This window comes from Ahaetulla prasina, chromosome 2, assembly GCF_028640845.1.
Source record: "Ahaetulla prasina isolate Xishuangbanna chromosome 2, ASM2864084v1, whole genome shotgun sequence".
Lineage (NCBI taxonomy): Eukaryota > Metazoa > Chordata > Lepidosauria > Squamata > Colubridae > Ahaetulla > Ahaetulla prasina.
Window position 1 is genome coordinate 155,649,558 of NC_080540.1, and position 72,089 is coordinate 155,721,646.

General features: G+C 43.1%; 1 protein-coding gene across 1 annotated transcript; it reads left to right on the plus strand.

Moving 5' to 3' along the window:
- The first annotated feature begins 5,782 nt into the window (after positions 1–5,782).
- Positions 5,783–35,975, plus strand: TAMALIN (trafficking regulator and scaffold protein tamalin). The gene is made up of 8 exons (XM_058173832.1): positions 5,783–6,851; positions 21,673–21,722; positions 25,616–25,670; positions 26,121–26,223; positions 30,145–30,238; positions 30,370–30,436; positions 32,742–32,808; positions 33,125–35,975. The coding sequence occupies exons 1-8, from the start codon at positions 6,402–6,404 to the stop codon at positions 33,568–33,570; spliced, it is 1,332 nt and encodes a 443-aa protein (XP_058029815.1). The 5' UTR covers positions 5,783–6,401; the 3' UTR covers positions 33,571–35,975.
- Positions 35,976–72,089: the final 36,114 nt, after the last annotated feature.

Below are 72,089 nucleotides of genomic sequence, written 5' to 3' on the forward strand. Positions count from 1 at the left end.
AACTATTTTATTATGGCTGGTATACTACAATCCTGATGAAGATGTTTATAAAACCATTCTGCCCTTTTATTTCTCTTCCCTATATAATATTTGTAACACAACCAACAGTAGTAGACAGAAGTGGAACATAAGGTGAAAAGATTCCATAGACTTTCTTACCCATCAAATCCCCATTTTTACTTCATTTTAGTTTTGTTACAGAAACATTCCGGCACAGTATCAGAAGCCAAATGGAGAACTGAAATGTATTTCTAAAGACTTTCTGCAAATGGATTTTGAGATTGCCAGTCACCCGCATACCCTCAACTTCCCAGCAGCAGCCATCTACCTGTCTGCCAGCCTACTTGTGAGCCACCTGGATCTTGTTGGCTTCCCTGTTGACTTTGTTTATTGGAAACTGGCAGGAAGTTACAAGGTGGTCCTTACTTAATGATCTTCAGTCCTCATTTCAGACCAACAACTAGGAATGCCAGAATTACTGTTGCTAAGTAATGCAGTAATGTGATATCCCAAGGTGCATCGCTAAACAATGGAAATTATTCTTCCAATTTCCATTGGTAAGCAAGGGTTACTGGTAGATGTATAACAAACAATGTGGCTTTTCTTTTTCAGATACTTTTTCTGAGAATGGACACTCTCCCATTATGGTGAACAGTTCCTCCAGCTATTGTAAATCTTGGCACAGATAATGATTTGGATTCCTTGTACTCAATCTACATATAATGTTTGAATTATTGGAGTGAGAACCGTTATTCAAAAAGCTTTTGGATTAAATTAATTAATTTTAAGTCCATCTTGGGCTCACTGAAAAGGTTTTCTAGCCGTCAAGCTTTTGCATCATGTTAATACACATGACCTTGCACTAGGAATCTATTGCCTCACTTCTGTGTAAGTGGACAAGCAAGGAGATCCCTCTGACTATTCTTGAAAGGACAGATGTTCCAAACAACAAGCCCAAATGAGAAATCCATGTATTGCGCACATCAGTCCTATGAGGCGTTCCAAAATACAAAATATTAGTCTCTCGAGTGATCTTTCTGCAGCTGCTGCACTCTTGGGTCTGACATACTTCCCATTTGGTTGCTGTTGATTTCTTCATTCCTTTCTGAAAATTAAGATCAGCTGTGGAGACCTAGCCAAGAACTTGTTCCATCGAAATAATTGCTGCCCATGCCTCACAATGCAACAAAGCCCAGCTATTCACATTGTAATAATAGGTATGGGGGGGAAAAATAAACTCCTGCTTATAATTTTATTCTTTCTGCTGTCCATATGTAATATTAATACAAATTAAAGATAATACGATACTTTTGTTTTTGTTTTTTTTAGCATTTTTTTGTTTGAAAATTGTATGGAAAACAAACCAGTTCTTCCTTTAATGTTAATACAATGATTTTCTTTCTTTCTAGTATTTTCCCACAAATGCAGGATGTCATAAACGAAGATTCAGATTCTGATTCCAATTCTGACAATGTTCCAGTCAATTCCGTGTATTGTTAGCCTCAGGAATCTTCAAACTATGATTCATCTGAGGAGGTTGATCAATCAGGCATCTCCTGCTCAGCTAGAGCAGTCAGATGTTGAGACCTCAAACCTCAGATCTGGATGCATTCAATCTGGATGCATTCAATGGGAATAATAATTTTAATGAATCAAGGCAAATATATATGTCCCAAGCTAGAGAGAAATTCCCTGAAGATGGGCTCCATCATGAGTCCGAAAGCTCGGAAGACAAAATCTCTAGTCCCAGTGACTGACCTCGATTGGATCCTACAGTAACTTTCAGCATTAAAATTAAATGTGCAGGTTTCATTGGATTAAAAAAAAATAAAACGATATTGCCAAGCTCTATAAAGTATATTCATTAGCACCAAGCCCTGCTTTAAGGCATCTGTCCATGTTTTAATATTTGGAACGAGTGATTGAATTAGCAGGAACCAATTGGAAGAAGGGGAGTCAGAAATCTCAAGGGGTCAGCAATGGATCAGCCTCTTGTGGATGGATCTAACCAGAATTCCAGCACTATCCGCTTCAGAACCAATGAGGAAGCCTTGGGTATGGGAAAAAAATAATGGGAAAGAAAGTTGTTTCTGCTGCTTAAGATTTATTAAGGCTGGATCGCACCTGTAACTTCTCGAAGCAAGCTGTAGTAACTTGATGAGCTTAACAAGATACTTTGAAACAAACAGCTCCAAAGTGATTCAGTTTTGGGGAGGGGTGTGTGTGAGCTGGTTTGTGTCAATCCTACCTGTTTCAGCCCTGTAGGCATCATTTTTTGGTATTTGAATACTAAACTTCTCAATCATTATTTCTCTCTCACTCATCTTTTAAATGCTTTGTTTCACACACTGGTATGATACCTTGTAGCATAAAGCAAATCAGAACGACAACAATGGAACACTTGAAAGATGTGTAAACTCACACCAGTGGAAATCCAAAAACATTACTCGGCACAGGCACATTTGCCATTTCATTATTTCCAACTTCTTTGTGAGATTACAAATTGATAGGTTAGAGCAGTAGTGAAATCCAAAAATTTTTTACTACCGGTTCTGTGGGCTTGGCATGGTGGGTGTAGTGTTTGGTGGGCGTGGCAGGAGAAGGATACTGCAAAATCTCCATTCGCATCCTACTCCAGGGGAAGGATACTGCAAAATCCCCATTCCCGGCCCACTCTGGGGCCAGCCAGAGGTGGTATTTGCCGGTTCTCCAAACTGCTCAAAATTTCTGCTGCTGGTTCTCCAGAACCTGCTGGATTAGAGAGAGGGAGGGAGAGGGAGAAAGATAATTTAGTTATTTATTTATTTATTTTGTCACAACAATATATGTAGGAATCATACAAAAGATTATATAGTATATAAACATATATGGGTAAATATAAGGAGGTATAAGCATATATATAGAAAGAAGAAAAGAAAAACAATAGGACAAGAACGGTAGGCACGTTTGTGCGCTTATGCACGCCCCTTATGATCCTCTTAGGAATGGGGTGAGGTCAATAGTAGAAAGTTTTTGGATAAAGCTTTTAGGATTATGGGAAGAGACCACAGAGTCAGGTAAAGTGTTCCAAGCACTGATGCTTCTGTTACAGAAGTCATATTTTCTGCAATCTAGATTAAAGCGGTTGACATTAAGTTTAAATCTATTAGTTGCTCTAGTATTATTGCAATTAAAGCTGAAGTAGTCTTTAACCGGAAGGACATTACAATAGATGATTCTGTGAGTTAAGCTTAGGTCTTGTCGAAGGCGACGGAGTTCCAAGTTTTCTAAGCCTAGGATTTCAAGTCTGGTGGGATAAGGTATTCTATTGTTTTCAGAGGAATGGAGAACTCTTCTTGTAAAATATTTCTGGACACGTTCAATTGTATTGATGTCAGAGATGTGGTGAGGGTTCCAAACAGGCGAGCTGTATTCTAGAATTGGTCTAGCAAATGTTTTATATGCTCTGGTTAATAGTGTGGTGATAGACAGTCACACACATACTGATTTAGGGTGGAGGAGAGCAAGAAACCAGCACCCTGCATCTCATTTGCTTTATCATAAACACTTCCCAATCACAGTAAGATTTTCAATATCTAGCCTTCCATTGCCGGGGAATGATAGGAACTGCAGTCCTTGGGGACACTAGGCTGGGAAAGATTGATCTGATCTCTTAATGCTATATGGTCAGTCAAAATGCTTATACAGATAGTCCTCAAGTTATGACCACAATTGGGCCCCAAATCTTGATCATTTAGTCAAGCAGTTGTTCAGCAAAACACCCATGTGACTGCTCAACAATTTCAATCTTAGCTGTCCCAGCTTCGGCTGTTAAGCAGCCAGCAAAAAACCTGCCTGCCAAAGGAAAGCAAGCAACATCCATGGAATCTGTCTATAGAGACGAAGTTTGGACCCCAAAGATTTCTGCAGCCTGAGAAAGGATTCCCTAAGTATGGAGGGGGAGGTATTCTTCAGCAGCTTACAATCTTTTCTGCTAGTTTCCAATGGTGGGTTTCAATTTTTTTTACTACTGATTCTGTGGGTGTGGCTTGGTGGGCATGGCTTAGGCATGGCAGGGGAAGGATACTGCAAAATCCCCATTTCCTCCCGATTAGCTGGGACTTGGGAGGGAGAGAATAGATGGGGGCGGGGCTAGTCAGAATTTTTACTACCGGTTCTCCAAACTACTCAAAATTCCGCTTCCGGTTCTCCAGAACTGATCAGAATCTGCTGAAACCCACCTCTGCTGGTTTCCCCATTGACTTTCTGGGGAAGCCAGCAGAGAAAATTGCAAATGATGATCACATGGCACTTTCCAACCAGTTAAATATGCACAGGTTGCCAAGCTTCCAGATCACAAGCACATTATTTATTTATTTATTTATTTATTTATTTATTTATTTATTTATTTATTTATTCACATTTTTATACTGCCCTTCTCCGAAGACTCAGAAGTGCAGAAGTCCGAATTACTGCAGAAGTGGAGTTTTAGAATGGCCAGAAGTGCTTTACTTTCTGAAACTTCATATTTTTGAACAGTCATCAAATGGCCAGTTGTAAATCGAGTACAATGAAATAATTGTAATAATCGACTTTTAACCCAGTGCTATCTATACTTAAAGCACTGAAAAAGCACCCTTTTAAATTCTGAGAAATGCTGCAATCTTTCAATTCAAACAGCACCTTTTCTTTAATATTTCCTTGAACTGAAAGGTGGTGATGCTCCTTAGACTCCTTTGCATGTTACACAACTCAGCCCTCTTTACAAACAACTTTCACAGACATGCAAGTAAGGTTGCAACAATCAGAATCTGTACTTGCAAGAATCTGTACAATGGCTCATCTTTCGCACTTATCCTTTCCTTACTCGTCCACTGTGTGATTTAAGAAAGTGAGATCCATGATGTCCCCCAGCTGTCATATAATTATCCATCTCTAAAAACCCGGTGGAATAGCATATTTATTTTCAGGGATTGCAGCCTGAGGGTAAAGGTAGTAAAGTAAAGTAAATTAAGTAAAAGGTTTCTGTGCAACTCCCCTGATCAGAGAATCTGGGAAATTGTCCACAGATCAGGCTTTCTCAACCTTGGCTACTTTTAAGACATGTGGACTTCAGCTCCCAAAATTGAGAAACCCTGATCTAGATGACTCCAGATTAGGGAAGGCTGGCGCCCATAATATGCTAGCTCTTCTGGTGAGAGCGATAGAACAGCTCGATATAAAATGGATAGTAGTAGAACTAACAATGAGCTGAGATAGTATTTCTAACGATGTGCTAGTTGTAAATGAATGAGGTATATAAACTGAACAATAAGCCTATACATGCGTCTCTTAACAGTCTTTTCTGGCAATTAAGGTTTCCTCTGAAATTTATCCATGTCGACGCTAGAAGGAGCTCCATTACCACACATCCTTTCCCACGTTTTTCGCTCAGCCTATGAAATATAAATGTTTATTCATTTGTGGCTTTACGATCTTGGGCCACATTCTGAAAGCATCCCGTCTGTGGACAAAAACAGAAGACACTAACTAGGCAGAAGTTTCTTTGCTTCTTTTCAAGAATACAGCTTGTTCCGTCGAGCTCAACAGAAGCGAAGCACGTTGTGCGCGCCGGCGCTCCCCAATCTGGAGCCAACTAGATGAGGATTTCTCAACTTTGGGAATTGAATTTATGTACACTGAGAGCATATGCACCAAATCAAAATTCCTTGTGTGTCCAGTCACACTTGGCCAAGAAAGAATTCTATTCTATTCTATGAAGTCCACGTGTTAAAAGCAGCCAAGGCTGAAAAAAGCCTGATCTGTGGACGATTCCCAGATTCTCCGATTAGGGGAGTTGCATTCCGGTACAACTGAAGGGCGCCGGTTTGGGGAAGCAAAAGTAAGGTAGGTGCTAAAGGAAAATACTGTCTTGGACAAGGAATCACTCTTGTTTCGGACGCGATCGCCCCTTGTCTTCCCACACACATAACGGGTGCGGGAGCCGTGAGAAAACAGAAGTCGTTTGAGACAGTTTGGGATTTGCGCTTAAAAGTTTTCATAAAGATCGCTTTTTTCAACTTAGGACACCGGACAACAAGATCCGGTTTCTCAGCCTCGGGCTCACCTCAGCGGAAGCTCCGCTACCTGGGTAGTTTAAAAAAAACAGCAGCTTTGTCTCACAGTGTGGCCGACCGCAGACGGCTGAAACGACTGGGGTCTCCGGGGAACTGCTTCGCTTGTTAACTGTCCTCAAAAAGGTTCCAAATGAAGCGGTCGCCGCAACCCGCCCGCTTCGTCGCTAGATGAGGACACTGAGGACTAGCGGCTTGGAAAACGGAATTGTTAGACAGATCTCTCTAACTTCCCACGCCGCTCCCTCTCGGAGTTTCCTTCTTTCCGAGGGGAAAGCATTCCTGATAGAACGATAGAAAAGAGCCCCGATGTCTTATATACCTGTGTTGGGAAGCGTGCAGACGTCAGAGGTGGAAGCAGCGCCCGTAAGCAGCGCTTCGCATTCAGAAAGGTGCGTTTTCGCGGCGGTGGGCAGGGAGCTGCGAGCCGAGGGGGCGTGGCCTCCCGTAGATGGGGCGTGGCCTCAGCGCCGCCGTCTTTGCAAACAGCGGCTTGACTCGCCGAGAGCAGGCGGAGGGGCGTGGTTTCCCCATCGAATCCCGGAGCCCAGACAGCATCGTGTGGCGCGCCCGCCCGTCTGTCTTCTTTTCCGCCGCTCTCCAGCCATGACCCTGCGAAGACTTCGGCGCCTCCGGCCCGGACAACCGGCGCAAGAAACGGCGGCCAGCATAGCCGGCCCGGAAGCTCCCGGGAGCCGTGCGTCGGAGCTGGAAAAAGCGCTGGCGGCCTCGGGGGGCACCTTGCCCCGAGCCAGGAGGGTAAGTGGAAGAAGGGACGCCGCCCTGCCGGAGGGGGGACAAGAAGCGGCGGCAAGAAGCGAGCATTGCACACGCGCCGAGCCTCCTAACCCGGAGCCGGCCCAGTCTCGCCCCCCCACACACACACACTCTCACACCCCTTCCAGTCCTGGGTGTGTCTCGTTGGCGGACCTGATTAACGTCTTTACCGGCACTCGTCTAGTCGCCCCTATTTGCCTTCCCTGCCCGTCTTCTTCTCCCGAGAGGCCAAGAGCCCCAAGGACTGGGAACTAGGGAGGAGAGACCCCCCCCTCGGCCTTTCGCTGCCCCGTTCCTGCCTTTTCCCCAGGCTTCTCGCCTCCCGCGAAGGCATCACCTCTTCCCCACCACACACACACACATCGTTCCTCTCCGGGACCTGCCTGGGGTTAACGCGGTGCGAAGCCGTCCTCCTTCCATCACCTGCGGTAGTCCCAAAGATGCTTCCCCACCACCACCACCACCGTCACCCACCCCAAGAGGCAACTGGACTTTCTGGTTTTTCTTTGAAGACGCTGAAGAAAAACCAGAAAAGTCCAGTTGCCTCTTGGTGGAGGGAGAGGGAAGCACCTTTGGGACACCCATGACCTGGATGATTGAGAATCTCCATAGACAATCACCTGCGGTACTTGCCGGTGCGGGAGACGCGCTTCTCCGTACCTGAAAGGTCCGCGTGGGAGAAAGAGGAGGAAGATTCACACACACACACACACACTTTGTGGTCCGTTTGCAAGGCTGATCTTAGCCCCCTGGCTGCCATCCCGACTCATCCTTTTCCTATCTCACCTTTCCTGACAAAACTCCTCGGGTGGGGATGGTGGAAAGTGCGAAGCCCGAGCGCAAGTTTTCGACGGAGCCACCAGAAATTCCATGTAGTGCAGAGATATCCAACCCTGGCAACTTTAAGATTTGTGGACTTAAACTCCCAGAATTGGGGAATTCTGGGAGATGAAGTCCAGAAATCTTAAAGTTGCCAAGGACGGGGACCTATGTTGTAGTGGACCTGTTAATCCTGGGATTGACCAACTGCCCCCGGATTTGCTTGAAGAAGCTAGTGGACAAGTCTCCTGGGTGGGCTAGTGCCTCTTCTTGATTGTTACCATTTAGTATCTGGAGGCAATTTAAACTTGTAATTGACTGATGGCTTCCAGTCAATGAAAGCATACCGTTGATAAAAATTAATGGGTGGCAAACCATTTTGGGAACTTGAATCTACCAAGGGAGGGGGAGGAGGGGCTCCTGGGAGTTCCTTTTTTGAGAAACTGCTCTTTGGCCCAGCTAGTTACATTTGCAGCTGATTTTCTAGATGGAAAAGCAGCACATATATGCGCCCACTGAACTTGTTTTTTACATCGCAAAAAAATGTGTGGCTTATGTCTCACAAAGCATGTTCAAGGAGCAAATTTACCTGACTGCATATCCTACTGGACTTGGTTTGAATAAATTTGAATGAACATACATTATGCTTTTTTTTTTTTTAGATACAAATGTAAAACATGACTGTCTACATTCAAAGAGGTTGTGGTGTTCAGATGTTTCATTGTTTGCATGGGTTTCTTGTTCTCTGGAGGGAATCGTTAGGAAGGCAGTATGGTGAAGAAGAAAAATGTCCATCTGTTCATCATCTCAAATTCTGTGGTTACTGTTCCCCTCCTAGTTACAGAATCAATTTTAATTTTTTTTCCCATTGAACCCTGATTAATTTGTTACAAAGAAAAAAACGAAAAAAAAAGTCTAGGAATTCAAGACTTCTCGGTGCAGGGACTGAACTGAGCTCCCAAACCTTCCACCCCAAAATTGATTCCTGATAACATCTGACTTCATTCCTTTTCAGACTCATTTATTGAGGGGAAGAAGTACTGTAGTTCACTTTGTAACTGGAGCAAGTACGGATCAGCCAGTGAGCTATTAACTAATGTAAACTAATCTTTATCTATTGCTAGGTTAGGTTATAGCTGAATTCTTTGGAAACTTCTAAGTTTTTTTTTAAAAAAAAACCTCCTTAAAATCATCCCCTTCTCCAAATCACACTAGTGCTCTCTTGGTGAGTTAGACTGCATGTAGCTTCCATAATTCACAGCTAGCAAGGTGGAAATGTAAGTGCCGGGATGCAGTGCTTCTGGGAAATTGAAATGGAAAGAAATACAGTGCTGTCTTTTTCTGTAGGGGTTTATGAAACAAGTTCTATATCTAAATTTGTTTGTGAGATGTTAGGTTGGCGATTCTAACCGTGCTTTGAAGGGGAGGGTGTTGGAATTTTCTGGACTCAGTACTAAGTGACTACAGTTTACGTTCTTAGTGCTCATTTTAACAAATCTGTATGTGTCACAGTTACTGCTGCAGAGAGACTGTTGCCTCAAGTCCATCCTTTTATGACTGTAGTGATTGTGGTTTAAATGGGGAATTAATTTGTGTGGTCTTCTCTCTTTTTTTTGTGAAAGAGGGGATAATGGCACAACAGCCCTTCTTTGTCTCAACAAAGGGCAAGATCAAAAAGGTTACAGGAAGCTATTCAGAAAAGCCAAGAGCCTTTGCTAGGCCTATTCAAAATGAATCAAAACCCAACAGGGATATAGTGCCACTTATATATCATGAAAGTATCCTAAAAACATGTGGAAACCTTTTTTGGCCCTCACAGATGCTTTCATCTGTTTGAGCGAAAATCCCACTGCCCCACCCCCACCCCCTATCTATCCTGTCTAAAGCAAAGTTAAATGCAATGCAGGTAGGCCTGAATTTACAACACTTCATTTACTGACCGTTCAAAGTTACTACGACGCTAAAAAAAAAAGTGACTTAGATGAGCCATGACCATTTTTCACAGTTACGACCTTTGAAGTATCCTCATGGTCACGTGATCAAAATTCAGATGCTTGGCAACTGGTTCATATTTATGACCGTTACAGTGTCCCAGGGTCATGTGATCCCCTTTTGTGACCTTCTGACAAGCAAAGTCAATGGGGAAGCCAGATTCACTTAACAACCGTGTTACTAACCTATCAACTACAGTGATTCACTTAACAACTGTGGCAAGAAAAGTTGTAAAATGGGGCAAAATTCACTCAACCAATGTCTCAATTAACAACAGAAATTTTGGCCTCAATTGTGGTCGTAAGTCAAGGGCTATCTGTATGTTGAGGGGGGCACTTTAAAAAAAAAAAGATTATATTTGTCACTTAAGAACTTCAAATTGCATTCCAGAAACCAGCTTTGGCGTAGCAACCCCTGAGCTGCATTTGAAACAACTATTAGAAGGAAACAGGAACTCATTTCCTGTACGGCCCTTCGTGTCCCATAATAGCGTCCTGTGGTTATGGCTGCTTGCTACCGTGTGCAGATGCAACAGCTGTTAAAAGAAATTTGGTCTGCTGTGATCCAGGGCCAGTGGTTTCCCCCTGGCAGACAGTCCACTTAGCGGGTTCTAGACTTTATTAATCACCCTCCGAATGGAAAGAGAGAGGCAGCAGACTGCCACATATCGGTGACGTCTGTGCTAAAACACCTTGTCGACTGTGACATCACTCTTGTCCAGAACAGAAGTGATGTAACTGGGAAGAAACAATTACGGGAAAGAGGGAGGAGGCATAGACTGTATGAGCCCACATGGGATGGCTTACAGCCTAATTTTCAGTGTTTTGTTTCCCCCACCCCTCCCCTCAACCTCCCTGCTGGTTTGAGGTTAGTAGCAATATTTTGATTTCTGTTTCCTGTGCTCATTGCCAAGCATGGGAGTTCCCAAACAAGAAACACTTACAGTAATCACATTGCTTTCGGGGATGGCTTTTACCTCCAGCTATATTATATAGAAGCCGTGGTGGCGCAGTGGTTAGAATGCAGTATTGCAGGTGAACTCTGCTGACTGACAGGAGTTCGATCCTGACCGGCTCAAGGTTGACTCAGCCTTCCATCCTTCTGAGGGTAGTAAAATGAGGAACCAGATTGCTGGGGGCAATATGCTGACTCTGTAAAATGCTTAGAAGAGGGCTGTAAAGCACTGTGAAGCGGTATATAAGTCTAAGAGCTATTTCTATTGCTATTTTTGAAACCCCTGGCTTCCACTGACAAGCCTGGTGTGTATCTGGTACTCATTCTGCAACATCCAGATATATATCTCTTTGTCAGGCAGATCTCGGATGGCTGAGCCACGTTTCTGTCAGATTAATGGCATGGCTGCTATTTCTCCCCAAACTTTTAAAAGGAATAAAAATTGTCTATCCTTACAAGGACCAGATAGCTGCTCTTGCTCAGCGCGCAGGATTACTTGCGCAGAGATTCTACTTCTTGCTATCCCATTCTCCTCCTCCAAATTGTTGAGCACAGAGTAGTGAATTATCTGGTGTCAGTTGACTTCATGACTGAGTAAGCTGTCTTCTTGTTCCTACTCCCAATACTCTAGCCTCCATAGCGTGTTGTCCCCAAGGCCAGCCTTATGAAATATTTTTACATCAAGAAGCAAGTGGATCTTTGAGAACGGTATGATACATTCTATTGCCATAGAATTTTTTCCCTATTAAGGCAATGCCTCCCAGATCTCCACTGCAGAAATCCAGATACCATATTTTTCGGAGTATAAGATCCACCCTTTTCCCCAAAAAAAGAGGGTGAAAATCTGGATGCATCTTATACTCCAAATGTAGCTCTGCCCAGCCTCTCGAAAGGAGATTTCAGAGGCTGAAAAAAGCATCTGAAAGAAGCTTCAGAAAAAAAGCCTCCAACTGAGCTTCAGAAAAAAGGCCTCCGAAACAGAGCTTCAGGAAAAAAAGCCTCTGAGGCTTTTTTTCTAAAGCTCTGTTTTGGAGGCTTTCAGAGGCAGAAAAAAAGTTTTTTCTGAAACTGAGTTTCAGAAGTTTCAGAGGCAGAAAAAAAAGCCTCTGAAACAGAGGTTTTAGAGGCTGAAAAAAAAGCAAGGCACAGAGCTCACAACCAACGAACCTGTTGGCCGATCCACCTGCCAATCACCATTCTTCTTATTTTCCTCCGCAAAAACTAAGGTGTGTCTTATACTCTGGTGCGTCTTATACTCCAACAAATACGGTAGGTACAACCCTAATAATCCCAGTTTGTGGTCCAGACTTTCCTAGGGGGAAAAAACAAACAAGACCAAGGGTTCTTATGCTCCAAATAATTACATAGCTGTATTTTATATTATTTTCATGTATTCTTCCTGAGGTGCCAGACGCAATCAAGCGCACCAGTGATCAGGAGGTCTAGTAGCATTTTTCCGACTGACACATTCCATTGAAAAGTTTAAGCTTTTTTGAGCCGAGCTTGCTTTACCAGATACATGAAGTGCTATGCTGATGTATGATTTTAGCCCCTCTTTGCATTTGATGAAGCAAGCTGCAGTTCACAAAAGCTTATGACTTTTAATAAAAATTGTTACAGTAGTTGGAAAGCATCTGCCAACGCCTGATTTTTATTTTTATTTTTGCCACCATAGACTCAGCTGTCTGTCCTCTTCAATTGGTGACCTAATGTCTCTAAGTTGTTTGAACCATTCCTGACCCGTTTTTCAGGCTTCTGGCAGTCAATAGATTGTGTGGTGAATTATTTCAGTACAGGTAATCCTCATCTTAAAACAGATCATTTAGTGACCGTTCAAAATTACAACAGCACCAAAAAAAGTGACTTATGACTGATTTTCACACCTATGACCATTGCAGCCCCCCCATGGTCACACGATGAAAATCTGGAGACTTGGCAATGGAGTTAAATTTATGACGGTTGCAGATTCATTTATCTGACTTAACAACTGATTGATTCACTTAAAGGTCCTGAAATGAGGCAAAGTTCACTTAACAAATGTCTCGCTTAGCAACGTAAATTTTGGGCTCAATTGTGGTCATAAGTTGAGGACTACCTCCCGTAGTGTGGTTTTGGGTAAGGTTCTTACAGGTAGATGAAATGTAGAGCCAAAATACATCGGTATGCAAAGCCTTAAAGCCTTGGGGGTAAGATCCAGCAGTTTCTGACAGGTTCTGGAGAACCGGTAGCAGAAATTTTGAGCAGTTCGGAGAACCGGCAAATACCACCTCTGGCTGTCCCCAGAGTGGGGTAGGAATGGAGATTTTGCAGTATCCTTCCCCCTAGAGTGGGGTGGGATGGAGATTTTGCAGCATCCTTCCCCAGGAGTGGGGAGGGAATGGGTATTTTGCAGTATCCTTCCCCGCTACGCCCACCAAGCCACGCCCACAGAACCGGTAGTAAAAAAATTTGGATTTCACCACTGCTTAAAACATTAAAACAGTCTACTTTGAATTAACCCTTTTCAGAAGCCACCCTGAAAAGGTTGAGAAAGGTTGACCTTGTCCTGTTCAATGACATATTTCTGCAGAACATGAAAACTGGAAAAAAATAAATAAAGAAGGGGCAGCCCCCTTGCCCACCACTACTGTACAGGCTTTTTCAACATAAGCCACTATAAAGACTCCAGTCAACTGTTTTCCATAGAATAAAAACAAATCCCCTCATGAATGCTGAAAGTTTGTTTTTATCCTGTAATTGGTGGCAGGACCAACCACAGCTAATTTCCTGCTTGGGTAGCTGGTGGGTTGTATACAGTGGTGGGATTCAGGTAATTTAACAACCGGTTCTCTGCCCTAATGATTTCTTCCAACAACCAGTTTGCTCAGAAAGTTAACAACCAGTTCTCCCGAAGTGGTGCGAACTGGCTGAATCCCACCACTAGTTGTATGATACGTGAGTTTCTTTTTCTCATCATTCCAGAACTCCTGTTTGTTTGCCCATGACAGGGCCTGGAGGGAAAGGTGCCGTTGTTTGTGTAGCTTTGAGTCCAGATCCCTCTTTCCTAGGAAACTCAGTGGTTTATGCTTGGAGAAGGGGTCATTTCCCAATGCTTGGTTTTTGCCCTGAAATGCCATGGGGTTTTTAGAAGGCAAACCTTTGTGCCTACTTAGCTGCCCAAATAATTTTGGCCTGATTGCTGTCTGATAACTTCTTTTTTAAAAATTTTATTAGAATTTTACAGTACGATAAAAGTATAAAGTGAAAAAAATGGGGAGGGAAGAAAACAGAAATGTGAATTTTTGTCTAAGAACTTCTGAAGTGGAGCATTTATTGAAAAAGGGGAAATGTGGAACATAATGTGTCACTTTAAGAAGGACCAATCAAATATTAAATAGTAGGATAGGGAGAGAGGTGCTAAACGTATGTTTCAAACTTGGCAACTTTAAAATATGTGGACTTCTATACCCCCGGGATTTCCCAGCTAGCCATGTTCCTCATGCTGCCAAGTTTGAGAAATTCTGTGCTAAACGATTGATTGATTGATTGATTGATTGAAACAGATGAGTAGCAAGCAGATAATAATTGGGTGCCCTTACCCTTCTCAAAAAAGGAAAATTGGGTTTGGAAGAGTTGTCTTCACATGCGCAACATACAAACTCTTTCACAGTTTGTATGTTGCGCATGCTTGTGTGTGTGTGTGTGTGCATGCACGTGTGTGTGCATCCGTGCTGGAAATCACTTTTTTAATTAGAATTTTTTTAGTTCAGTAAAATATGCAAAACAAACAAGAACAAAGAAGGAAAATAAGAAACAGAGATGCAATTGCTCCTTCTGCCCTTTCTTCTAGCAGTAATTATCATCGTAAACTTTTTTCCCTACATCTTATATAAATCATCTATAATCCCCAAATCATCAATTCCTTCTTCTTTCATCCAAAGACAAATTTACGGTTTCCTGTCTTTTTTAAAAAAAATAAACAAACACTATTATTTTATCTCTGATAAACTAGTTAGTTTCGCCATTTCTGCAAGTTCAACGAATCTTCCCATGTAGGCATTTCATTGCTTTTCCAACACTATTCCACATACAATAATTTTGCTGCGCTTACCGTATACAATATTAATCCCATATTTCTTTTCTAATTTCTGTGCTGGAGACAAGGTTAGAAGCAATTCTGAAGTATAGAGAATTGAATGCAAACCCAGCTCCACCCTGAGACTAATTGTGTGCACATGGTATGCAAAGAAATCCTCCAACACCTTATATTGAGTGTATTTTAGCTCCAGGATCCTTTCTGATACTATTACACTGTACATTTCTGATGGCTGCAAATATGTAGCCTGGTCCATTGCATGGTACCAGGCGGTTTTACCTAAATGGGCTCAATTTTTTTTTCCTGCCCATCTTATTGAGCTGCCTTGTTTATCCCACTAGATGACAAATTCTTCCTTTGTTTCTCCAAAGACAGTAAATTGACCTCATGGAGGAAGTTAAACCTTGATTTAATACAGATGGGCCGCTAGAGTGTCTACAGAGTTGTCCTGGCCTTTCAAAGGAGCAATGTATTTGCCTGGGATGAACCCCATGAGGAGATGTCATAGAAAGAGTATGCATCAAGACAAATTCCTTGTTTGTCCAATCACGCTTGGCCAACAAAAAATTCTATTCTATTCTATTCTATTCTATTCTATTCTATTCTATTCTATTCTATTCTATTCTATTCTATTCTTGGGGCTCCATTTCAGGCACCTTGATGTGAGAAAGAAGCTAACCGGGTTAGGTCAGATTAGTGCTAGGAGGGGAGACCACTAGGAAATACCAGTGCTTTAGGTTAAAACTGGAAAATAAAGAAAGTTGTCCAAAACAAAGCAATGGTTAACCAGTTCTGTATACTTGCCAAAGGAACAACAGAGAACCCACATTCAAACTCGGCTCAAAGTATGCTTTACAAACTTACAACCATAATTGAACCCAAAATCTCTGTTGCTAAGTGAGTGAAGTGAATTTCCTCCCATTTTACGAACTTCCTTGCCGCAGTTGTTAAGTGAATCACTGCAGTTGTTAAATTAGTAACACAGTTCTTAAGTGACTCTGGCTTCCCCATTCACTTTGCTTGTCAGAAGGTTGCAAAAGAGGGTTGCACTGCAACCGTTAAAAATATGAACAGTTGACAACAGTTCGAATTTTGATCCCGTGACCATGGGGATGCTGCTACAGTTGTACCTGTGAAAAACAGTCATAAGTCACATTTTTTCCCCCCAATGTCGTCATAACTTTGAACAATCACTAAACATATGGTGGTAAGTCAAGGACGACCTTATACTTTTTTTCCAGATGGTGAATGCCTTTGGCTAACCATTCTGGTTGGCTTCATTTGCCAAGGTCTTGGATGGACTTTGGCCTATGACCTCGGAGGCCTGTAAAAACTGCTACCCTGGAGAAGCTGCCCCTAACCGTGACAGGAAACAGCCACTTTCCACAGCCCGCAGATGAAAAGCCTTGTTTGTTTATGGAACCATCAGCCGTTTGTCCAGTTTGGGGAGGGGGAGAGATGATAGCACAGGAGACTCATTTCATTTTCAAAATTGAAGCATACAATGATTTGCATGGATTCTGAGCCCCCCTCTCCCAGTGGTTCTGCATCCTGGAATTTCTCGGGTTGGCATTGGGGGGGGGGAGGTAGAACTAAAGGACACTCGAGGGTCCTGTTATCCTTTTGTGTTTGTCCCTTTTCCTAACGGCGTTCCCCACCCCACCCCCGCCCCCCACCCCCTCGCAATCCTGGCTGCCTGGCACACAGTCTTCAGCCCAAAAGGGCGTTTAGCATTTCTCCCTGTTCCTGCCGCCCCCGCCTGATATTGGAAGCACATGTTTTTCTGAGCGTCTGGGTTTCATTACTGGTGGAGACAGGCTTCTTTGCAGGTCTGAGGCTGCGCCCTTGCATCTTGGGCCCAGGGAGCAACGCAAGAGGACGAAAGGGGATGAATAATCAGAGACATCGACTTGTTCTGAAACACAAGCATCCGCTCACTCTCCACTGGTTGCCATTTGGAAAAGCTTCTATCACCGCTGCCTTTGGCAAGACCCTCTTTCTTTAGCTCCAGAGGTTCTTCTCTCCGGTGGCTTGCAGTGCAAAACGCCTCATTCCCCCAGCAGGGTCAGTGGGCTCCCACACTCTCTGCAAACAGCAACCCGCTCGGCTCTTTGGTTCCTTCTACACGTGGCAGCAACACACGCAGACAGGCACGCAGCACACACACACACCCCACCGAAACCCAGCTGGCAGCTTCAAGGCTCTGAGGTTGAGCCTGTGAACTCAGCATTTGGTTTATTTGGCTGGATGCAGTGGTTCAAAGCCAAAAGGGAGGAGGGAGGGTTGGAGAGTTGGAACATTCTCCCTATTGTACTTTGGGTCAGCCTGGAGCTGAGCTGGGGGTGGGCGGAAAGAAGTTTTGAATGCTTGTGTTCTTGGGACAATTGGGTATTTTTCCTTTCCTGCCTTGACAACGTGCATCTTTAAAAGATGCCAGCAACGTCTTAGACCAATGATGACAAACCTTTGGGGCTTGGCATGTCAAACATTTGGAAAATGGCTAACTTGACTCTGCTGGTGGGTCATCCTCCCCCCACCTTGAACAAAAGAGAAATAATTATCTATTACACACACACACACACACACACACACACACACACACACACACACACACCTGCCAATCTAGGTCATCCTGAATAGCAGGACTCAGTGGCAGTACTGAGACTGGGCCTGAAGTGTAGGCCTTGGCTTCGACTTCATCCCTAGTGCTACTGCTGTCACTCAAAAAGGCTGCCTCCGTCGTACCCCAAGGTGCAATTGTCCTGCAATCCAGCTCTCCCAGGATCTGCCATGCCCTGCTTACCATCAGGCGGTGTTCTCTTTCTGTTCACAGGCCCCTGCGGCCTACCCGAGCTTGCTCCAGGTCACATGAAGCCTTTGTTCTTGAATCAGCTTTGCAGAATGCTTCTTCCATGGCCCCTTCAGCCTCCCAAAACTGCAAAAATACGCGACTTCCAGAGGTCTGGTTGGAGGCTGTGCAAGAGAACACATGCCATTTTCACCCAGCCTCTGAAAACTGCGCAAAAACTATTTCGAAAATAGTTGGGTGTGTTTGTGAATGCCGCTGTGTCACCGAAAACGATGGTGTGATACCTTTGACACGTGCCAACATTGTGTTAGACCTACATCCTTGGCCCACCAAGACTGGCAAATGATAATCTCTACTGAACTACAAGTGAGCATTATGATTGTAAGCTACTCAGAGTCACTCAATAGTGCAATGGGCGGCAATCAATCAATCGATCCAACTGCAGTGGGATTGAGGAAAAGGTTCAGAAGTCATCACCAGGTGTGCTGCTCCTATAACTTTCCAGCCATGAAATCAACAGGGGTATGTGTCTCTTGAATCAATATTACTCTTACTTCCTGGCAAAAGAGATCTTGACCAGGAAGGATTCTGAACTGTAGGGAAGGTTGTGTACTCAGTGTGTAGTCAATGAAAATTAAAAAAACTCAATTGGACTACGTATCTTATCAATTATAATATGATACAATATAAGATTCTCCTTGGAGTCAAGCTCAGCTCCTGATAACTATCCATGTCTAGTTAGCAACAACATGGAACTGCTTTTCCACAACCACTTTGGGTGGCTTTTTGATTGATCAATCTAATCCAGCGGTGGGTTGCTACTGGTTCGGCCAGGATCGTGTAGTGGCGGCGGGAGGCTTCGCTCACCCACCTGGACACTTCTGCACATGCGCAGAAGCGTCGCCCACGCCCACAGCGAACTGGTAGAGACGGGTTTTGAAACCCGCCCCTGGTCTAATCCCGTGCTGGCATTTCCTGGTGGTCTCCCTTTCAAGCATTAACTAAGAGGTCTGCCCCTGGTTTCATTTTCAAGATCAGCCCAGGTTGATCTGGTGCTGCCGCCTGCTGTTTGGTGATGCTTTGATGCTTACTAAACATGGTTTACTGTAAGTGTTGGAAAATGCGGAGGAGGATATTTTGGAGCATATCATGGGAAATTGTATTCTTTCTCATTTGCAAGGGATCCAAATCCTTTATGCCTCTCTACTTTGCACTCTTTGGTAACTTTCAAGTTGATATTTTTGTTGTAAACAATAGAAGAGGGTGTTCTAGTATTAACTCAGAATCAGAATAGAGCTGGAAGGGACCTGGGAAGCTTTCTAGTCCAGCCCCCTGCTCAAGCAGCAGATCATATACCAGGAGTGTCAAACTTGTGGCCTGCGGGCCAATGCGTCATATGCTGGCCACAACCACCCCTGGTTTAGCGAAGTGGGGAAAAGTTGCAATATGTCACATGACGACAACATAACACTGTGTGTTTGACACCCCTGTCCTACATCATTTCAGACAACTGACTATCCAGTCTCTTCTTAAAAAATTCCAGTGATGAAGCATCCATAGTGTCTGAAGGCAAGCTGTTCCACTGGTTAATTGTCCTCCTGTTGGGAAGTTTCTCCTTAATTCCAGATTGCTTCTCTCCTTCATTTGCTTCCATCCATTGATTCTTATCTTGCCCTCTGGTGCTTTGGAAAATAAATTGACTCCCATCCCCTTTGTAGCAGCCTCTCAAATACTGGAATACTGCTATCATGTCCCCCCTAGTTGTCCTTTTCTCTAGACTAGCCAAACCCAAATCCTGCAACCCTTCGTCATATGTACAGAGGCATGTTATATGTAACATTCCTCCTGATAGTTAATCAGAATATTTGGGAGTGGTTCTCAGTGGAGCAACAGAAACAATAGCTCTGATTATTCAAGCATTTGACTTGAGTGCAGAATGAATGCATGGAAGGAGGAATGTGTTCATCTCCCACCAGTAGGAAACCAATGTCTGTATCACTTTGTTGGTCTTTTCATGTTATTATTTTTTGTATCATTATTATTTTGATATCGCCTTTGTTCCTGAGATCAGAATAGCCCTGTCTTTGCTCTTTCTCAGCTCCAAAGCAGGATGTCTGGCTAAGGCTTAAGACTCAGGTTGAGCTTTCAGTAGCTGCCGTTTTTATTAAGTAGAATTTGAATTTTGACTAGCTTGCTACAGCCTCCAGGGTTCCATCCAGACTTTTCTGCAGGAAAGAGGCAGGGTTGATGAAGACACTTCCCATCTGCCTTGGGAATCAACTGCCATTACAGTAGGGTTCAAATCTATTTACTCCATTCTCAGCAGGCCACCCAAATATCCCACTTCACTGATGGGAGTTTGTTGAGGTCACTGAAATGCCATTGTCCAGCTTGACAAGTAGGGCCATTTCATTCCAACATGGAGCTGGAAACCCTTGTCTCCACCCTTGCTTCGGCCACTCCCTTCCCCCTACGCTCTTCTGAAAAGCCACTGCAATCCTGAACCTGAGTTTTTGAAAATGCTTGCAAATGGTTGCAGCCATGCATATAAAAAGAGACTTGGTGCCTGCAGGTTAAAACAGAGGTCATTCTAGGCTGGGGAAGAGGGTGGAGCGCTTGCTTGTCAGAATCTTACATGAACAGCTGTTTATTTTCAAGCATAATTCCAATTGCATGTGTCGCGCCCTAATAGAAAACTGATGCTTCGTTTCTTGGCTGCGGCTTGCAGGAGACGTTGAGTTCAGCCATAAACCAAAGACATGCACGTTTGCACACTTGTACAACTCGGAAAGTTTAATGAAAGCCAGAGCATTATCAATTGCTATGTTGTTTGCCATTATGCCAAGGTGGCTGAAATTCTTCAGGGGATGCGACACGGCATGTGGTTGAATCCATTTATATTAATAATTTTTCCTAATTGGTCCTCCAAATTTCAGTTCCCATCATGTACTGTGTGGAAGCATCAACAATGAAAGTGTTTGTTCAGAATGGGCCTGGCAATTAATTTGATTTTAAAATTAGGGCTTCGGAATAAAATGGGCTTTCTCTTCCAAAGGTTTTTTTCTTTTTCCGTGGCACCAAGCCATGTGGCTTTGAAAGCCTACAGTGTTCAGATGTGCCTTTCTGAATGCTTTTCATCAACCCCGGTGGTGGGTGTAAGAAGACCCTCTTAGTTGGCATTTGTGGTTTTGGGTTGGGGAAACTTAACCAAGCTTGAGATGCAATTCCGAGAAATCTTCAGGCTTATGTGAAAATTGGATATAAAGCACCAGGATGCCCCTAGGAGATTCAGCACCCTAGATCGTGATGTGCCATTTGTTTTGATCAGTTTTTTTAGTCAGATGATGCAAATCTCAGCTGGCTTCCTTGACAGTTTTGTGGGTTTTTTTGCTTCAAGCAATGGAACAGAAACCTCATTCTGAATGTCCATGAATGAGGACCTAATGTGCTTTCAACCTAGAGGAGTTCCCATTCATGCATTGTGCAAGTGGCTTCGTAAAAGTGAATAGCTGGTTTACGGGTAGCAATCCAAATTGGGCTGATAGTGGCATAAGAGGACAGACATCCCCTGAAGCAAAGGAACTGTTGTTTCTAACATCATCCAGAGTTGCAGGAAGCATAATCCAGATCAGGATTATAGGGGTGGGAGGGTACAGGATGAAGAACAGGGAATGCCTCCTCAGCTTGCCTCCATCCGAATTCCCCTCCCTTGTGTTGTTAACCAAGTGCATGAATGGCCTCTTGTCTAGCAACTGGCTTCCCAAAAGAGCCTCTGCTTTGGAGTTAGCTGGCTAAGGCAGAGACCTTGTTTCATTTTGGCAACCTGTTTACATTGCCGGGTTGGCAGTGACAGGCATCCAGAGCAAGCTGACAAAGCTGAGCTTTTAGCATCGTTGAACACACGTAATGAAAATGTCCCAAGTCATTCTTACAACAGCTCGGTCTTGATCTTGATGCCGCTTTAAGGACTGAAAGAAGAGTCATTAGGTGGCAGGAAAATGTGCTTCGTGTGCAGCCTTTAAGGCCTCTTGACTCTGTGGCTCCGTTGTGCCAGTCCTTGGCTCAGTGCCACCAGCACTACGCCAGAGTGAGGTCTGAGGCCAGCATCCTGCCATACCCTTGGCTAATTCTCTTTTTTTGCACCTCTCCCTCAGGGCTCTGCATTCAAGTGGCACTCTCTGAGCCAGTCGCCTGAGCAGCACAGGTAGGTGCTAAGTTGTTCCTTTCTCCTGGGAGAGTTTCAGTGGTGAATTTTGTCCTGCTCTGCTGAAGATAGATTTGCTTTCCCCTGTGTCAGCCTACAGAGAAAGCCTTGTCTTCAGTGTAGTCTAACCAAAAGTTAGACTACACTGTTCGTTGCTTGTGCTTATTTAGAACACTGCACAGCCGCCTCCAAGCAGTTCTTGTCTTTCCTTGTGGCTGGGAAGGAGCGAGATGGTCCCATAGTGGCTGGGGAGGGTGGGAAGATGTAATAGAAATTATGCACCTGGAAGTAATTTACAAGCACCATCAAGGTATTTTGCTTTCTAGGATAGAGTCTTTAGACCAGGGATGTCAAACTCGTGACCCACGGGCCACATGCATCACGCACTGGCCACATCCAGCCCCGTTTTAGTGAAGGGGAGAAAAGTTGCAATACGTCACATGTTGTCGTCACAAGTTCGGCACCCGTGCTGTGGCTGTGCTAACTCCAGTCCTGCATCTCCTGCTGGGGACAGAATAAGTTGACTTTGTATATAATATACAAATGGATGAAGACTGTTGCTTGACATGGTGAAAGCCGCCCTGAGTCTTCGGAGAAGGGCGGGATATAAATGCAAATTAAAAAAAAAAAATTTCATCAGCTAAAGCTTCAGAACGATGGTTAACCTCCCATGGGAATAGGCAGGAGATTCGCTCTTCAGTTTGTCTCTTTAATAAGTAAACTTTTCAATTGGTGGCGATTGCAATTCCTCCTTTATCTCTCTGGTGAAACTTTCTTCAGCCTGGGGTCCAACAGAAGTGGGATGCACAATACAGTGCTCTGATTCAAAAGCAAAAAAGCCTATCCCTTTCTGCAGTTCCTCAAACCAAAATCCTCTTCTGGGATCTCGTGGTAATAGGAGTATACAGGTTGGAGGACCAATTCCCACAGTTACCTCTATGTTGAGCAGGGCTTATGGGAATTTTTTGTCTTCGCATATCTGATGGGCATCAGATTGCCACTCCTAATAGGAATTGATCTTAACCTTCCTGTGATCGGATGCAAGAAGGCTGGAATATGGCAATAAACCCTCATAATAAGAGGGTTTAGACAAAATATCCATCGATTACATTTGATACCAAATCACCTTCAAGCTTTAGGAATGTGCCCTTAAAGCTGCATTGGTGAAAGCTGCAAGAGCGAATTGCCACTTCAGCTTTTTAGGAAGAAGCTTTGTTGTGCAGAAAAAAAGACAGAGGGTTGCGAAAGTGCGCACTGGAGAAAGGACCTCTGTTTTTGCCTCAGCTACGAACCCCATGGTTGCAGTTCTCCAAGTGATCTGAGGTGAAATTCTCCTGAAGCTTTCTTAGGGAACAGGAAAGCTGGGTTTTAATGGGGCACATGAAAGTGATAAAGAAATACCTTCCTATAGGCTTGTGATTTCATTGCTAAATGGGGACAAAAAGAATTTCCAGTTCTGAAAAATGGTAATTAAATATAGGATGACTGAATCCTATTATCTTAATATGAGCTGTGGTGGCGCAGTGGTTAGAATGCAGTACTGCAGGCTACTTCTGCTGACTGCCAGCAGTTTGGCAGTTCGAGTCTCACCAGGCTCAAGGTTGACTCAGCTTTCCATCCTTCCGAGGTGGGTAAAATGAGGACCAGATTGTTGGGGGCAATGTGCTGAATCTGAAACCACTTAGAGAGGGCTGTAAAAGCACTGTGAAGCGGTATATAAGTATAAGTACTATTGCTATTGCTATTTTACTACATCCCCATCTCAAGTTTTTGCCAACGTGGCATCCTTCAGGTTCTTCTAACCTGCTACCTTGACAGCATGCTGGGTGATGGGGTTTGTGGCCAGTACATCTTTAAGTGTGCAATGCTGAAGAAATAATGACCCTCTCCCTTGTTAAAGCTATTGTCATATGTGAAAGAACAAGGAGAATAAAAGCCAGGAGTAATCCAGGCTATTAGGAAATGCTTCTCTATAAGAGCTTCTCCTAAAATGTGCTGCTGAATTAACTTGGGGACATTTCTTAAATTCCAATTGACAACTTGTAGAAATTAAATAAACTTTTGGGAGTCACTTATAAAAACACTCTTAATTCATTTCAACCATACTTCTTTTCCAGAAATAATAAGCTGAACAAAGGCACACAGGGTGGTCAAGTTGGGTGTGTACATACACCCATACATTATTTGTGGCCAGATGTTCTAATGTTTTATGAAGAGGTGCAACTTTTTCTTGAAATGAAAGGAGGAATCTTTGTCTCCTCCTTGCAGTTTCCAAATTTTCATTAAATAGAGAAGCATCTTTTTTTTTTAATCAAACAAGAAGAAATTTTGTCCACTTACTATCCTTATACCAGCTCGATTGATATCATAAAATGAATGATGTTCATGGTATGACCAGTTCCACTTAAAAGGACAGAACATATATTCAACTTGCAACATCTGGTCGTAATATATGGACTTCAATTTTAAAAAAAAGTGAACATTGATAATGTGGGTTTATTTGGATAGGAAGGCAATGCAAATATTTCTCATGAGAATTTTCAGAATATTCAGTAAACATTAGTTCATTTTAGAATTAGAATAGAATAGAAGAACAGAATAGAATAGAATAGAATAGAATAGAATAGAATAGAATAGAATAGAATAGAATTTTATTGGCCAAATGTGATTGGACACACAAGGAATTTGTCTTGGTGCACATGCTCTCAGTGTACATAAAAGAAAAGATACCTTCATCAAGGTACAACATTTACAACACAAATGATGTTCATAGGGTACAAGTTAACACTTAATGATACAACACTTAATGATAAGCATAGGGTACAAATAAGCAATCAGGAACAATCAATATCAATATAAATCATAAGGATTACTAGCAACAAAGTTACAGTCATACAGTCATAAGTGGAAGGAGATGGGTGATGGGAACGATGAGAAGATTAATAGTAGTGCAGATTTAGTAAATAGTTTGACAGTGTCGAGGGAATTACTTGTTTAGCAGAATGATGGCCTACGGGAAAAAACTGTTCTTGTGTCTAGTTGTTCTGGTGTGCAGTGCTCTATAGCGTCGTTTTGAGGGTAGGAGTTGAAACAGTTTATGTCCAGGATGTGAGGGATCTGTAAATATTTTTGACATTACTCAAAAAAAATTTCAGGAGAATTTGACTGGGATTTTAAAAAGTATGTTTGATTGTGAAAGATTGTGGCTCTTCTGTCAGAGGAGTAGCCATCTATTTAATTTACCCTAAAATATTATTCCAGTAGGTTAGATGATCTGCCATTCTTCAGTATTTATCTTACGTATCTCCTTCTTGCAGTAAACGAGTCTGCAAGAAGGAGATACATATATAAAAGCATATTCTTGAATGATATAGTGGTTTTTTGCTACTGAATCTTATGTTTGCTTCAGCAACCTCATCCCTCATTACATTTATGTTTGCTTTGGCTATGATTTTGCATTTGGATCTCCTTTTGTTATTTTGTTAGTTCTGGTCTGGATTCATAAAGACTGGACGATACACAAAAGGCTGCTCCCTTCCTGTTTGTTTCATTGGCTTAAAGTGGTGGTGGAAGGAGCCGTAAGGGAAAGAGGGACTGTGAGCTGCAGAGATGATTCCTGGGCAGAGTAAATGTTTGATCCAGCTGCCTGGCTAAGAGGCAGAATGTTGCTTTTCACTTCCCTTTGAACACACATGAGACAGAAGTTGCTGAACTATGACTAAGGGAAGTTCCTGTAACTTAAAATCATATTGTTGGGCAGTACTTCAACTGTGGGAAGATGGAGGAGTGAGAAAGTAAAGAGAGATCCTTACGCAACTTTGTGAATGTGGCTTGAATCTGCCTCATGCAAGGAGGAATTTGAGCTGAATTTCTTTCCTCTCACATTGTTTCAGGAAGGTGATCACACTGGAGAAAGAAGAGAGTCAGACGTATGGTTTTGAGATTCAGGTAAATGCTGGGAGAAAGCCTTCCTAAGCTTACCTCACAAACTGCTAAGCGAAAGTTTTGCGGGCTGCACTCAGCAGGGATTGAGGACAGGGTTTCAAATCACATGCCTCGGGCTATTTGCAAACGTTGAAATACAAATTTCAGACATTACAAAAATTGAAAATTGAGGACTTGGATTTTCAAAGCATTGAATATCAAATCTGAGGAAAATATGACAACATCTTGAATCTGGCCTGTCTCGTTTTTCGGCTGAGTTTGATCTTCGACATTTCAGAGAATGAGAAATGATCCAAATCAGGCAGAATTCATTTCATCTCACAGCTTGCTACGGCTGTCTAGCTGTTCATGCTGCTTTACCTCATTCATTATAGATTATAGCATCAACCCCTAATCCACCCTTTTCATGCCATAATAAATAATAATTCTTTTTCCCATCCGGGCAATTTTCAGACCTATGGGCTACACCATCAGGACACAAAACGTGTGGAGATGTTCACTTTTGTTTGCCGGGTTCACGAAAACAGCCCAGCCCAAGCAGCAGGCCTTAAACCTGGTAAGAAACTTCATTTACTGCTTTGTCCTGCTTCACTGGAGCTCAACAGCTGACTGGTAAAATCAGCAGGTATGATTCAGAGTTTAAACCTTCCTCGTCTTTAGTGGCCAGTGAGGTTGTCACTCTGTCTTCTTGAACTGCGAATTTCAGTGCACACTTGTGTAGTTCCTCTGTTTTATTGTTGTTACCCAAATGTACTCTCAGGTTCAGTTTATGGGCATTCACTCACACACTGACAGTCCTGGAAAATTGCCACACTCAATCCCAAATCAACCGAACACTGAGGCACAAACAGTTCTTTAAAATACACAGAGACCAAGTAAATTTAAAATAACAGCAAACTTTTACTGATATATTTTTGCTCTTACACACACACACACATACACATTTACCCAGCATCCAGTACTAGGCTGTCAGGCACTAGCCAGAGGGACTGAAGAATAGAGTAGAGTAGAGTAGAGTAGAGTAGAGTAGAGTAGAGTAGAGTAGAGTAGAGTAGAATAGAATAGAATAGAATAGACTAGAATAGAATAGAATAGAATAGAATAGAATAGAATAGAATAGAATAGAATAGAATAGAATAGAATAGAATTCTTATATTGGCCAAGGAATTTGTCTTGGTGCATACGGTCTCAGTGTTCATAAAAGAAAAGATACCTTCATCAAGAATCACAAGGTGCCAAGTCTGGGATCCAAAAACAACTCAAAGGCTGAGCTGGCTTCAGGATCTCTTTTTATCCCCTAGATAAAAAGAGGTGGGAAGGAGTTTCCCATATAGACCCAACTCCTTTATGGGTGAGACTTGAGGAGGGGCTTGCCATGTGTTCAGGCCCTACTTTTGTCCTTTTGTTCCCTTAAAGACTCGGTTCCTTTCCCTGAGGGAACTTTTCCTGGCTTTTGTCCACGCTGCTTACATGCCTTCACAACTTTTAAGAGTGGTGGCTTTAGCCTAGTCTCACGTTGTCTCCACGCTTCCTCCCAACCTTTTTACAACTGTAGGGAAGGCTGAGTAGGTCTCTGCTGTGGAAAGGCATTGGAGGGCTCCATGACATCGCTGACTACTCTTCTCACTTCACAGAACGGAGCCTGCAAGGCCACAATCTGAACTTCACAATGTCATTTACTGCCAGACACTCTCCAACTCAGTCTACTAGTTTTACCAAGCCTCGGGATGTGAGCTTCTGCGTGAGGCTCCAAGGAGAGGTGCTGAGATCCCAAGTGGAAGGCTAGAAATTGGGAAGCGTACAGATAGAACTCGGTTAATGACTGCCCTATTTAGCAGTTGTTCAAAGTGACAAAGATGCTGAAAGAGTAGCTTTACAACCAGTCTTCACAGTGACAACCGTTGCAGCGTTCCCCACAGCCACATGATAGATATTCAAGCTCTTTGCAACAGAAAAGCATAGACGACAGACGCAGCATCTCATGTTCATGTGATCGTCATTTGAGATCCCAATTCACCGTCACGTGATGTTTCGCTGAAAGACTTACTGTGAATGGTTTAACAACTGCAGTTGAAATGAGGTTGCAATCGCATGATATTTCACTTAGTGGCTGAGTTGCCGCTCCCAATCGTGGCCACTTAGTGGCTTTTCCTCACCTCTCATTATTTAGAATCAAAGGAGAGACCACCGTTGATGGGATCATGTGGAATCCTTGCAGATTTCACAGTTCTCGCAGGACTATCCTGTCCAGATTTGACTCCAGATCACCAACATGGAGAGTGACAATTGCCTTCCAGTTTCCCATGGGAAATAAAAAGGGGAAAAAATGGTACTAGACCAGTTGTCTAAAACGAGGTGTGGGGGTGGGAGGAATCAAGAAACTTTCTCCAGAAAAAGCCAGACAAGACAACAGCAGGAAAACCTGGCTCTTTTTCCTAACATCATCAGTTTGTCCAGCTGGCCTTCCAGATTTAAAATATACTAGTTCACAAGGCTTTCCTGCTCACTGGAATGTTAGGCATTTTTCTAAACAATCAAAACACTCTATGCTTTCCTCTTAAAATGGGCGGTAGGCCCATTGTCTCCTGGCCAATAGGACTCGTGGAAGAAATATTGTACTGTACAATAGCCAAAGAGCAGGGTCTTGCTGAGACAGACCAGGATTGCAGGCTCCCTCTCCTTGTTGCCTGTGTTTCATTGGCTCCTTGTAAGGAGGCCTCAACCAGCTCTGGCTTCACATCACAGGTAACCATGGAAGAAGGCTGAGGTGCAGTTTCCATGATGGTGCTGTCGTCTTCTCTCCTCCCTGCTGCTCTGCTCTGGAGAACCAAGCATTGCTATCTTGATTTAAAGCATGTATTTTTTTCAAACTTGCCACTTTTAAGGTGTGTGGCTCTCAACTCCCAGAATTCTCCAGCCAGCTGAAATCCACACATTTTAAAGCTGACAGGGTTGAAAAACCCTGCTTTAAAGAATCAGCAGGCTCAAATAGAGGTGAGGGGGTGCGGGAGATTTAGTTGCGCAGTGTGGTACCCTCCTTCCTTCCCTTTAAAGTCCGCTTTTCCTGCTTTTTGCACAGAGGATGTTGTTTTTTAAAAGTACACCACTCCAAGCCTGGATCATCTGTTCCAATGGCAGAAGATTTCCTGGCTACCAGTTTCTTTTTTCTCTCTCTTATATAAGCAACCCTAGTCTTCAAAATCATAAATTGCTGTGGCTCAATGAGCCGTCGCGGCGCAGTGGTTAGAGTGCAGTACTGCAGGCTACTTCTGCTGACTGCCGGCTGATTGCAATTTGGCAGATCGAATCTCACCAGGCTCAAGGTTGACTGAGCCTTCCATCCTTCCGAGGTGGGTAAAATGAGGACCCAGATCATTGTGGGCAATAGGCTGACTCTGTAAACCGCTTAGAGAGGGCTGTAAAGGACTGCGAAGTGGTATGTAAGTCTAAATGCTATTGCTTGTGGGATAAGTTGTGCTTAAAAGTTGCCGAACAATCTCAGGCAAAATTTGAAAGAATATTCTGTTAACATTTTCTACATATTAATAGATTACCATCATCTGAATGAGGGAGGGTTCTGAATGGGAATATTGCATTGGGAGGTTTAAAATACTTCTATTTCTCCTTAATACTACATGTATATATGTGCAGACATTCTTTAAGATTATGTGTACACACATACATACATATACATTATATAAGCACTTGTATACATACATACATGCAGACTCCTGGATTCCCTGTGTTTCTGTTCTTTTCCCTCAACCCCAGTGGGTTTTTTTTTCTTTTAATTTTTGTTATTTTGTTTAATAAAACAGAGAAGAAGAAATCTAAAAAGTCATGAGTATTTCTTGACTAAGTATTTCCCCACACGTCTCCAATGGTCCTGGCCTTGTCTGAACTCTTGACACATAATTAGAGTGCACAGAATAAAACCAAACCAAAGTGCAATTATGCTGTTTTGCATAATTTAGACAGCACCCAAAACAAAACAGACATTGCCGTGTTGGTCTATGCAGTAAAACAAAACAAAAAAACCCGAACCCATACTTAATAATTTTATGAAGACCAAATTAATGCAATACAAATGTGTGCAAGCTTTTTTGTTCATTTCTTTAAGCAAAATGTTGCAAAAACCAGAGGAAGAGGAAGAATTACTTCACGTCTTTTTAGCTATGAAGTGGAGAAATCACAGTCGGCTCTGATATGGCCACTGTGGATTGAAAGCTTTCTTTGTGTTAGAAGATGTGGGGATCATCAGGCATACAAGTTTTACCCCCCCACTCAAAAAAAGTGGTGGGCGAGGCTCCCTCCATCTCTATCTCCACCACCATCCTTCCAAGCCTGAGAGACCAAAATAAAGAATGTGTCTGCAGACTTGCAGAAGTGATACCTTAAGTTCAGGCTTCAAGTGTGCGGGCCCAGTACAGATCCTTTGTTCTCCCTGACTCCTTATTGTTGCCTCTCTGCTTTGCAGGAGACACAATCACAGGGGTGAATGGGCTTAACGTAGAAGGCATCCGGCACCGTGAGATTGTGGAGATCATCAAAGCATCTGGAAACGTGCTCAGGTAAAAGCCAGATTGATGCTTTTAGCCAGAACTAGCCGCCTCCCCCACCCCACCCCCTCGCTTTCCATGTGCCACGGCTGTGGTTTCCAAGCCGTGGAGGCACCACTCATCCCACTTTGTTCCCTGTGCAGGTTAGATACCTTGTATGGTGCATCAATCCGGAGGGCCGAATTGGAGGCTCGCTTGCAGTATCTCAAGGTGAGTGGCATTCAAGCAGGAACGAGCAATGAAATGTTTACAAGTTTGGCTCGGGTTGCTGCCAAGAAGAGGCAACCGTTTTGAATTAGGGCCTGTTCATGGACATGAAATGATATTCCAAAACTCAACCTGGGGTAACTGCCCTGCAAATATTTATATAGACAGAATTGCAGCGGTTTTTTTTTTTTGGCTTTGATCAGGATGCTCCATACTCCTAAAAACCACCGAAAGCTGTCCTATGCCAAGTGCAATTGCTAGTCCAGCTGGCTCAGTATTCACTATTAAAAAAAAAAAAGCAGCAGTTTTCACTGCATAGGAGTCACTAGGGGGAAAGGAGCAAAGTTAAAATTTCTTCCCCTATTTCTGTCCCACCCACAAATGTGTCCCTTCCCATTTGCTTTCTGCTTCCCCAATGAGCTCCCCTATTTTGGAGTTTTGTGCAACTCTCCAGCCAAAGAAGCTCTCCCCTGTGTAGCAACGTCTTGGAATGGAGAAAATCAGGGAAAAATACAACCTCCAGAGCAGTGCTTTGCAAACTAAAATTTTCAATAGGCATCAGAAGAAAAAAGAATAGTTGTGCAGACCAAGCTAACATTCATTTTACACTGATCAATAACTTTTCCACTTTCCATCGAATGTTTTTCGGCACTATTCACTTTGTTCTAGCACAGTAAATGTCATTCCCACTGTTGGTTTTGATAACAGGGGTGAAATCCAGCAGGTTCTGACAGGTTCTGGAGAACCAGTAGCGGAAATTTTGAGCATTTCGGAGAACCGGCAAATACCACCTCTGGCTGGCCTCAGAGTGGGGTGGGAATGGAGATTTTGCAATATCCTTCCCCTGCCTTGCCCACCAAGCCACACCCACCAAGCCACACCACACCCACCAAGCCATGCCCACAGAACCGGTAGTAAAAAAAATTGGATTTCACCACTGTTTTGATATATCCGTTTTTCTCAGCAGGAAATTCTTGATCTAATCTAGTTCTTTACATGCAATATATCCTAACAGCAACAGGAAGTGCTGATGAAAACAATGCCTCCTAGAGAATGCAGTATATGTTTCAGGTTTAGGTGATCTATTTAAGAAAAATATTGTATGAAGCCTCTTAAGAGGCCTAATTTTACTTATCATTCCAAGCCCCCCAAAAGCAATTTTTTTTAAAAAAATAGTGGGCCCCAAACTCTGTATTTATGAGGTGAGGGATCCTTTAAAAATAGTCTTATCCCCCATGATTAGGGTGTAATTTAAGGTGATTCTGGACATGGCAACAGAAATACCTACACTGATATAAAAGAATACAGTTGGCATAACTAAATTAAGTACATTGTTTTACATTGCCTGATTTTGGATTTTGTTTGTTCTTTATAAATATTATAAAACAGACAGTTTAGCATAGTAGTTAAGGCATCAGGCTAGAAACCAGCAGACTGTGAGTTCTGTAGTCTTAGGCACAAAGCCAATTGGGTGACCTTCAGCCAGTCCCTTCCTCTCAACCCTAGGAATGTTAATTCAAAGGCATCTGTCTGTTCATCCATCTATCTATCTTATCTGTCCCTCCCTCTCTCTCTCTCTCTCTCTCTGTATCTCTATCTATCTATCTATCTCGGTAATTATTTATCTGTCTATCATCTATCTATCTATCTATCATATCTAACAATCTCTCTCTCGCTGTTGCTCTCTCTCTCTCTCTCATGTTGAAGTCTTGAATAAGTTTTTTTAAAGAAAGAAATTTAAATTAATAATCACAGTGCAGCTTTGATTCCTGAGCTACGCTCTTATTTCTCCCATTGTTCAGAAAGACGCCGTTCGTCATCTCCTACCTCATACTTTTCTTATTACATATTTCATATACTAAATCGGGAAGTGCTACCTGCAGAGTTTGCTGGTAAATGGAGCCACAGCCTTGTTTATTTACCGTCTGAGAATCTATAGTTCTGAGAAATTTTTTTTATGTGTTTAGCAGGAAGCCTCCTTATCCTTGAGAAGTAGGTGGGCCATTAGTGTCATTTAGAAGCCAGCAGGTAGTTGGACAATAGGCTGCAACTGTTCTCCTATGTTAGGCTTTTGTTCGGTCGTTTTACAGCCCATCAATTTCCAGCTCTTGCCTATTGAATTCCTTGAACCCACAAACCCAAGAAGGAGAAGCTCTCTGCTTTACCCACAGAGCAAATAAAAAAGGAAGGATGAAATTTAAAGAGGATGGCTCACCAGCAGTCAAGCACCACTTGAAGGAGATTTTAATTAAATATATAGACTTGACTGATCCTTGTTGTTGTTTTTAATATCATCTTTCCATTGCAGCAAACGCTCTATGAAAAATGGGGAGAATATCGGTCTTTGATGGTCCAGGAGCAGCGCTTGGTCCATGGTGAGTGTCAGAAGAGTGTCAGCATTTTTTCTGATTGTCTTCTAGGTCACAAAGGGGGAACCAAATCTGGCTGAATGGGCTGGCAGCAGAAAGACATATTTACAGACCACTCTTGGCTGTGTCGGTGTAACCCACTAGGCGAGTGTTTCTGGGAATTGAAGTCCATATGTCTTATAGTTGTTGAGGTTGAGAAACACTGCGCTCAGCCAAACCAAGATTACAAAATGTTGATCCAAGCGCAGATCAGTTCTTCTCTTCGGGAGAACAAGCAGGTTCTTGCATTCACTTCAGTAATGTTTTTTCTCTCTTCTGGTAGGGATTGTGGTTAAAGACCCCAGCATCTATGATACGTTGGAGTCTGTGCGCTCCTGCCTGTATGGCTCTACACCCTACGGGATGCTGTTGAGAGGAGCTGGGAGTACATACAGCAGCGTGGGCTGTGTCAGCACTGCCACTGATGAGACCGAGGAGTCTCTTTACCAGACTTGCTTTTTTGACTCTGCTGATTCCCTGGACATTGTCCCTGCAGCAGCCCAGTCTTCACGCCCCAAGACGACATTAACCCGCAGCATCAGCGTCAAATGCACCACTACCACCACCAATGGGGATGCCTGTTTTGCCTGGGACAAATCCAGAGAACCAAAGAACTCTGTGGTCACGTCAAGGCCCCCCAAAAGCAAACAGGGAAGCTTCCGCAAGAGATTCCTCAAGTTTATTCCTGGGTTGAACCGTTCTTTGGAGGAAGAGGAGAGCCAGTTGTAAAAGGACAGTCTTATTGGGAAAAGCAAAGCACAGTTCAGCTGTGAAGCCGGCTGCCTCTGCTTGCTGTGGTCTCTATTTATTTATTTATTTATTATTTGATTAACAGAGGACTTGGGCTTCCAAACGCCAACAGACCAACCAGCTCTACAGAAATGCAGGTTGCAATCCGCCTTGGACTTTTGGAAGAATAATTCATCAGCCTGGGGTTGGGGAGCGGGGAGTGGGATAACAGTGGGTCTTCAAAGTCCTAGGAAGAAACGGGTGGTGGGGAGAAAGAAGACCACCTCAAAATAAAAAAATGTAGCACATTGTAAGGCCAAAGAAGTACAACTTCATTCATGCAAGGGTGGTTTCGGTTTGGGATGTTTTTCAGGAATTGGCATAAAGTTATCGGGTGGTTCTTTGTCGTTGTGGGCCATAGGGTGACTTTTAGAAATGGATGGGAAACAGGACATTATTATTGGTTTAACTAGCAGGGATAGTTTTTTTCTTTAAAAAAACTGGAATATTTGGTTTGGGTTTGTACATTGGGTGGCTTTTGTTAGGACTTAATGAGGTGGGCCATTAGAAGGACCAGCATGTTAGCTTAGCCTAGAGCATGAAGTAGCATTTGAGGTTTAGTCAGATAGATTGAGAAAGTTCAGATCCGAGGCAAAAAGTAGAAGGCAAGAGCTACCGCCATTTTTTATTGGACACCCTCCAGATGCATTGGGACTTTCAAGTCCCAGAATTCCCGTTTAGCCTTGAATGTGGTCACACGTTGGCCGGAAATTTGCATTACATTTAGAAAGTTCAGTTATAGGATGGAGTGAGCTGCGTAGGTGGCCACGAAGTAGCAAGAACTCCCAAGATATTTCTGCATTTTGGTTTTGTGTTTTTAAGCGTTGAAAGGCAAGACTGCCAGGAGTTTTATGCACATCAAGTTCAATCTTTCCCCTACACTTGGGGCCAGGTCAATTCTAAGCTATGCTGAGAAGAAGGAACACTTAATCCACTTTGTGAGTCCATGTCTTGAAGTCAGCCCACATGTCTATAGCATTAGATACTTTCCTTCCCACTGGGAAGGCCGATGAATTGATTGAGCTGTAAATGTTTGGGGAACTCCCTTCCAACCCCCTCCCCCACATGCACACAGTTTGTACAAATGTGGTTTCTGAGCTGCTCTATATCTATATCTGTTCTGGGGAGCCACATCCTGTCTGTCTCATTACCTCCAGAGGCTGCAGCAATTCCCCACAACTTCCCTCTAATCTTTTAAAAAAAATCCAGATGTTATTACACATTTTTTCTCTCCTTATGCTAGAGCAACTTTAAAAAGGAAAAGTTATAAGAAAAGACGTGTTAGGGTTACATTTTTCTCTCTCGGTGTACCTAATTCTACTTGAAAGGCCAATAGGAAGAACAGCGTTTAAATTCAGTTTATTCCAGTTTTACTGACTTTTCCTCCAATTCTGTAAAAGATTGGCTCTGTCAGGAGTCCCCGCTTTGCTCCTGCTGAATTATACAGCAATTCTCAGGACTGCTTAGGGAGAGAAACGGTGGAAGTCAAATTAGAGCCAAACCTTAAAGTTCTGGACCTGGATTCTGCAGGGTAGCTAGATATTATGAAGATCGGGCCCTAGGCAGAATGAAATTTGTGGCTACCCTGCCCAAATTCCAGCACAGCATCTTTCTCAGGATGGCTTACACCTATAGAAGGAGAAAGGGAGAGAGGGACATGGACAAACATAGACATATAGAGCCTTGTTATGTTGGCTGGAAAAATGGGAATTGTAATCCAGCGTATCTGGAAGGTACCAGGTTGAGGAAGACTGGGCGAACCTTAGATAAAACAAAAAGAGGTGTTTGTCTAAAGCCTTCAAGAAAAGATGATTTGTGAGCTTCCATGTGCCACTGCACTACAACTCCTAGCCCCCTTTATTATCCGCTGTGCCAGCAAAGGCTCTTGGGAATTGTAGTTTAGCGACATTTGGTGAGCCATATTCCTGGCCTAAGCGAAGTCCCTCAGAACAGAACTGTGCCTCTAAAAACAGCTTCAAGTCTGACTGTTGCAACCTCTCACCAGCAAATGCCTTGCGTGAGGGAAACCAAAGGGCAGCTTTCTGGTTTTTTGTTTTTAACTTTATCTCAGGAAGTAGCTGCAGGAAGAGGGGAGGAGGGGTGACACAGCACAGACGGGAAAAGAGTGGCCGTTGTGCACCCTGACAGATATTTCTCAAAAGAGATGTTAAGTGGGGGGAAAGCAACAAACAAACAAAGCAAGGCCAGCAATTTAGGGAGGCACCATGTGCCAATAACTGTATGCATAAAAAACTGATTCGGAGTTGGATTTTTGTACAGACATGTGCAGCAATGTTTCCACTGTAAACTTTTGGATAAAACTTGTGAGATGTTTTGCATTCAAACAGTTGTGCTCTCATTTTCTGTTGGTCTTACAAACAGCGATGAAGGCCTTGGAGCTCTTCAACCATCTGCTGGTGGACTTTCTCAAGAAACTGAGGAAGGTGACCTCTTGACTTGAAAGCTCTTCAAGCTACTGAGAAGACTTGGGCCACCAAAGTGCAAGCTGTTAATGCTGCCCAGTCCAGGCCAAGGCCAATTGCCTTATTGGATGGAAGAACAGTATTTAGAGCAGAGGTGGGGAACAATGACCCATTTATGACTTGTGGATTTCAGCTCCCAAAATTCCTGAGCCAACCATGCTGACTCGGGAATTCAGGGAGTTGAAGTCCTTCTTGTGCCATATCCATCATCGGACGTTGGCGATCATGTTGGCAATCCTATTTTTATTAACAGCCGCACAAAAAAGTGCTGCTGAGTTTTGACCAAACTTAGATTTTGACGCCATGATGTTGTTCTTCTGCCTGGATCTTGTTTGCCTTCAATCTTTCCCTGGAGGATTAAGTGAAGTATGCTGTATTTTTCTGGGTGTCGCATCACATGTTGAACATATTCTAATTTTTGCTTTTTTATGGTTTTGATGATTTCCCTTGAAATCTTTCCCAGATGGCTTCTCACCTCCTCTTTTCTGTTGAAGTCCACAAGTCGTAAAAGGGTCATCATTCCCCACCCCTCATTTAGAGGGTAGGAGCTTTTCTAGATGTTCTGCTGCCAAAGTTTTGAGGTTATCCAGCTGTTGCTGAGCCCCAAGTAACCCAGTGGTACTTCAGCATTCCTTCAGGCTGCTGAGTCCACACATTTGCTTCCCCGCAGCCTCTGGCTTCCCTTGCAGCCAAACAGCTCCCAATTGGGTGGATCGACTTCTGCCTGTGGAACCTACGGCTTCAATCTAGATCCGAAGTGGAATAGTTAAATTTAACTTTGGGCAGAGCAGGGGTCATCTTGCCTCTGTTGACATGATTGTGGTATGGCCTTGCTCCTGTGACTGGAGATGTAGGTTTCCATCCAGGCTTGGACACGATGCATGGAAAATCCTGAATTTTGCTGAACTCAGGGTTTCTTGAAATGAAGTGTAGCACTATCAGTAGCACTATTCACTTCCCAGCAGCCGGATGCCTGATAGAGATCATTCTTGACTGATTCCAGGAAGCTCATTGTGATAAAATCTGAAGTCGGAGGGGAAAAGGGCACCCTCTAAACAGAAGAGAAGTACTTTTATGTACTTGCAACCACTAGTTCCGCTATACATACCCATAAGTACTATTTCCAATGCACTGTATATTTATAAGAATTCTGTATTTGCAAACACGGCCTTGAATTCAGCAAATGCATCACACACAACTCTATATGTGAGAAAGGAATGCATACAGAGATACATAAGCACACATTCCCCAACAAAATACTGAGCAACTACGCAGTGTATGTTACAGAAATCAGTCCCACTGCACTTTAATTCCCAGTAAGAAAGGTAAAGGCTCCCCTCGCACATGTGTGCTAGTCGTTCCCGATTCTAGGGGGTGGTGCTCATCTCCGTTTCAAAGCCGAAGAGCCAGCGCTGACGCCTCCGTGATCATTTGGCCGGCATGACTCAACACTAAAGGCACACGGAACGCTGTTACCTTCCCACCAAAGGTGTTCCCTATTTTTCTACTTGCATTTTTTACGTGCTTTCGAACTGCTAGGTTGGCAGAAGCTGCGACAAGTAACAGGAGCTCACCCTCTTATGCAACACTAGGGATTCAAACTGCTGAACTGCCAACCTTTCGATCAACAAGCTCAGTGTCTTAGCCACTGTGTCCCTTAATTCCCAGTATAAGAAGCCAAAATTACGGTTCTATTGACATGAAACTGCTTTAAATCAATTATTTCTTAAATTATATTAACATATGGTTTGTTCAACCGTGGTTTATTGAAGAAATCGCAGTTGCTCTCACACTGTGCTGTTAACGCTTAGTCAGAGAGTTCTGACTGTTTCCTATGAGAGGCATTCCTAGAACTTGATATAAATCAAGACAGAAAGTCTTCAACTTACGACCACAATTTGGATAAGAATTTCCCTTGCTAAGCAAGGCGGTTGTTAAGTGAGTTGCGGCCCAATTTTACAACCTTTTTGGCCCCAGTTGTTAAATGAGCCTGGCTTCCCCCATTGACTTTGCTTATCGGAAACCAGCCGGGAAGGACACAAATGGAGATCACATGACCTGAGGACCCTTGAGTGGTCAAATACATGATAGTTGCCAAGCACCCGAATGTTGATCGCGTGGCCGCAGGAATGATGTGATGGTTGTAGGTGTGAGAACACGTTGTAAGTCATTTTTTTCCCCAGTGCCATTGCACTTTCAAGTGGTTGTTAAATGAATGGTTGCAAGTTGAGGATCACTTACAAAACAGAAAAGAATTCCTAGTCACTAGTCTGTGCTGCTGCTTTTGCCTTTTCCAATCCATCTTCTCAGCACTTTTTTTTTTTTAATTTGCATTTATATCCCGCCCTTCTCCAAAGACTCAGGGCGGCTTACAATGTGTTAAGCAATAGTCTTCATCCATTTGTATATTATATACAAAGTCAACTTATTGCCCCCAACAATCTGGGTCCTCATTTTACCTACCTTATAAAGGATGGAAGGCTGAGTCAACCTTGGGCCTGGTGGGACTTGAACTTGCAGTAATTGCAAGCAGCTGTTTTATTTATTTATTTATTATTTATTTATTTATTTATTAAATTTTTATACCGCCCTTCTCCCGAAGGACTCAGGGCGGTTTACAGCCATAATAAAAAAACAACAGCAATATACACATAAAACCATAATTAAAAAACTTATTATACAAATGGCCGAATTAAAACATTTAAAATAAAACCCCGAATTTATAAAATGTTAAAACTAATTAAGATCCTATTAAAATCCTATGCCAGTCCTGCGCGAACAAACAAATAGGTCTTCAGCTCTCGGCGGAAAGTCCGAAGGTCCAGCAATTGCCGAAGTCCAGGGGGAAGTTCGTTCCAAAGGGTGGGAGCCCCCACAGAGAAGGCCCTCCCCCTGGGGACCGCCAGCCGACATTGCTTGGCGGGCGGCACCCTAAGGAGTCCCTCTCTGTGCGAGCGTACAGGTCGGTGGGAGGTATTCGGTAACAGCAGGCGGTCCCGTAAGTACCCTGGCCCTAAGCCATGGAGCACTGTGTTAATAACTTAGAGCAGGGCTGTCAGACTGGATTTCTTCGAGAGCCGGATGAGCATTGTAGTTCTTCTCTGCAGGCTGGGTGGGGGTGGGGGGAGGCAGGACTGCAGCACTTTTCAGGCCAAAACAGGGCATGGGGGCACGTGTGGTTCCCCCCCCCACCCGTGCCCTGTTTTGGCCAGCACGGTACTACAGTAGGTTGTTCAGGCTGAAAATGGGGCACAGGGAGGCGTTTGCAGCCCCCCCCACGCCCCATTTTGGTTGCCAGAGGCACTGCGGGCTGGTCCTTTGCTATTTCCAGGCTGATTTCACCTTGAGTTTGACACCCCTGACTTAGAAGGAGATTCAACCACTTTCATTCTTACAAAACCTCCTAGATGAACGCGGCCTTTTGGGATTCTTTTTTCCAATTAGCAATAGCACTAAGACTTATAAACCACTTCACAGTGCTTTCTAGCCCCTCTCTAAGCGGTTTACAGAGTCAGCCTATTGCCCCCAACAATCTGGGTCCTCATTTGACTGACCTCAGAAGGATGGAAGGCTGAGTCAACCTTGAGCTCCATCAGGATCAAACTCCTGGCAGCCGGGCAGAATTAGCCTGCAATACTGCATTCTAACCACTGCGCCACCACGGCTCTTTTTAAGGTAAATTAAAACTTTTCCTTGGGGAAGTGAGCAGCAAGATGGTGATAGCACCTTAAAAAGTGGGCAGCTGGAACTCTTCGAAGGAGAAATTCTAGCATAGGTCTGTTCTCTAGAACAAGGATCTCCTCCTTACTGAAAAATTAGGGTTAAGCTGGTTTGAAAAAATACAGATAGAAAAATGGACAAAAAAATTAAGGGAAAACTATTCGATAAATAGATGTGAAACTGAATTTGAATATTTAGTATCTCGGATTATGAAAGATGAAATTGGGCTAAAGGGACTCGTTAGCAGGGTTTATAAGATTATAAATTCTGATGAAAAATTACAAAGAGTGATGAGGACAAATTGGGAAAAAGATCTTAATATTGAAATACCAGAGTCAGATTGGAATGTGAATTGGAATAGTAGAATTATGAGAACTTTATCTATAAGGATTAAAGAGCATAATTATAAAGTTGTTTGGAAATGGTATTTGACTCCAGTAAGATTGTCACAAATGGATAAAAAAATTAGTAAAAAATGTTGGAGATGTGAGATGGAATTGGGGACTTATGAACATATGTGGTATAAATGTGATAAGGTTAAAAAGTTTTGGCAACAATTGGAGAAAATGATATTTGAAATGATGGGGAAAGTAATAATATTGAGAGTGGAAACTATATTATTGTTGGTAATTAAGGAAATAGAATTAACAAAATATGAAAAAGAATTGATTAGAATTATGATTATAATAGGTAGAATTATAATAGCTAGATATTGGAAATTAGATGTGATTTTTAGAATAGAAGAGTGGAATTCTGAAATGTGGAAATTAGCTTTAAATGATAAAATGACATGTGATATTAAAATTAGAAGTGGTGTGTATAAAGAAGATATTTTCTGGAAGACTTGGAAACCATTCGTGGACTATGCGCTTGGAACATTGGACGCCTCGGTACCTGTACCTCGAGAACGTGGATTTTGGCAATCATGAGGATATATCCGAAGACCCAAATCTTCCTTTTTTTTTTTTATGTATAGCACAAGGGTGGAAAAATGTATTTTCTTTTTTGTTTGTTTGTTTGTAATGTTAAAAAAAAAAATTAAAATAAAATAAAAACTAAAAAAAAAAAAAAGAACAGGGATCTCCAACCTTGGCAACTTTAAGCCTGGCGGACTTCAACTCCCAGAATTCCCCAGCCAGCTTTGCTGGCTGGGGAATTCTGGGAGTTGCAGTCCGCCAGGCTTAAAATTGCCAAGGTTGGAGACCCCTGCTCTAGAAAGACCATCTTCCCATTACAGTAGTTTGTTTCGCATGTCGTTACCCCCAAAACCACCTGTTTTTCCCATATATTTTGTTTAAAGCTACCTTCAGAAACTGGGCGTGCTCGCACTCTTCTACTAAGTTCACCAAGATCCTTGTCCTTTGTTTTCTGCCAAGGACACCTAATAAGCAGCAAACTAATTGGCTGTTTGGCAGACCAGGGGTTGAGGAGGCTTATGCAGTATCCTAGTGCTAATTAACTTAAAGGACCCCCCACCCCCACCCCATCTGTTACCTGCCAAGCGGAGACCAACTGTTTTGCTTGTTCAGAGGAATACATGCTTAGCTGGGTGTTTCAGAACTCTTGGCAAAGCCTCCTCCACTAATCTCAGTCAGTACATCTGGGAATAAGCCAGGTTGACAAATTCACTCCCTTTCCAATTCCTTCTTCCGCCGTAGCCCCCCCCCAAGGAAGATAGCCCGTTTTCCCTCAGGTCTTTGTGGCTGTGCCCTTAACAACTACCTGAAGACCAGGTAACAGCAAGTAGAGCTTTCAAGCTTTTGACTAGTATTGTCCTAGCTAAACTGCGTGATGGAGGGAGGGGGGCCATGGGGGAAGCGGGAATCGTCATAGCAGGTTCCACACATCATGCTGTATTGGAAGCCAGCTTGTTTTTCTTCTGAGGGGGAACCCTAATCCTCATCAGCCTCTAGCTTTAAGATAAAGTTGCCGACCACCTGCTTTCATTAAGAGCGATCTGTAACAGCAGAGCTGAGTTGTTCTGAGGAAATACACAACACGCTCTCTGGTGGTACCTCTTTTCCTGAGATCAAATAGCCGCAGGCAGTTCCCCTTTGCAGAGCTGAGGGTGAACGCTGTCACTGTGCAGTCGTTAATAAAGTGCCTTCTCCAGAGGTGGATTTCTGCAGGTTCTGACCAGTGCTGGAGAACCGGTAGTAAAAATTCTGACTGGCCCCGCCCCCATCTATTCTCTGCCTCCCGAGTCCCAGCTCATCGGGAGGAAATGGGGATTTTGCAGTATCCTTCCCCTGCCACGCCCACCAAGCCACGCCCACAAAACTGGTAGTAAAAAAAAATTGAAACCCACCACTGGCCTTCTCTATAAAATACCTTTGGTGCCGTTTTGGGAAATTTAAAAGGTAGCTTCAGAAATCATGGGCTGAAATGCTAGGCATGATAGCATGCAGGTGATACAGAAAAACTGGATCAAGCCTTCCCGTGTTGAAGTCAAGACTGTTTGAGCTCCAATTTGCAAAATCCAATACCTGAAGCTCAGAAATGGGTTTCAGCAGGTTCTGACCAGTTCTGGAGAACTGGTAGCGGAAATTTTGAGTAGTTCAGAGAACTGGTAGTAAAAATTCTGACTGGCCCCACCCCCATCTGTTCTCTGCCTCCCAAGTCCCAGCTGATCGGGAGGAAATGGGGATTTTGCAGTAACCTTCCCCTACTATGCCCACCAAGCCACACCCAGAAAACCAATAGGAAAAGTTTTTGAAACCCATCACTGTGTGAAGCTTGATTCCTACAGGGAGATGATTCAAGGCCAAGAGTAGATGACTGTGCAGCCCACGTCTGCTGGGAATTGTAGTTCACTGTCTGAAGGCTGTTAGTACCCCATTGCTGGCTGATGGCCGAATATGAATGCAAACAGCCTCCTCTGAGAAGAAACAGTTATATCTGGGCTTGAGAGTACAAACCAACCCATCAAGGTTGGCCGGACCAAGCTGCTGTTTTCCTCTCTTCAAAAGTTTGAAACCGTTGCTCCTTTATTGGAGAATATCCGCCCCTGCGCTTAGGGCAAACACATACATGCACCTGACAAAAGTGATGTCATTGAGAGATTTTATTTATTTATTAAATTTGTTTGCCGCCCATCTCTCCCTCTCCCTCATCCCTCACATCCCTCACATCCAGGACATAAACTGTTTCAACTCCTACCCTCAAAATGACACTATAGAGCACTGCACAACAGAACAACTAGACACAAGAACAGTTTTTTCCCGAAGGCCATCACTCTGCTAAACAAATAATTCCCTCAACACTGTCAAACTATTTACTAAATCTGCACTACTATTAATCTTCTCATCGTTCCCATCACCAATCTTTTTCCACTTATGACTGTATGACTGTAACTTTCTTGCTAGTAATCCTTATGATTTATATTGATATATTGACCATCATTTGTGTTGTAAATGTTGTACCTTGATGAACGTATCTTTTCTTTTATGTACGCTGAGAGCATATGCACCAAGACAAATTCCTTGTGTGTCCAATCACACTTGGCCAATAAAAATTCTATTCTATTCTATTCTATTCTATTCTATTCTATTCTATTCTATTCTATTCTCACCAAAAGTGTTCTTCCATTGGGAACTTATTTCAATACTGGCAGAAGGGGCATGCTGCACAGCCTGTAACCAAGGAATTTTGACTGGTGGCAGGGTCCAGGAAAAGAACCTTTTCTGCCGTGGCCCCTGCCCTTTGGGGCATTGTGCCCCCAGAGGTAAGATCCATCCTCATCCACTTGTCCTTCCTGAAGGTCCTCAAAACCTGGCTCTGTCATGCTAGTTGTAGATGTCACTAAGATTCTTCACCTGGTGTGTCTTTGCCCAAATAGATCCGAACTGGAAAGGTAGATTAATATCTCTTTATACATAAAAAGAGACTTCCCCCAATGGATACAAGGCAAAGAGCCCCTTGGGTTGCTTGGTCATTTTATATAACATTCAAAGTTCAAACATATTGGGTTTGGATTGTGTTCTTTCATTGGTTAGCATTGGTTAGCATTGGGGCATGCATAAGCACACCAGCACGCCTACCGTCCCTGTCCAAATGTTTTCTTTTATTTGTATCCTTTACATGTATTTATAATTATGTTTACACTTGTATCTGTCATAAAATACATGCTTGATGAAATAAATAAAATAAATCATTTGACTCATCTGTGATCTAATAAGCACACTCAGTAGCTCGATATGTACTATGTAATATTTCCTAGCATCCCATAATATTCTTAGCATGATCTTATTAATGCCCATTTGCCTATTCAGGGGGTGAATTTTGCACATTATAATTAGTTTTGGAGTTACTAAAGTTCAACTTGTTGTACAGACCTTGCCTTCAGCTGGTTTGGGCTGGCCCTTATCAGAATTTCACATTCTTGCTTGTTACTTCAAAGAACTGGAAATATTTATCAAAGGCGCTCTTAATTACTGAAAATATTGCTCAAAGCCCCACCCCCCTCTACTGTTTCCATCAGCAGGTTGGCTTGGAGCCCTGCTGGGGGCGTTTTGCATTGCAGATGGCTGGTGGAGCAAGAGAGAAGATCCCACCACTTGTACCACTTGTGTACCTGCTTTCTAGTTTTAGCAACAAAAGTGGCTGAAGAAAATAACGCCTTCAGGGAATCTGCAGGTGATGACCTAGGTAAGACAAGGATATTAGGAGGTGGGCATTGGTGGTTCCTACGCAAACATGAGCAGGGGATGAAGTAAGGGAGAAGGTTAAGTCTATAAATAGCACAAAGAAACCACTTGTACTAAGCAGGTGTTGCTGATATCAAAACACTCACCTGGCTCCATTGCCATAGTATTCAGAGACCTGGCAGTTCTATTACAATACCATAGTGTTATTTTACAAGGGCTACCAAATCTGTGCTGCAAAACTCCAGATCCTGTGTCATCCAGATTTCCATAGGTTAGGAGCCCTACAAAAAACCGCCGTGAATGCTCAAGAAAAATGGCTACTTTTATTAAAAGATTCTTGGCAGTAAATTATTTTCTATCATGATACTAATAAAAGTTTCAGGTTTTAAGATAGAGCCTCAGTGAGGGGGTGAGGGAGGAGTGGAATAATCCATTTTATATTCTGGCAAATTAGCTGTTTCTTGATATGTTCTATGAACATTTTTCTCTGAAAAATCCATCTAGTTTTTCAAATTAAACATTTCATTCCATAGAAAACATTTTTTAGCAACATATATGAATCCAAACGTTCTTGAGGTGCAGTATAGTATGCATTATGATTACAGTTCCAGTGCATCAGATTCTTAAAAGTAGCACAGTGTACAGTAGTTTGTTTTATTTCAGTTCTTGATATGATACAAATTAATGTGTCAAATTTTATTTGATGGATTTAAAAAACAACAACATCTGAATTAAGGCTATTTTAGAGCTTCCTCTACCGTTTTGTGTTGCCTGGTTCATTACCTTTCCAGTCTGCCTCGGTGGAAAATCTGCCCCCTTTTTACTTTGAACAGGGGTCAGCAACATTAAAACGTGTGGATTTCAAGTCCCAGAATCTGGAAATTGAACTCAATGCATCTTCAAGTTATCAAGACTGATAAACACTGCTCTACTGTACACAGTTACTATTGTTAGTGGCAACCTGAGCAAAATTCTAAAGAGTTTTGTAATATCATCCAAAGTTGTTCTGGCAATATTAAGCCTGCCTACATTAATAATATGCTCTCATACTGCGTAATGTGCAAAAAGAAAGAAAAAAGGTAGAGCTATGGTTTATAGTTTTCCAACTGTGCTTCAGTTCTAACCAAAATTCCCTCATAAAACTGTTAATGATGACTATCATTAAGTGTTGTATCATTAAGTGTTAAATTTGTACCCTATGACTGTCATTAAGTGTTGTAAGTATTGTACCTTGATGAAGGTATCTTTTCTTTTATGTACACTGAGAGCATATGCACCAAGACAAATTCCTTGTGTGTCCAATCACACTTGGCCAATAAAAAATTCTATTCTATTCTATTCTATTCTATTCTATTCTATTCTATTCTATTACAGCAAATGGCAAAAAGAAATTCTTTTCTTTTATGTACACTGAGAGCATATGCACCAAGACAAATTCCTTGTGTGTCCAATCACACTTGGCCAATAAAAAATTATATTCTCTTCTATTAGGCCCAAGGAGGGAACCTACTGTCTGGGATCCATTTGCCTTTCTGGGTTAATAGCAGCTTGTCGCTCCTTGTATAACCACAACCACAGAGTTGGAAACTTCTCCATTCTGTTCTAAAGTTCTTTGTATTTGCTTCCTGGTCCTAGCCTAAGATGTTACTCTGAGAAACTCAAATGCCTTTAATGACACTTTAGCAACTTCTCAGAGTAAAGGAATGGAAAAATCGTGGCTCCCCATTAGTTGCTGAGTTTCACATCCCATCATCCCAGAGCTGTTAGTAGTGCTGTCTGGGGCTGGAAGCAGTGGTGGGTTCCAAATTTTTTTACTACCGGTTCTGTGGGTGTGGCTTGGTGGGCATGGCATGGCTTGGTGGGCGTGGCATGGCTTGGTGGGCGTGGCTTAGTAGGTGTGGCAGGGGACGGATACTGTAAAATCTCCATTCCCTCCCCAATCCAGGGGAAGGTTACTGCAAAATCCCCATTTCCTCCCGATCAGCTGGAACTTGGGAGGCAGAGAATAGATGGGGTTGAGGCCAATCAGAATTTTTATTACCGGTTCTCTGAACTACTCAAAATTTTCACTACCGGTTCTCCAGAACTGGTCAGAACCTGCTGAAACCCACCTTTGGCTGAAAGCATGGAGATTAGAGGTTCCTAATGCCTGACATAAAGATATTACTGCTTTTTTTTTTTGTTACTCAAAGCAACACTTTATCTAACAGCTTGTTCTGTGGTTTAATATTCAGGATATTACTAAAGAATTCAGGATATTACAAATTGACATTTAAATTCTATATCAGTGTTGAAATATCTTATTTGATTTATTATTATAGTTCTCCCTACCTTTATAAATTCCTTCTGTTTGAAATTAAAGATCCTTCAAACTATTCATACCAAATTTACGAAAATTCTCAGCCAAGAATGTATTGCACACCCAAAAATACTGCAAATTCACATTATATACTGAATTCTCTTCAAATGAAGCCACACTGCAGACCGTATGAAGAGTCCTGCCAAGAAATTGAGAAATATATGTATATATCTATTTAAAAATAAAGCTATTCCTTTACCAAATATTGAGATGAGATTGAGATTCAACTGGTGATACATTAGAAAAGGAAAACAGTGGGGATATTAGACTGATATTAAGATTTGCCACACAGCTTCCACCTCAGTTGCTACTACTAGCGTCTTCGATAATCCATCCTTGTGCACCATGTTGAACAATCACATCTGCTTTAAGAAGAAAATGGTGACTTTTTATCAGACACGTGCATTCCAGCTTACTAAGAGGGAAGGAATCATGGGCTAAAACCCTTAGGCTGCTATATGAAAGTTGGTACCTTTCCAAATTTTGCTTCCCCAGGACATGACGTCATATGTGTTCAGTTCTCGCTTCTCTTTTCTGGTTTTGCAGAGAGAGTTATACAGAACTGCTGATGGAATTTAAGGAAACGTCTTGACCTTTTCACATAGGAAACAGAAAATCATCTTGTTCTTAGAAAAGGCCTTGTTCCACATGGAAAACAAAATGGGCATCTTGTTCTTAGACTTCCTTTTGACGGCTCAGTTTTTCTCTGTATCATATCAAATAGATGCACAAGAGAATCTGTCCTCAATACTGAGAGGAAAGCATACCTAACGGGATGTCTTTGGAGATTCTTAGTCATCCAAGTCCTGGTTGTCCCAAAAGTGCTTCTCCCCCTCCCCAAAAGAAGGCACCTGGGTTTCCTTTGTTTTTCCTTGAAGACATTTCACTTCTCATCCAAGAAGCTTCTTCAGTTCATTCTTTAGTCCATTCTGAAGATGTTTCTTGGATAAGAAGTGAAACATCTTTAAAGAAAAACAAAGAAAGGCCAGTTGCCTTTTGAACGGATGGGGGGTGGGAAGCACCTTTGGGTACCTATGAGATGCTTTTCAGTTTCAGAAAATTCTCAGAGTTGGGCCACGAGAGATTCTCTTTCCTTTTTATTTAAAAGGATTTGCTTAAATTTGACGTGCTATTTTTCCTTTTCTGTCTTCAGTTTGTCTCTTACTACCAATTTCTCATACATCGTAAAATGTCTACTAGCTGATCTGGACTTCTCAAACTTACAGCAAAGTAACTAAGTATATTTCAATATGCTAGTTATCTGTACTTGTATACTGCACGAATCAAGAAGAGGGCCGTGAAAATATTTACAGATCCCTCACATCCTGGACATAAAATGTTTCAACTCCTACCTTCAAAACAATGCTACAGAGCACTGCACACCAGAACAACTAGACACAAGAACAGTTTTTTCCCGAAGGCCATCACTCTGCTAAACAAATAATTCCCTCAACACTGTCAAACTATTTACTAAATCTACGCTATTAATCTTTTCATCGTTTCATCACCAATCTCTTTCTACTTATGACTGTATGACTGTAACTTTTTGTTGCTATCATTAAGGGTTAAATTGCAACCTATGACCATCATTTGTGTTGTAAATGTTGTACCTTTCATGTATTTTTTTCTTTTTTCTTTTTCTTTTATGTACACTGAGAGCATATGCACCAAAACAAATTCCTTGTATGTCTAATCACACTTGGCCAATAAAAAATTCTATTCTATTCTATTCTATTCTATTCTATTCTATTCTATTCTATTCTATTCTATCTCTCAATTATATACTTATCCCCATTGTGATAAGATATATTTGAAAAATGTAAAGGGGACATCTTGCCTGAATGTGGACTTTAAATTAGAATGTAATTAATGCTTATTATTTTAGACATAAGCTTCTACCATTGACTTGGCACAGACACAAGGAACAGACGGGAGGAATTAATTTAATTGACTTGCTCCTTATTCTTTTCAACCTGTTGACCTCTAAATGTGTCACATTACAATTCCCATTATCCCCAGACACCAGATGAAAGACTGCCCTGTGCACGAGAGCTAGACACTAACATTGAAATACATTGAATTAGGTATCTGAACAAATGTATTCTGATTTCGTTTATTTGTTGTAAATCAAGCATAATGATAAGCCAAAGTTTGTGTCTTTTGGCTCATTGGAAGCTTCGTTGCCAAGTCTGAGTGTCCCACAATGACTCATATGAATGCGATATACTGTAGTTAGAAAGGTGTGTGCTTTTTGGAGTTATTTATATAAACAGGCATAATTCCATATGTAGAAAGCACAGCCCTGACAAAAGAAAAGATAAAAATATATTTGTGTGCAATGTGGACATTCAATTTTCCTCTTGTCAGCCCTTTAACTACTGTTAACTAAATATAGTACTGTATCTTGAGTATCCCTCTAATTAGCGAACATCTCTCTAATGTTAAAAGTTTGCTAACTGCAGCCTTTCTTCTCAGAGATTGGCAATCTCTTAATGGCCAACATTTTTTCTCTCTCTCTGAGGGAAGGTGGTTCTGCCCAGCAGGTTCTGCCCAGTTCTGGAGAAGCGGTAATGGAAATTTTGAGTAGCTCAAAGAACCGGTAGTAAAAATTCTGACTGGCCCCACCCCCATCTATTCTCTGCCTCCCAAGTCCCAGCTGATCAGAAGGAAATGGGGATTTTGTAGTATTCTTCCCATGCCATGCCCACCAAGCCATGCCACGCCCACCAAGCTACACCCACAGAACCGGTAGTAAAAATTTTTGAAACCCACCACTGGTTCTGCCCCCTGAGTAGGACAAGTTTCTTTGCTCGATTTTTATTTGACTTTATTAGGTTATAAATAACTCAATGTAGTGAATATGCATAATATTCTTTCCTCCTCCTCCTATTTTCCCTACAACAACAATTCTGTGAGGTGGGTTGGTCTGAGAGTGAGTGACTGGCCCAAAGTCACCCAGCTAGCTTGGGCGTGTGTCTTTACTATTTATAATTTTACCTTTGTTAAGCCCACAGTTTATTTTAAGCCACCAGCTTCAAAATAGCACGAAACTATAATTCAGGGGTGCAGTAAGAGCAAACACTGGGGGCTCTCAAGTGGTTGAGGGGTTGTGTTTCTCCCACTCACGCACACACTTAGCTGGTGGTATTACTTTGACCCACAAAATGGCAATGGCAGAGTCGTGTGTGAGAGAATGGACTTGGGTGTTTAAGGCCAGATTTTATTTTATTTTTTATTTTATTTATTTTTGTCACAACAGTATAGGTAAACATCGACATAAAACAACAACACATCATAAAAGAAAAGAACATATATATGAGCAAAAGTATGTATCAACTATATTAATTAGATGTAATGAAAGGAAACAATAGGACAGGAACGGTAGGCACTTTTGTGCTCTTATGTACGCCCCTTACAGACCTCTTAGGAATGGGGTGAGGTCAATAGTAGGCAGTTTTTGGTTGAAGTTTTTGGGATTTTGAGTTGAGACTATAGAGTCAGGTAGTGAGTTCCAAGCGTTAATACCTCTGTTACAGAAGTCATATTTTCTGGAATCAAGTTTGAAGCGGTTGACATTAAGTTTGAATCTATTGTTTGCTCTTGTATTATTGCGATTGAAGCTGAAGTAGTCTTTTACAGGAAGGATATTGCAATAGATGATTCTGTGTGTTAAACACAGGTCATGTCGGCGTCGGTGGAGTTCTAAATTTTCTAATCCCAGGATTTCAAGTCTGGTGTTATAAGGTATTTTGTTGCTTTCAGAGGAGCGGAGAACTCTTCTTGTAAAATATTTCTGGACATGTTCTATTGTATTAATGTCTGAGATGTGGTATGGGTTCCAGACAGATGAGCTGTATTCAAGAATTGGTCTAGCAAATGTTTTGTATGCTCTGGTTAGATGTGCAGAGTTTATGGAAAAGAAGCTCCGTAAAAATAGGTTTACAACTCTTAGAGCCTTTTTTGCGATGTAGTTGCAGTGGCTTTGGCATTTAGGTCATTTGATATGAAAACTCCAAGGTCTTTAACAGGATGGGGGGCGTCTATAAGGTAATGTCCATCAAGCTTGTACTTATTGTTAGGGTTCTTTTTTCCAATATGTAAGACTGAGCATTTGCTGGTTGAGATTTGAAGTTGCCAAGTTTTAGACCAATCGGATACAAAGTCAAGGTCTTTTTGAAGGATAGAAGTATTGTTAATTATTCTCCGTTAAGGTCTGAGAAACCACACTGGTGCAATAAGATTTCTCAAAAGAAGAAATGCAGGGGTCAGGTGACATGAGACATGCAACATGTATGGATGCAGAAGGAAGTGTTAATCAAAGCAGGAACTGCAATGACGCAGCTTGGCCAGCAGGGGTGGGGAGGCATCCTTAATCAGCTAAAGAGGAATGGAAAAATAGCTCGCCCAAGTTCAAGAGAACAAGTATAACTGCACATGACACGCAGCGATTCCTTGACCGAGATAATGGGGATGTAAAGAGAGGAGAGGATGTTAAAGGGAAGTACTACTTCCCAATAACCTAGTCACGTATTCTGCTAAACAACAGATTGTGAAACAAGTTACAATAGCCTTGTTCACATATAAGACTATTGATTCTGGATATATATTGCAGCAAGAAGCAGAACTGGCCACTCTTGAGTGATCTCAGAGGACCGAAAAAAAGCAGGGTCAGAAATTATTAGAAATTGGTTGGGAGACTACCAGGAGATCCCAAGGCTTTAGGCTAGACGGGGAAGTTGGGAAAAAAATGTCTCGGAATGAGTAAAAGATGATCCATAGTTTAGCTAAAGAATGGATTTACTTCGTCATTAGGAACCAAGCTTGGCTTGGGGGAGAATTACAGCCCACAGTGACTGAATTTGCATACCAGGTGATCTTTATTCAACACTCATCCAGCAACTGTTCAAACTTATGATGGTGTTGAACAAGTGGTACTTGCAACTGGTCTTTGCATTTACATCCCATGATCTGGGCATTTGACCCAATGTCAAATGCCACCCGGCTTCTGACATTGCATCATTCTATGGTCATGTGATCAGCATTTGTTATCTTCTTTGTTGGCTTCATAGCAGCAAAGTCAACCAGGAAGATGGCAGGAGGTTGCAAATGGCAACTACATGATGTACTGTACTCACTTAACAAACTGTGGTGATTCACTTAAAGGCAGCAACTGGAACACTGGAATATCCATCACCAAATATGATGGTCACGAAACATCACATTTATGATCTTCCAGGTACCAGCTTTAGTTGAGTGTGCATATGGGTAAGTAATGTAAGCACTATATAGCAATGCTAGAAAACAAACACATATCAGTTAGGTTCCCCTAATATCCTGGGCCTTATGTATGAGAAAAAGCCAGTCTTAGCAGCCTTCTGGAAGGCCAAAAGAATGGAGCTTTCCAGATCTCAATGGTGAGCCTGTCCCAGAGGCAAGAGGCTGCAACATTAGTGACCCCTCCTTAGTCCCACATGATGGCTCTGTTTGAAAGAGGCAACATGGAGTACATCCACTTTGTTGGCTCTGGTGGAAAGGGCTGAAATCCTTGGAGATAGATGGAACCCCAAATAATCTGGGCCTGTAATATGCAGGGCTTTAAGGGTGATGACCAGCCCCTGAAATTGCACCCAGAAGTATTTGCTATTGACTTTGCTTGTAGGAATCCAGAAAAGAAGGCCACAAACGATGATCACGTGATCATGGGATAATACTCCAATGTCATAACTGCATGGCAGGAACCGGAGCAGAGTGCCCTGATTGGGAGGAGTTTACTGTGCAAAATGCAATATAAATCCAGTGGTTGACCAATTTCTGTGCCTTTCTTACTATCTGTTTCCTCACCCGGTCCCAACCCACAAAGAAGATTACAGGAGGACTACCGATCTTTGTTATAACAGAGAGAAGGACCCCTCTGAAGCCAACAATTCACCCAGTGGTGGGATTCGAATAATTTAACAACCGGTTCTCTGCCCTAATGATTTCTTCCAACAACCAGTTCACCAAACTGCTCAGAAAGTTAACAACCGGTTCTCCCGAAGTGGTGCGAACTGGCTGAATCCCACCACTGGATTCACCGCTGAAGTCTTGAGGAAATCTGTTTAAGTTGAATTTTTTTTCCTTGAGGGAACCTTGTATGGATGGCATTTCCAGCCTTTGCTTCCAAGTGATAATTCCATTGGCACTATGAGGTTTTCTCCATGTTTCCAAACTGTAGCTCCCATCGGTCCTAGATAGCGCAGCCAAGAGGGAGGCACATTCTGAACTGTAATGCAGCACAATCTGGCAAGCAGTAAATTCCCCAAAAAGATAGCCATATTAAGAGGCATGAAAAACAAACAAGACATTCATTATAATGTGATCTGCTTTCATGGATTGTAGCTGATTCACAAAACCCACCTGAATAAGGGGCTGGGGTAGCAACTATATAAAATATCAGGGCACAGGGATGTGTATTATTGCTTTATGGCCAACAATGTTCTCTGACTTAACTATGGGAGACGGCCTCTTTAACATTGCTCAGCTTACCTATCCATACAAACACTCAACTAAAGGTTGATACCTAGATCATCATTTCTACACATTATCTCCTCTCATTTTAATTCTGGGAAATTAAAAGGATAGTTAAAGTTTGATTTACAATAACTAGACAATCAATTAACCAGTAGATGACAGAAAGAAGATATGGAAACATGTAGTTGTGGGCATCGAGTGGCTGTCTAGGAAGTCTAATCAACTTTCACCATCTATACTGCTGAGAAAACTCTTGAGATAGAGATCAAAGGCCTCCTGCGCACCAAAACCAAAGGTGCTTCTCTCTCAAGAAAAGGCTGGTACAGTTAACAAATTAAGAGCTTTGTAATTTTAATAAACAAATCCCATTTTGCTCTCCGGATTCAGGCGGACTTAACCAGGAATGGTATTCACTTACCTTTGCTACCAGTTTGCAAATGGGAGCGCCCGTGCCATCTCAGCGCATGCACAGGACCTTCTGTGTATGCGCAGAGTGTCAAAAACGGACGTGATAACATCTGGGACAGTGGGCGGAGCCTCCCACAGCTGCCACTGCCAGTTTGCCTGAACTGGATAGAACCAGCTGAATAGCACTCTATCCCTAGGTGTATTTGCATCCCCAATGGAATTTTCCAAAGTATTTTATCAGGAAAATCCAGGAAAGGGCACCTAGGGTTAGGGTTAGGTCTCCAGGAATTCATAGAGAAAAATATATATCGTCAATGGATTCAGGGCACTTGATTTTGCTTAGGAGGGTGCTGACTTTTCAAGTCAGCCCTATCTACGTTTCCTGGTAAAATACATGAGAAAATCCCCTTAGGGGAGTGGAAATACACATAGAGTTAGCATTAGCGTTAGTTTTCAGTAAATTCAGAGGGCAAAATAGATATTGTCAACGGATTCAGGGCGCTCGATTATGCTTAGGAGGGTGCTGACATTTCAAGCCTGCCTTATCTACACTTCCTGGTAAAATACCTGGGGAAATCCATTTGAGGGTAAAATTAATCTAGCGTTAGGGTTACGTCTCCATGAATTTATTGAGCCAAAATGGACATTGCCAATTAATTTGGAGGGCGTCGATTTTTTGAGTCAGCCTTATCTACTGTTCATGGAAAGATACATGGGGAAATCCCCTTGGTGGGCAAATACACCTAGGATTAGGGTTGGGTTTCCATGAATTCAGAGAGCAAAATGGCCGTCGCCAACAGATTCAGACTATTTCATTATGTTTAGGAGAGTGCTGATGTTTTGAGCATTCCTTATCTACATTTCCTGGTAAAATATATGGGAAAAATCTCATTGGAGGATACACCATTTTGCTCTCCAAATTCATGGACCATACCCTAGGTGTATTTTCCCCCCAAGTGGATTTTCCCATGTATTTTACCAGGAAAAGTAGATAAGTTTGACTGGAAAAGTTGGCACCCTCCTAAGCATATGCATTCCAAATCCTTTGCTGACGTCCATTTTGCTCTCCGAATTCATGGAGACCTAACCCTAACCCTAGGTCTATTAGCCCCCAAATGGGATTTTCCCATCTATTTTACCAGGAAAAACCAATAAAGTCCATCTAGGGTTACAGTTAAGACTTCATGAATTCCGAGAGAAAAATGGACGTCGCCAACATATTTGGAGTACTTCATTATGCTTAGGAGGGCACCAAATTTTTGAGACAGTCTTACCTACCTATCATGGTAAAATACATGGGAAAATCCCATCGGGGGCAAATACATCTAGGATTAGGGTTTGTTCTCCATGAATTCGGAGAGCAAAATGGACATCACCATCGAATTCTGAGCACTTGATTCTGCTTAAGATTTTTTGAGCGTGGCATATCTACGTTTCATTGTAAAATACCAGGGAAAATCCCTTTTGGGCGAGCAAGTCCATCTAGGGTTAGGGTTAGGGCTCCATGAATTTGGAGCGTAAAATGGACGTTGCCAACAGATTCTGAGCTCTTGATTGTGCTTTGGAGGGTGCCAACCTTTTGAGCATGGCTTATGTATGTTTCCTGGTAAAATATATGGGAACAAGGTTTTGGTGATGACCTTTAAAGCGCTCCATGGCTTAGGACCGGGATATTTACGGGACCGCCTACTGCCACCGTTTGCCTTCCACCGACCCGTGCGCTCTCACAGAGAGGGACTCCTTAGGGTGCCGTCAGCCAAACAATGTCGACTGGCGGCCCCCAGAGGGAGGGCCTTCTCTGTGGGGGCTCCTACCCTGTGGAACGAACTTCCCCCTGGACTCCGACAATTGTCTGACCTTAGGACCTTTGCCGCAAACTTAAAACCTATTTGTCCCGTCTCGCTGGACTGGCTTGATTTTTTAAAATTTTAATTTGATTAATTGGGGTTTTAAATTTTTTGTAATTTATAGGGTGTAACTGTGTTTTAGTTTTGGCCAATTGAATGAGTTTTTTAAGGGTTGTTTTTAATATTGTCTGTTTTCCTGTATTTTAACTGGCTGTTCACCGCCCTCAGTCCTTCGGGAGAAGGGCGGTCTATAAATTAAAATATTATTATTATTATTATTATTAACATACCCTTTTGGGGAGCAAATAAACCTAGAGTTAGGGTTAGGTCTCCAGGGATTTCAACCACAAAGTGGACATCGCCAACAGATTCGGAGTGCTTGATTATGCTTAGGAGGGAGTCACATTTTTGAGACAGCCTTGTCTACATTTCCTGGTAAAATTCCATTGGGGGACAAAAAGACCTAGATTCATGGTTAGGTCTCCATGAATTCAGAGAGCAAAATGGACACCGCCAATGGATTCAGAGCGCTTGATTAGGCTTAGAAGGGTGCCGTCTTTAGAGCCAGGCTTATCTGCATTTCATGGGAAAATTCATGGGAAAGTCCCCTTGGAGGGCAAAATGGCGAACACCATTTTTTCTATCCGAATTCATGGAGACCTGACAATAATCGTAGGTGGATTTACCCTCCAAGGGCATTTTCCCAGGTATTTTACTAGGAAACATAGATCAGCCAGGCTCTAAAAGTCAGCGCCCGCCTAAGCATAATCAAGTGCAGCGATGTTCTGACCCAGTTCCCCAAACACGAGAAACCCTCTGTACTTGAAGCAAGGATTCCTTTATTAGGAACACAAAAGTTTCTCTTTCATCGGAGGCTAACAAGTCTGTCAGCAGGAGATGAATCGTCGCTGCCACATCTATTCATCTCCGCCCCCTGCCTTTTATCCCCAGAGCTAGGGTGGGGCTTCGCTAGCAGCATGGGTCTTCCTTCCCAAGGATCGGCCCGTGGATTTCCACTGCTCTCCTCTCCTCTGCCTTCTGTGCATCTGCACGGAAGGCACTGGACCCAGCTGTTCCTCCTCTTCCTCATCAGCCACCTCCAGACCTGGAGGCTGTTGACTCTCCATCTGAGGGCTGACGGACAGCCAGGGCTCTGCCTCTCTCTCTCTCTCTCTCTGCCATTCCCTCTTCCCCCTTGGAGCTCTCAGGTTGCCTTGATGCTGACCCCGACTCCCACGCCTCCTCCTCCTCTGATTTGGTTGTTGGAGGGGCCAGCGGCTGACAGGCCATAACAACTGAAACCTCTGGTAATGTCCATTTTGCTTTCCAAATTCATGGAGACCTAACCCTAACCCTAAGTGTATTTGCTGCCCAATGGGATTTTGCCATGTATTTTACCAGGAAACATAGATAAGTCTGACTCGAAAGTCGGCACCCTCCTAAGCTCTCCAAATCCATTGGTGATGTCCATTTTGCTCTCCGAATTCATGGAGACCTAACCCTAGATGGATTTGGCCCCCAAGGGGATTTTCCCTTTTTGACCCAGCCTTATCTATGTTTCCTCGTAAAATACCTGGGAAAATCCCCTTGGTGGACAAATCCATCTAGGGTTAAGGTTAGGTCTCCATGAAGAGTTGGGAGCTTCAATAACGTGCTTAGTTTTCTCTCTTTGCCTCCTACCTGTAGCCTAAAAAGCTCTGGACAATTCAAAAACTTCTCTAAGTCATTATACTTTAGTAGGTTCTTATAGTCAGTGGGGCAGTGGTAAAATTCAAAATTTTTTACTACCAGTTCTGTGGACGTGGCTTGGTGGGCGTGGCAGAGAAGGATACTGCAAAATCCCCATTCCCTCCCCACTCCTGGGGGAAGGATATTGCAAAATCTCCATTCCCACCCCACTCTGGGGCCAGCCAGAGGTGGTATTTGCCAGTTCTCCGAACTATTCAAAATTTCTGCTACTGGTTCTCCAGAACCTGTCAGAACCTGCTTAATTTCACCCCTGCAGTGGGGAAATCATAGCTTTTCAGATGTTTAATTGGTGAATCTAAGGCTCTGGGTGCTCATGACACATTGAACCATAAACTGATCCCATGAGCTGGTTTTATATAACATGCTATGATCCAATGTGGTGGCTGATTTTGGTTCAGAGTATTTAAGAGTAGTGGTTTATACAGTGGTGGGATTCAAATAATTTAACAACCGGTTCTCTGTCCTAATGACCAGCTGGGTAGGCATGGCTTGGTGGTCATGTGACTGTATGGGCGTGGCCAACTCAGTGTTACTCACATTGATGGGTGCTTCACCTTAGCTGTTACAATGTAATAAGGGTTAACCAGAGAGGCAGTTTCTGTAAGCAAGGCAATAAAGATTAGGCTGGAAACAACATCAGAATGTTTCCTTCCTGACTTCCTTACAGGATTAGCCCTGTAAAGTGGAAAAAAACCAAAATAAAATTTCTTCCAACAACTGGTTCTCCGAACTGCTTAGAAAGTTAACAACCGGTTCTCCCGAATAGGTGCGAACTGGCTGAATCCCACCCCTGGGTTTATAGGAGGGAATTAACCTGGCCCAGAGCATATTAGCTATATGTGGTCACTCCCACCATTTTGACCTCTTCCCAAGAATCTTATGTTCCTTTGCTGGGAAGATCATACATATAATATGCTAACCCCAAACGCAGTGTGCTTCATTTGGGCTCAGGTATTGCATGAATGCAGTCGCTGGAGTTTGCAGCTTTGCGTGATAGGTGAATTTAGCAATCACAGTGCACTGTGGGATATGAACTTCACTGCAAGAGAGGTCTTCTGTATTAGCTCTCAAACTGGCAAGGCGCTCCGAATTGCAGGATTATAGAAAAGAATCCCAGCAGGGCTGACACCAAGAGAAAATATTGTCTAGCAATTCTTGTACCACAACCCCCTCCCTTGGCTATCCCGAATGCTTCTCCCAGCACCTTTGATCGACAGGGCTTTTGTTTGCCTCTGTATCCGCGCCTCCGGATGGTGCTTGCAGAAATCCATGCGCTGCTGCTTCTGTGCTTTTTCCCACCTGGCATTCACACAGCTGGCTAGAGCAAAACCAACAACTGCATTCCGGGAGCCTGAGTTTTTGCTGACTCTGAGAAAGCAAAACCGGAGATGCAAACCCGTTGTGACAGGCCAGAAGGCTCAGGGGTCTGAGACCCTTTCGCTTGATTTGCAATGGCGTGCCAGGCATGGAAGCCACTGGAGAGAACGGCCAAGAGTATTGTGTGTCCGGCAGCCTGTGGTGGTGGTGGGAGGGAGGGGGCACCTAGGAGTGCAACAAAGGATGGTGATAGGGCTCGATCGAAAAAAGAGTTGCGGAGGCACAGCCTTCTGGGTCTCCGAATCAGAGGTCAAAGCATTGAGATGGAGCCACGGATGGAGCGTGGAAGCTCTAATCCCTTTCTTTTGATGTTGTCGGGGAAGCCTTACGTTAACCAAGCACAACACGCAGGAATGAAGCATGCTAGCTTCACTGGATATATGAACACACACCCGTGGGGGGAAAAAAGCTTCACCGGTTGAATTGTACCAGCCCTGCAGGTATTAAGAATAAACAATTCCAGTGGTGATTTGACATGGAAACGCTTTATCTGTGTTATCTTTGCTTAATGCCTTCTCTTTAAGCAATTCAAACGGGATCTTCCGTTAGCCAGGACCTACTCCCCCCACCCTCAAAAAAACAACAACAACCTCCTGAACTCTTCTCTTGCTGAACTATGTGGAGCTTTGCATTCAAAGGCTAAAAAGTACTTTGGAACAGAGGGAGTCCTCGACTTACAACCATTCGTTTACCAACTGAAATGACAACGGCCCTGAAAAAGGTGACTTGCAACCAGTCCTTGCACTTACAATCATCACAGCCGCCTTATAAGTTACGTGATCAAAATCCAGGTGCTTCGCAACCGGCATGTTGTTTTATGATGGTTGAAGCATCTCGGAGGTCATGCGATTGCCATTTGGAACCTCCCGAGGTGGCTCCCAACGAGCAAAATCAATGGGGAAGCCGGGTTCACTCAACGGCTGCTCACGGTTGCTTAACAACTGTGGCAGAAAGGTTGCAAAATCAGGTGTATAACTCATTTAACAACTTTGCAACAGAAATTCTGGTTCGAATCGTGATTGGAAATTGAGGACTACCTGTATTCACGTGGCTCCAGTCAGCAGCTGCCTTTTTTCCTTTGAGATAAAATTGTAGAGCCAGAAGTGTGGAGTTGGTACCTTGAAGATCATCTAGTCCCGTGATGGCGAACCTATGGCACACGGGCCCAAAGTGGCACGTGAAGCCATGTCACCCGGCACGCCCGGCCTTGCCTGTTTGTCTTCTGGGTTTCTAGCATGCATGTGTGCGTGACGATCAGCCTCCCTTCGTGCATGTGGCACTGCCGAAAACCAGTGTGCACATGCGCGCCCGACGGCTGATCGTCGGGAACGCATGTGTGCTAGAACCCGGAACTTTGGCTTTTCCAGAACGTGGCTCCAACGAGCACATGGCTGCATGCACAACATTTCCACGCGACGGTTCACCATCACTGATCTAGTCCAACCTTCAGGAGATGTCCTGGGGGAAGTGAGTGTCCTGTCCTCTCTTAGGTCGTCCCACTCCATAGCCTCACAGTTTCTCATGTCTCTTTCCGTGTCTCCCAGGGAAGAAATGGGGAAGGAAGTTGTTATGTCCTCGGAGTTACGACCGGAGGAACCTTTGCCTGTTGCTAGCCGCCTCTGATTGGTCCAGGCGCAGCTAGCTCGAAAGCGGGAAACCGGCTGCCTTCTGATTGGTTCTTCAGACTTGACAGCTAGCTATTTAAGCTGCTGTCAAGGCAAGGAACGTTGTTGTTCTGTGGAGCATGTTGGCTCTGATAGTTATTCTTGAATGTTGGCTTGCCAAATAAATACTTAAACTCTCGGACTTCATTATTGTTCGTGAAAAAAAGAACAGAAGTCTTCAGTATTTTTTTTTCCAGGAAGTTCCAGGCTGGAGAGTAAAACAGGTAGAGAAACGGTTGCAGGATTTGGGTTTGGCTAGTCTAGAGAAAAGAAGGATTAGGGGTGACATGATAGCAGCGTTCCAGTATTTGAGGGGCTGCCACAAAGAAGAGGGGGACAACTTATTCTCCAAAGCGCCAGAAGGCAGGACAAGAAACAATGGATGGAAACTACTCAAGGAGATAAGCAGCCTGAAGTTAAGGAGAAACTTCCTAACACTGAGGACAATTAACTCATGGAACAAGCTTGCCTTGAGAAGTTGTAGGTGCTTCATCACTGGAGGTCTTTAAGAAGAGACTGGATAGCCACTTGTCTGAAATGGTACAGGGCACAGGTGTCAAATTCAATCACATCATGTGACCTATCGTGACTTTTTTGCCTTTGCAGAGTCAGGGTGGGCATGGCCTGCTCATCCAGCCCAGAGGATGACAGGCCTGGAGAGGGTTGGACTAGAAGACCTCCAAGCTCCCTTCCAGCTCTGTTCCATTCAGGGTTGCCCTCCAGAACTGCTAAAGAGAAGTCAGACTTGGTTTCAGGAGTTGCTGCCAAGTGTTGCAGGCAGCTCTCCATGTGGGGGAAAGGCAAAGAGTAAAATGACAAGATGGGTCTGATGACCTAATGCTGCCACTCACGTGCTTACCTCAGTTTGTCATGGTGGCATTTGCATGATTCCATCATCAGGTGCTTATTATTTTGGCAGCAGTAGGTCACACACCTGCTCCTAGGTGCTGCAAAGCCCCTTTGTGCTTCTGATTGAAAGCTCTGTCCAGTCTTCTTCCCAGGTGCGTAGTAACAGCAAAGCTGTCTTCCCAAAATCAGCAGGCAGCGCATCTTCGGACACCCAGATGAACACCATTGTCTGTTCATATCTGCCTCTATGGGTTTGTGTCTGCACTTATGTGAAAGATTAATAGCAGGAAGTTGGATGGGATTTTAACTTTCCATGACGTCACAGCCTCCCAGCCAGTAGCAGAGAAAAAGTTTATAAATAGCCCTGCTGGATGGTAACACCTGGATGATCTCAGCTAGAGTTTCAAAGCTGAGCGGAGTTGGATTTTGGGAGAAGCTCAGGTCTGTGAGCTAGACTGAAAAACAGGGGTGGGGAATCCCATTCTGGAAGAAGACAAAGACAACCCATGTTGCATTTTGCTAAGAAAAGGATGTTGGTGTGATCATACAGTCGCCATCCGTGAAGATTTTGCTTTACTTTATAACCGCTTATCAGCTTGGATGGTATCACCTGGCCCCAAAGCCCAACTTCTCCTTCCTCATAGATCTTATCCTACAGAAAGTCATCTCATGCTTTTGCCCTGGAATTCACCACAGGGAGTTTGCAATTGGCCAATTTGCACTTGGAAAAGAGGAGAGGCCTTTTCGGATGCCTCTGATCCTGAAGGATGTAAAAGGTCACATGTCTGAGACTTATTTGGTGCAATCTAGGCTCCTCCAAGCTTCTTTTCCTGCCTGGTTTCCTGTGGGATCCGGTGGAATTTCTGCTTGGAAACTCCCACCCCAGCTTTTCCTGTGGCAGCCAGGGGATGCCCTTGGGTCTGATTAAAGCTGAGTGGATACCTACTATTCCTTCTTCCATCTTCTCCCACCTCCTACTAGACCAGTGTTTCTCAGCTTCAGCAAGTTCAAGATTTGTGGACTTCAACCCTCAGAATTCCTCTTTTTTTTTCTTTCCAGGACAGGGGAAGGAAGGAAGGAAGGAAGGAAGGAAGGAAGGAAGGAAGGAAGGAAGGAAGGAAGGAAGGAAGGAAGGAAGGAAGGAAGGAAGGAAGGAAGGAAGGAAGGAGGGAGGGAGGGAGGGAGGGCTAAGGCAGGTTTACAGTAAATCTGAGGACATGTGGGAGAAAAAATGGAATGCTTTTATTAATTCAGATGAGAAATATAGACGTGAGAATGGATTTTCATTTTATTTTTAAAAACCCATTCATAACTGAAATGTTTCCTGGGTTTACAAACACGGGATATTCCTCATTTTCTGAGCATATCTGGCAAAAGGAGGGCCCCATTGCTCATTCTGTGCCCCAGATGTATTCAGCCAGCTCACAAGTGTGGCCAGGAGAGAGATGGACTCCTTCCACACTTATTCCTGGGCAGCTGGTACATGAATTTCATCATTTTTTAAGGAGGAGCCAGTGAAGCAGCTACCAATAGCTCAGTCCTCCATGAATTGCCCAAGGATGGGAAGAAAAAGGAACACACTCCATCTATTTTTCCATCTTCCCCATGATGCAACAGACCAGCTTTTACTGTATGCCTGAAAGCTGTATTTCTTTCAATCTTTCCCCTAACTCTTTTCAAATTAACACTTCCTAATTGCTGTAACTTTTCAATGCTATAGAGAAGTTTCTTCAACATATCATCCTGCGAGTTGGCCTGCTGGGCTTCTTTTCCATCTCTACAAAAGCCCTTTCCTGGTGAGGTGCCCTTGAGCGGAGCTTCCAAAGAAATTGCCCTGAGGCCTTTCTGCATTGCCTTGTTTATTGTTAGTCCCCTTCCTAATGATACCAAGCATGAAACCTACCTCTTTTTTTTCCCCTTTTCTTATAAACAGCTGTGTATTTGAGTGACCTATAAATCATGGATCAAGCAGCACGGTTGGTTGTGCTTTTTTTGATGATCTCTGGCGGGCACGAAAGGAGGGGGGGAGGTTATGGGTCAGTTCTCGCTCTATTTGACCTCTCAGAGGCTTTCGATACTATCTGGTATCGACCATCGTATCCTTCTGGAACAGCTCCGGGGGTTTGAGGGGGGGGGACACTGTGTTGTCCCGGTTCACATCTTTCCCCTGAGGCTGCTTTCAGTTGATGTTGATGGGGGTCGAGAGGTCCAGCCCCCAGACTCTGCTTTGCGGGGATCCCTTGAGGATCAATGTTTTCTGATTAACATCTACATTAAACTAGTTCATTTCATTTTAAAACATTGTAGTACAATAAATATATAGAAAGTAGAATTGGATCACCTGGATCACGTACGATTAGCAATAGTATAGTATAGTATAGTATAGTATAGTATAGTATAGTATAGTATAGAATAGAATAGAATAGAATAGAATAGAATAGAATAGAATAGAATTCTTTATTGGCCAAGTGTGATAGGACACACAAGGAATTTGTCTTGGATGTATACGCTCTCAGTGTACATAAGGAGAATAAAATACATTCATCAAGAATAAAAAGATAACAACACTTAGTGATAGTCAAGGTTACTAATAAGCTATCAAATCGTACTAGTAAACAAATAAAACAATATAAATTGAAAGTTACAAGCAACACGGTTATAGTCTCTGGTGGCGCAACAGGCTAATGCAGGGCCTCTGGTGGCACAACAGGCTAATGCAGCCTATTATTAACAGCAACTGCTTGCAATATTGCAAGTTCAAGTCCCACCAGGCCCAAGGTTGACTCAGCCTTCCATCCTTTATAAGGTAGGTAAAATGAGGACCCAGATTGTTGGGGGGCAATAAATTGACTTTGTATGTAGTATACAAATGGATAAAGACTATTGCTTGACATAGTGTAAGCCGTCCTGAGTCTTCGGAGAAGGGCGGGATATAAATGCAAAAAAAAAAAATAGTCATAAGTGGGAAGAGATAGATACTAGGAAGGAAGAGAAGAATAACAGTAATATAGTCTTAGTAAATTAATTAACAGTGACATGATGGGACACTTTATAAAAAGCGGGATTCACATCTTGGGCTGGCAGAGGGTTGCAGGAGGCCGCCGCAGCCTAAAACGGAGCTCGGGAGTCCATTGATACAAGTGACATCAGGCTGGCCACACCCACCCTGACCACGCCCTCCTCCCCAAGGTCAAACACAGTCCTGATGAGGCCCTCAATGAAATTGAGTTTGACACCTCTGTTGTAGGTAGACAAATCATGGCATCTGAATTTTTTTTCCAAGGTCTTCATGGCTGGTCCTGTTGTGTCTGCGCCCCCCAGAGTCGGGGACAGAACAGGTCCACTAAGAGCTACATGATATTAGGAATATATTTTTGCACAAACGTTCTGTGAGCTGTTTGAGTTCAGGGACTCGGAACAAATTCCTGGGTTCAAGAATTCTTTCCTTCTAAATGCTTGTCTCTCGCTCCTGTCTCCCTTTCCACAAATTTAATGCAATGAAAACCTCAGAAGTTTGCCTTAGCGGTACAATACCAGAAGGGAAGAAGACATACGCCATCTACTGTCCACAATGTTAAACACACCCATGCTTTTCGGAAGAGTATTAACATTTTTTGGATATTGAAAAATGTGGAGTAATATCACTGTTTTTTTCACTCAAAAAAAGAACCCCCACGTTGACTGCAATAGGATATATTCTGACTATATACTGATATCTCCCTAAAATATACCCATACCTGCACATTGCAATAAACTACATTATAACCATGTTTTGGTAATAAAACCAGATCTGTCCATGTGCACCCTTTATGTTAAGCCATAAATAGTGGTTTTACAGACCATCAACATTCTAACAAAATAATACCAGCCCAAGATGTGAATCCCACTTTGTATAAAGTGTCCCATCATATCACTGTTAATTAATTTACTAAGACTATATTACTATTATTCTTCTCTTCCTTCCTAGTATCTATCTCTTCCCACTTATGACTATAACCGTGTTGCTTGTATCTTTCAATTTATATTGTTTTATTTGTTTACTAGTACGATTTGATAGCTTATTAGTAACCTTGACTATCACTAAGTGTTGTATCTTTTTATTCTTGATGAATGTATTTTATTCTCCTTATGTACACTGAGAGCGTATGCATCCAAGACAAATTCCTTGTGTGTCCTTTCACACTTGGCCAATAAAGAATTCTATTCTATTCTATTCTATTCTATTCTATTCTATTCTATTCTATTCTATTCTATTCTCTCCAAATATGGGCAAATAGTATACAGAAAAAAGAAATTCTTCAAAGGTCCTTCCCATCCCAAGGAAACCAAAAAATTATCTCTTTTAAAGGTACTTAAAAGTACCCTTTAATACAGATCATCAGACCTTTAATGTGGGCATAATAGATTGATGGCAATCCTGTCACCGTGTCCCATATTACAATCTTTCTATTAGAATATACTGCTATGTGACATGACCATGTATCTCTAAGCTGCCTTGACTTTATAAAAAAAAATAGGATATATAATTGGCTAAAAATGCTTTCTTGAATGGTTATTTCTGATCATCATATACACAAGATTTTTCACTGAGGGGAGCAGCTTCTATCAAATTAAGTGATTGGCTGATTAAATCATGTAAACTACCTTTCAAAAAGAACTAGTGCCCGATAAGAATGTCAATACATTAAAAGGCAAATGAATCTGATAGAATATTAGTTTTGGGTTTGTTTGTTTTTTGAATTTATATCCCGCCCTTCTCCGAAGACTCAGGGTGGCTTACACTGTGTAAGGCAATAGTCAAATTAGTAACTCAAGGTTAAACTGTGGGTTCCTTGATGCTCTCTGAGCTTGGTGGCTTTCTTGGTGGCTTCATTACAAACTAACACTGATGCCATTACCTAGTTTGGTAATGAAACGTCTGCAAAGAAACCACCAAGCTCAGAGAGTGCTATGGGCCCTGCAAACAAATCTGTCAATAACAAGTAATAACAGATCTGAAATATGTCCAAGCAAGTAAAATGTATCCGGTTACTGTTTTGTATTCCAAGAGAAATAAAACCTTGGTCACATCCCATTGTCAAGATTCAAAGGAAGCCCTCTGGGGGGGTGGGGGAAGCCTGAATACACCACCCGCAATGAATGACAGGGAATCCCATTCCAAGTGATTTTATAACTGGAAGAGTTAAAACGAAACTCACTCGATCCAAATAAATGAGTAGAGATATAGAGAGTCCATGAAAATCTGTTTCTGAGAAGGAGCTGGAAGGTTCCCCTATCGTGTGGGCAGCTCCATTTTGGCTTCTGCCTCAGAGCTCCTCTGGCTGAAAACTAAGTCAGAAAAGAAGCTCCCAACTCAATTGATATCTGGCTTGGAGATCACACAATTATACAGAAAGACATTGAGCCCCCTGGATCATTGTTTCAGACAGATTTGCTGATCAGGTTTTCCAATGCCTTCAATGAGAACTTTTACTGCCTTCACTGGAAAAGTTGAGATACATTCAGAGATGCATCTGCCTTGAAAATAGCCCACACTGAACAGTATAGCAGAGTCAAACATCAGCACAGGAAACATTTTATGATATTTTGCTTCATGTCATGAACTGTTTTGCAATCATATTTATATCATAAAATGTTTGTAAAATTTCCAAATGTAATTCCGTGAGAGTCATGGGTCTCAGAGTTGGAATGTGTTCCTTGGTTCAAAAATTGTTGTCTTGTGATGCACCATTTTGCCCACTTAGATGATAGAGAGAGAGAGAGAGAGAGAAAAAAAAACATGATGATAGATAGATAGATAGATAGATAGATAGATAGATAGATAGATAGATAGATAGATAGGTAGGTAGGTAGGTAGGTAGGTAGGTAGGTAGGTAGGTAGGTAGGTAGGTAGGTAGGTAGATAGATAGATAGATAGATAGATAGATAGATAGATAGATAGATAGATAGATAGATAGATAGATAGATAGATGAGAGAGGGAGAGAGAAACTAGATAGATAGATAGATAGATAGATAGATAGATAGATAGATAGATAGATAGATAGATAGATAGATAGATAGATGAGAGAGAGAGAGAAACTAGATAGATAGATAGATAGATGAGAGAGAGAGAGAGAGAAACATTAGATAGATAGATAGATAGATAGATAGATAGATAGATAGATAGATAGATAGATAGATAGATAGATAGATAGATGAGAGAGAGAGAGAGAGAGATAGATAATAGAGATAGATAAATGATAGATGGATAGACAGACAGACAGACAGATTATACCTTCTTGCATTTGCAAAAACAAGGGGCACCTCCTATCTCCCTTGGATAGCTTTACTGTCATTTAGCCTGCATTTCTTTAAATTAGACTGTAACCACATGAGGGCAGCAGAGCCCAGATGTGCAGAAACAAAAGCAGGTTGAACATCATCTTGGTTTAAATAGCGCATATGCGCATTACAAAAGCAATCTGCGAATGCTCCATGCTCACCCACCATCCTTTTGTTCTGCTTCCTCTTTCTGCCTTCCCCCTCAATGCAGACGTTTTCCTGCTTCTACCTCCTGGCCTGTTCTATCTGAACCAAATCAAGCAGTTCAGACCTCTTCGGGCAGAGAACAGAAAGTGCTGAATTTTCACGCACACTCCCCTGAAAGCCATGGGGGCTAAACTACGGCAAAATAGAACAGTGTGGATGAGGTTTGTTTCACTCTTGAGATTGAAAACGCCATATGGGAATCCACATTTCTGCCAAGTTAAATAGAGAAGTGGCTTTTTCCCCACTTAAAGGTCCCATTTATACAGGGAAGAGGCTGAAAGCAATAGCATTTTAAGAAGGCACACCTTTAATTCTCTCTGCTAGATGAAAGAGGAAAAATATTCTGGGCACAGATCTTCCTCACCTTCCCCCCTCGACATGTGCCAAAGTCTGGATGCCACCCAGTTAAAATACTTTCCATATTTCAAACCATCTATTCCCAAACGGAAAAAAGTCCACAGATCCCGCTGGTAACTCATGTATACTCTCTCTGTCTGTATATGCAAAATTTCCTTTTTAAAAAAAGATCCATTGATTTTTTTTTTGTACATCACAACACACCCTGGATTCCATCTATCACTTCTTCAGTGGAGGGACTCTTGCTCAGTGGCTCGATATCTATCTATCTATCTATCTATCTATCTATCTATCATCTATCATCTATCATCTCTATCTATCTATCTATCTATCTATCTATCTATCTATCTATCTATCTATCTATCTATTTTTTTTTTTTTGAATTTATATCCCGCCCTTCTCCGAAGACTCAGGGAGGCTTACACTGTGTTAAGCAATAGTCTTCATCCATTTGTATATTATATACAAAGTCAACTTTTATTGCCCCCAACAATCTGGGTCCTCATTTTACCTACCTTATAAAGGATGGAAGGCTGAGTCAACCTTGGGCCTTGTGGGACTTGAACTTGCGGTAATTGCAAGCAGCTGTGTTAATAACAGACAGACTTAGTCTGCTGAGCCACCAGATGATCTATCTATCATCTATCATCTATCTATCACTATCATCTATTTATCTATCTATCTATCTATCTATCTATCTATCTATCTATCTATCTATCTATCTATCTATCTATCTATCTATCTATCTCTATCTCTATCTATCATCATCTATCTATCATCTATATCTATCTATAATAATTGCTACCAACCTGCCTTCCATTGAGGACTTGTATACTGCACGAATCAAGAAGAGGGCCGTGAAAATATTTACAGACCCCTCGCATCCTGGATATAAACTGTTTCAACTCCTCCCCTCAAAACAACGCTATAGAGCACTGCACATCAGAACAACTAGACACAAGAACAGTTTTTTCCCGAAGGCCATCACTCTGCTAAACAACTAATTCCATTAACACTGTCAAACTATTTACTGAATCTGCACTACTATTAATCTTCTCATAGTTCCCATCACCCATCTCTTTCCACTTATGACTGCATGACTGTAACGTTGCTGGCAATCCTTATGATTTATATTGATATAATGTTGTACCTTGATGAATGTATCTTTTCTTTTATGTACATTGAGAGCATATGCACCAAGACAAATTCCTTGTGTGTCCAATCACACTTGGCCAATAAAATTCTATTCTATTCTATTCTACTCTATTCTGTTCTATTCTATCATCTATCATCTATCTATCAGCTATCTATCTATCTATCTATCTATCTATCTATCTATCTATCTATCTATCTATCTATCTATCTATCATCTGTCTAGCTATCTAGCTATCATTTATCTATCTCTATCTATCATCTCTATATCTATCTATCTATCTATCTATCTATCATTCATCTATCTCTATCTATCACCTCTATCTATCTATCTATTTATATCTATCTATCTATCTATCATCTATATTGGCATATATAGAGATGGCATGCCAAAAATAGGAGACTCAGGGGATTTTTAATTAATTATTTTAATCGGGTTTTTAAGGGGAATTTTAATGGGAATTTTAAGGGGAGGGCGGGAACTGACGGGTTTGGGTTGGAGGGGGGGAGGGTAGTGTCGGGTGGGGGTGGGAGGTTAGGGCGGTATTGGGGTAGCCCGTCGGGAGGAAACCAGTCCCTGCATGCTCGTGGCATTATTTAGTGGGTTCGGAGGTTATGGGGGAATGTGTTCCTTTCCGTGAGGGTGGTTCCATTTGCACGGTAAGTGGGAGGGGCAGATATGGCGGAAGGGGATCGACGGTCTAGGGGTCACGCGTTCGATGTCTGCAAGCGATCGCGTGCCCGATCCTCTGACTTTTCCCGTTCCCGGATGGTTAAGACCCTCAGAGCCTGGGCCTTCGCCTTATGTTATGCAACGCACGATCTGTGGCCAATAAGGCCCCCCTAATACACGATCTTATCCAGGGTGGCGCCGTGGATCTTATAGGCGTTACGGAGACCTGGTTGGGCACTGAAGGGGGCGTGCCCCTGGTCGAAATGTGCCCACCGGGTTTCCGTGCATTCCATCAGCCGAGGGCCCAGGGTAGGGGTGGGGGGGTGGTGGTTGCTATTAAAGAGAGTCTAGAGCCGAGGGAGACCACTGTACCTCAGTTCGCCGGGTGTGAATCCTCTTGTGAGATGGGGTCATAGGTGTCAGATGGGCTTGCTGGTCACGCACCTGGCTCCTTGCTGCGTGACAGCTGCCCTGCCCGAGCTCCTGGAGGTGCTTGCCGGGTGGCAGTGGAGACCCCAGACTTTTAGTCATGGGGACTTTAACTTGCCATCGGCCGGCTCGTCATCGACAGTGGCTCGGGAGTTCATGGCTTCCATGACGGCCTTGGACCTGACTCAAGTAGTGGATGGCCCCACTCACATCGGGGTAGGCACTCTGGATCTTATTTTTATCTCTGGTCAGTGGTTGAAGGATCTGGATTTGAGAGATGTAGTCATAGAACCTTTGTCATGGTCAGATCACTCTCTCCTTCGCCTGGACTTTCTGACCGCCACTCAACACCGCAGGGAGACGGAGCCACAACGTTGGTTCCGTCCCAGGCGCCTGATGGACCCGGAGAGGTTCCGGACGGAGCTTGGGCCACTTCCTGAGGGTCTGGCTCACGGCACGGCAGAGGAACTAGCCGCAGCCTGGCAACTGGCTGGGGCTGGGACTTTACACCGTGTCGTGCCTCTGCGCCTCTGACCCGGCGCAGATCCCAACCGCCCTTGGTTCTCCGAGGAGCTGAGGGGGATGAAACGCCGGAGAAGACGCCTAGAGAGCTCCTGGAGGTCTAGCCGTTTAGAGGCTGATCGGACACTAGTTAGGTCCTATACTAGGACCTACCTGGTGGCACTGAGGGAAGCGAGGCGTTGCTACGCCTCCTCCCTCATTGCGTCGGCAGATAACCGCCCAGCCGCCCTGTTTCGGGTGACCCGTTCCCTCCTTCACCATGGGGAGCGGGATGACCCTTTGCAGGGACGTGCTGAGGAGTTTAACGGTTATCTATACGATAAAATCGTTCAGCTTCGAGACGGTCTAGACCAAAATTGCGACGATTCAGATGAGGCGTCTGAGGGTGGTCTTGGTGACATTTTCTGGGATGAGTTTGACCCTGTGGCTCCCGAGGACATGGACAGGTTGTTGGGTAGGCTGAATGCCACCACGTGTTTACTGGACCCGTGCCCCTCCTGGCTGGTGCTGGCCACTCAGGAGGTGACACGAGGCTGGCTCCAGGCGATTACGAGTGCCTCCTTGTTGGAGGGAGTCTTTCTGGCCGCCTTGAAAGAGGCGGTGGTGAGGCCCCTCCTCAAGAAGCCCTCCTGACCCGCTGTTTTAGGTAATTATCGTCGGTCTCCAACCCGCTCGCGCGAAGGTTGTAGAGAGTATGGTGGCATATCAGTTTCCCCTGCACCTGGATGAAACTGTCTATCTAGACCTGCTCCAGTCCGGTTTCCGCCCGGCTACAGCACGGAGACGGCTTTGGTCGCGTTGGTGGATGATCTCTGGAGGGCCAGGGATAGGGTTGTTCCTCTGTCCTGGTCCTATTAGACCTCTCAGCGGCTTTCGATACCATCGACCATGGTATCCTGCTGTGCCGGTTGGAGGGATTGGGAGTGGGAGGCACCGTTTATCAGTGGTTCTCCTCCTATCTCTCCGACCGGTCGCAGACGGTGTTGACAGGGGGGCAGAGGTCGGCCCCGAGGCGCCTCACTTGTGGGGTGCCGCAGGGGGCGATTCTCTCGCCCCTTCTGTTCAACATCTATATGAAGCCGCTGGGTGAGATCATCAGTGGCTTCGGTGTGAGGTACCAGCTGTACACTGATGACACCCAGCTGTACTTCTCCACACCAGGCCACCCCAATGAAGCTATCGAAG

Coding starts and splice junctions, on each gene's coding strand:
- TAMALIN (XM_058173832.1), top strand. CDS start 6,402: ATGTCTTATATACCTGTGTTGGGAAGCGTGCAGACGTCAGAGGTGGAA. Junction 21,723..25,615: donor CAGTCGCCTGAGCAGCACAG/GTAGGTGCTAAG, acceptor ACATTGTTTCAG/GAAGGTGATCACACTGGAGA. Junction 30,239..30,369: donor GCATCTGGAAACGTGCTCAG/GTAAAAGCCAGA, acceptor TTCCCTGTGCAG/GTTAGATACCTTGTATGGTG.